This window comes from Helianthus annuus, chromosome 10 (genome assembly GCF_002127325.2).
Source record: "Helianthus annuus cultivar XRQ/B chromosome 10, HanXRQr2.0-SUNRISE, whole genome shotgun sequence".
In the NCBI taxonomy this organism is placed as follows: Eukaryota; Viridiplantae; Streptophyta; class Magnoliopsida; order Asterales; family Asteraceae; genus Helianthus; species Helianthus annuus.
Genome location: NC_035442.2, coordinates 39797941 through 39870029, shown reverse-complemented (window position 1 = coordinate 39870029; position 72089 = coordinate 39797941). Strand labels below are relative to the sequence as shown.

General features: G+C 36.9%; 3 protein-coding genes and 2 long non-coding RNA genes across 12 annotated transcripts in view; 4 read left to right on the top strand and 1 right to left on the bottom strand.

Moving 5' to 3' along the window:
- The window catches only part of LOC110881242 (protein trichome birefringence-like 34), a 3831-nt gene extending 122 nt beyond the window's left edge, over window positions 1–3709 (bottom strand). Inside the window, exons 1-5 of the mRNA XM_022129564.2 lie at window positions 3353–3709; window positions 3078–3252; window positions 2803–2999; window positions 2510–2677; window positions 1–446 (exon numbers count right to left, since the gene is read on the bottom strand). The exon at window positions 1–446 is cut by the window's left edge and continues 122 nt beyond it. Of these exons, the coding sequence (XP_021985256.2) occupies window positions 101–446; window positions 2510–2677; window positions 2803–2999; window positions 3078–3252; window positions 3353–3705 (1239 nt within the window). The 5' untranslated portion in view covers window positions 3706–3709 and the 3' untranslated portion in view covers window positions 1–100. The remainder of the gene's footprint in view (window positions 447–2509; window positions 2678–2802; window positions 3000–3077; window positions 3253–3352) is intronic.
- Window positions 3710–44854: 41145 nt separating this feature from the next.
- On the top strand, window positions 44855–48911 carry LOC110884525. Of its 8 annotated transcripts, XR_004870287.1 has the most exons (9): window positions 44859–45209; window positions 45450–45508; window positions 45975–46051; window positions 46135–46315; window positions 46396–46553; window positions 46640–46694; window positions 46942–47213; window positions 48300–48344; window positions 48440–48911. It is a non-coding gene; the product is annotated as an uncharacterized LOC110884525 (long non-coding RNA). The 8 variants fall into 8 exon arrangements; XR_004870290.1 differs by having other exon boundaries at window positions 44855–45209; window positions 45975–46041; window positions 46942–48344; XR_004870289.1 differs by lacking the exon at window positions 45450–45508 and having other exon boundaries at window positions 44856–45209; window positions 46942–47035; window positions 47128–48344.
- A 13652-nt stretch (window positions 48912–62563) lies between these two features.
- On the top strand, window positions 62564–63900 carry LOC110881241. Its single transcript, XR_002559651.2, has 3 exons — window positions 62564–62660; window positions 63117–63170; window positions 63654–63900. It is a non-coding gene; the product is annotated as an uncharacterized LOC110881241 (long non-coding RNA).
- A 1464-nt stretch (window positions 63901–65364) lies between these two features.
- Window positions 65365–66084, top strand: LOC110881075. Its single transcript, XM_022129448.1, has one exon. It carries the CDS (start codon window positions 65365–65367, stop codon window positions 66082–66084), a length of 720 nt encoding a protein of 239 aa, XP_021985140.1.
- Window positions 66085–66867: 783 nt separating this feature from the next.
- Window positions 66868–71491, top strand: LOC110881072. Its single transcript, XM_035978169.1, has 6 exons — window positions 66868–67890; window positions 68401–68699; window positions 69210–69469; window positions 69565–69843; window positions 70685–70738; window positions 71484–71491. The coding sequence occupies exons 1-6, from the start codon at window positions 66868–66870 to the stop codon at window positions 71489–71491; spliced, it is 1923 nt and encodes a 640-aa protein (XP_035834062.1).
- Window positions 71492–72089: the final 598 nt, after the last annotated feature.

Sequence of the window (72089 nt, the reverse complement as noted above, 5' to 3'; positions counted from 1 at the left end):
TTTAAAGTGATCAACATACTTGTATACGATACATAATGACAATTGTATTCTTCATTTCCTTTGTTTCTTAACAATTTTACAAATCTCCCGTTGGATTTTGTTATCGGAAAATGTAAGCCAAGAGAAGCTCATTCCAAATATCAGGAACCCCAGGAAGACACCAGTGGGAACAATCTGAAGCAAGTCCCGGGTTCTTCTTTTGCTCGTCAGTTAAGGGACGCCATTGTTTCCTGTAAACAGTAGTGTGCCCATCTTTTCTGCATTGTGTTAGTTGTGTTATGTTTATAATCTGTATATTTACTCCTGTCTCTTTTAATTTTCTCAACGATGAATCCAGTATACTCAACATTTTTGAATTTGTTCCGCTTTCCCAAAATCCGTCATCCATCACTGGTTCCGTCTCCCCATAGCAGTTCCACTTATTCGTGCCACCCCAATCCTTAGCCCTGCAAGTCCAGTAAGCATTTCACTGTCATCATCCTAAAATAATTTTCGAGTACACACTTGTTGAAATTTTTTGTAATTTCAATAACCAAAGAACACGGGGTTTTAAGGGGGCAATGCCCCCTTGGGTTTCCTATCGGGAACCAAGGGTAGCGAGAATGGTAGCGAGAATCGACATGGTGAAAATATTTTATTTTTCCTAGACATTTCATTGGAAATGCGTCAAATTTGCACGCCTAGCGTAAAAATTTGCATGAAAGATTATGGTCAGTGGGACGGATGATCAGTTGGAAGTGATCATTGGTGGCGATTAAGATTAGTGGAGACTGATTACAAGTGGCACTGGCCATTAATGACTCTGATCATCAGTGGCAACTGATCTTAATTTTCAAAATGTGTATCAATGCAGCACGCTTTGCAGCATAGGCACCTATGAGCTGTGTCAAATGATGACACTAATGAAGTTGTGTACTAATATTCAAAGGGGTGTATAATCTCCCTTAGGGTGTGGAATGGCATAAGCGAATGGTCCAAAATTCCTCCGATTTATGCTTTCAATTTCAAGGATTTGATGGAAGTCTTCAGCTCCTCTAGCGGTAGTGCTAAAGCTAAGGAGATCGTTCGCGGGATTGTCATTACGGCATGCTGGTGTATTTGGAAATCTAGGAACGAGAAGATTTTCTCTAATGGTAAAGGGGAGTGATATGAGATTTTTGGGGCGGTAAAATCGTATAGTTTTTTTTTTGGTTTAAAAATAGATCAAAGTATAGAGATTTAGATTGGAAAGAATGGTGTAAGTATCCGATGTATATGTTGTAGTCGTGTGTGGTGCGGTCCTGTTTTTTCGTCAAGCCAGCCGCTTTTAATGAAGTTTACCTTTCAAAAAAAATATATACCCAACATATGGATTAATATACCAAATTAGTCAAACTTGGTAATGATTAACTACTTTAATACATTATTTTATTATAAAGTCAAAACTAATAATTATGTTTTTTTCTGTTATTTTATTTTATAATACTTTTGTTACTTTTTTTTTTATATTTTGTTATACTATTTTAGTATTAGTACTAATATCAATATTAATAAATAATCAAGACACTTTATTATAAACACGAAATGAAAAAGTTCATAATAAATAAATAAATAACGAATCTAATAAAAAAGTAAACGTGCAAACTTTAAAACAATTAAACAAACAGCTGGTGACTCATCGGTTCTTTCCTGTTGACGATGTTAAGTAAGCTTGTTTTTATTAGAGATCTGGTTGTAAAAAGCTTATTTTTTTATAGATTTGGTTGTAAAAAGCATGCATATTAATTATCACTCTACTAACTAAATGTATTTTTTTTTTTAAATTGTTTGCAACTGTAAAAAAAAATTAAAAGAGTTGTTTAAAAAAAATTAAAAGATATGGAAACTTGAAAGTGCAGTGAGAAATTATTAGTTTATGGAAACTTGAAAAGTTGACTTATGGGAAAAAAGTAAAAAAAAAAAAAAAGTTGACTTTGGGGTGTATTTAACACAACCCATATTCAAATGATGGGTGCAATTACAACCGACATTTGTTGCACTCTTAGACCATATGTAATGGGGCTTTATAAGGGCATGAAAGATTTTGATAATGCCCTTACACCATTACTCATGGACATTATAGGGGCATGAAGAGTGAGGGGCATTTTTATAATAATGCCCAAAGAGAAGAAAAATAATGGAAAGTAATAAATGAAATGGGCATTAACCATTACACCTTTTTTAAAAGGGCATTATGATGATGATGTGGTGAAAAATGCCCCTTAGTGGACATTAACCATTACCTATGGTCTTACGAAGGGTTGCAACGTGTTATCCAGTCATTGCATTTATTCGACCCCTATATAAGGAAACCATCAGGTATCAAACACACGCATTTTCTTAATAAATTCATTTTTTTTTTCTGAAAAACACTTTTTGTCTTATCCGATTAATTTCATGTACCCACGGAATAATTCAATCGGAAAATGACTTTACGTGATTGAGATAGTTATCCAGATCATTTGAAATACTAAAACCTAGAGTTTCTTACCTCGAATGAGTTGCTGTAGCACCCATGAAAAATAACTTGGTTTTCAAAGGATCAATATGGGTCTGTGCCCAATTAGACCACGTTTTGAGACCCATCTTGTACGCGCTAAGACTATCAACTTCTTCATACTCTTGATTAGGGTCATCCAACAAAGATCCACCACTCTTTCTAGTAATATAACAAAAAAAAAAAAAAAAAAAAAAAAAAAAAAAAAAAAACCCTATTTGATTAAGGTGTACGATATGCTAAAATATTGAAACAAACATGTAACACTAATCTTGTCATGAACCTACAAGAGTTTCACTACCGGTGATCTCCACCAATGAAAGGAATTAAAGATGAGTATATCTGCATCAATCCAATGTCTAGCATGTTTTTCAATGGATTTAATTCTAACAATTCTATTATCAGTGTGATGGTTTGTTGGACTATCGCCCAAAGATTCAACTAGCATCGGAGCCCAGTAGAAATCAACTGAGATATTGTAGTCCTGTGACATTTTAACCTGAAGTTACTTGCATGTTTTAAAGAATTGAGCACCCTTTTCAAATAAACCTGTAGGACTTACAGCGGCCCTGAAAGTGCGCAAGAGACCACTGAGACCTCCACCAGCCGTCTTGACCCCTGGGATGGATGAGTAGAGCATGCAAATCATTGAATTCCATTGATTTCTGTTTAGAGAATCTCCCACAAACAATAGTCTTTTACCCCTTAATCTCTCTGCTATTGCTTTCCCATCAAACCTACACCAGGGCAATCAAGCACATAAATAATTATAGTAATCAACTCCAACCACCACATTGTTGGATCATTCAAATTATATATAGAGATAGAGAGAGAGACCTAGGGAAGTCGCAGCCATGTGGTTGCCACTTCCAATGCAGATACTTGGAATCCTTTCTACCATAAGTTTGGCAAGCAAACGTATCTTCGAGACGAGGACACTGTTGTTCTTTATACAAAGGATAATGACTCGTGTTATCGAGTACCCATCTGCCGGAGAACAAATCACAGGTGGCTGTTGAGGATGGTGATACCTGATGATCAAAAACTCGTGTATCAGTATTGTTATTTGTAAATGCATTTGAAAGAGTAACAGCAATGTTGTGCATTGCAACTTCTTGTTTATTGTTTTTATAGAAGCTAACAGTTGCTAATCCTCCAAGGAAGAAGATGAATATACAACAATGGATCATGGTCTGCATGTCACATAATCCGGTTGAACAATTCAACTTCCCCATCGTTCTCTCTCACATAAAGCTACACACAAGATAACACATTGTTTATAACTTATAAGGGGACGAGTTGATTAGCTGCATTTACAGTTCATCATTTTTATACATTAAATATATAACTGCGAGGCCCAATCCATGAGTTTAAACCACATGTTTAGCGAGGCCCATTTGATTATTGTAGAATACATAAACTATTCAGTATTTGGCATCAAGTGAGTTGTTATTCTCAGTGCATTAAGCGTTAAGCAATGGAAGCAAGGTTGCTTTGAATTTGTTGTGAAAGCTGTAATTTCCATTTGTAGTCCTATCCTTCAAGATTTATTATGACTACTACTAAACCTTTTGTAATTATCACTTACTTTCTTTACGATTATATTATTTTTTATTTAACTTATAAGATTTAAAAAAGCTGAAGATATTCACACACCCACTCTGCCTATTTAAACACCTTTGGAACCCTAGACGCCTCGTATAAGCCTATACGGGGCGTCTAGTCACTAAATTAAAGAGGGTCTGATGGGATGACAGACACAAAGTTTGAGGGTTCTAGACGCCCCGTACAGGCCTATACGAGGCGTCTAGGAGTTGGGTTTTTTTCAACTTATACGGGGCGTCTAGTCACTGAATTAAAGAGGGTCTGATGGGATGACAAACACAAAGTTTGAGGGTTCTAGACGCCCCGTACAAGCCTATGCGAGGCGTCTAGGAGTTGGGTTTTTTTTAGTTGAAAGAATGAGTGTTTTGGTGAGGTAATTTGATGGTTTTTGAAGGGTGATGTTTTCTTTGAGTGAAAAATTGTGTGTTTTTAAAGAAAAGTTTTATGTTTTGTATAAAAATCTTTTTTACTGTTTTCAAAATCAGCCCTTTAAATATATTCGATCGTTTAAATATTATATTGTTTTTAACATTTTATTTTTTTAAATATTATCCTACCATTAAAATATTATCTCGTTTAAATATTATTTAATATTTTGAAAATTATATTGTTTCCGTATTATATTCTCAACATTTATTACAAAATATCAATTTAAGACAAACAATCATTAAGTAACCGAATAACTGAAAAACAAACTTAAATATGACATATATAAGATAAGTTTGTATATTCATAACAAAAATAAAAACTACAACTGGACACTAAATACCAAAATATGTACATGCAGCTGGTCTATGCCTCCGAGAACGAGTCCGAGTCTGGATCTGGCTGTTACGGCTGCTACTGATGATGTGGTGCTCGAGGTGGTGGGAGCGGTATGGCAACTAACCCCTCTCTCTTTCGTCTATCCTGCGCCTCCCGAACCAACCAACCCATCAAATCGATAAGCCTGTCAACGTCTGCTCGTAACTGTGGATCTGCTGCAGCTCTCGGGGCATGACCTGTAATAACGTGCTGTGGAAACTGGGGCGCCCCGGGAGGTGGTGGTGGCTGTGGTATCGTTGGCCCGTCTAAATCCACCGGAGGGTCCTGCACGACCGTTGCAACAGCATCTGGCGGAGGCTAGACTAGATTGAGCTGCTCCAATAGGTCCCGCGGTTGCCATAAGAGACCTGCGCGAGTTTTTAACCGCTCGCCGATGACGTTGAACCTCTTAATCAGGTGCATCCCCACAACGTCTGAAAACCCATCCGCGCCGGCGCTATGGGCGACAGTAACTGTGGGTCCTCCTCCGGTACGAGGCCCAATGAACGGGCAATGACGGTCATGTACGCGCCGCCATACAAAAATCTGTGCTCCTACCGGTGATGGGCGGAGACGAAGTATTGGGCTAGACCGTGTGCTAGTGCGTACAGCCTCCTGTACAACAAACAATAAAAGAAAAAGACTTCGCTGCTCGTACACCACCCACGGCTGTGGCCGCGAGCTGTAATAGAAGTAGAGAGCATCCTATGTAGATATATGCAGATAGTGTTAGCAAAATACGGAAATTAATAAATAATAATAATAATAATAATAATAATAATAATAATAATAATAATCACAATAATTACTGTAATAAACGTACGTACCTGTACAATGGGTCATCAACCTGTGAAATCCTCCCCTTCGACTTGTCGTGCTCCCAAGTACCTGCCCCCGCAACCACCTGCCAAAACCCTAAAAGAGTGGGTCTATCAACCAATACTAGCCCCTGCGTATAAACGTCACCATCGATCTCCTCCTGCAAGTATAAACCGCTATGAACCACAAACTAAGCTAGCGTCATTGAACGCCAAACAACAGCAAGCCTGAAAGAAACCTCAGGCGGAGGGGGATGAGCATGTGACTGTGCAGGCGGATGGTCGGCCCGAGGAGGATGATATGTGAATGTCGATAAAAATTCGACCAGCAGCTCCTTGTAGCTCGGCGTGTGCGCTAACTCAAAAAGTTGATGCCACGACGAATCCACATGAATGAAATAACAGAGTCTAGGCGTCTCACCAATAGCCTCGATCGTATTTACTTTGTCAGGAACCTTCAAAGCACGTGTATGCATCACCGAAGGAGATTCTCCTCAATTCTTCGTCTATACGAGCGGCCTCGTTGTAACACCCCAAAAATTCCGTCCGATTATGTGACGACATGTGTCCAATTCTCCAGCTAATCCTGTCTATGTGGAGGGAGAAACCTTCGACTAATCCCAACTATGTGGAAGGAGGAAGGACGTACATTGAACATTAACTGAAACGTATCTTTGAATCTCCAACTAATCCTGAATTTGGGAAGGTGAAAATGAAATTTTATTGTGCGTTAGCTAAAACGCATCCCGAATCTCTGACTAATCCTAAATACGAGGAAGGAGAGGGACTAAAAGTTCCAAATGGCCAAAGATGTAAAGTCCAAGGACTAAGCATGCAAAAATCTCAATTTTCGTGTCCTGATGATCATATACGGACCGCAAGGCATACCTGCTTACGATCCGTAAGCGTTTTGAATTCACTGCGTGCCTTAGGTCCTTACGGACAGCAAGGCCTCGACCCTTACGGTGTGACAATCGGAAAAATTCCGGTAATTCCGTACGACCTGAACAACTAATACATTAATTATTGTCGCATGTTTGACTTGATTTTATTTAATTAAGTCTTAAAAGTCTAGGAATTATGAAAATCATAGCTAAGTGTGATAACAAATCCGTTACGATTAGAAACTATATCCTAGACTGACAATAGGAACGCGAACAAACAATATTTGTCAGTACTAGTCGCGGTACAGTTTGACACGATAAAAACAAGACATACAGATATGTCTGCACAAATATTTTATAAAACTCTATCTAAAATAACATGTGCCTTTATTATTTAGAAAATTCCAATTAAAAACCAAATTGTCCAAGTCCGCAGAAAAATATAGTAATCCTGCGGAAGTGTACAACATTCCGCAGAACGAAACAGTAACTGTCCAAAAACCCAAAAATAAATATTATTTGCCATAAATAATATAATGGGTATTAAAAACGACACAAAAATTCGCAATTGAATCTTATTGTGTTAAGCTGCACGACTAGTTCAGTAAACTGCCTGACAGGAAAGCCGTTACCGGAACTGTGTCAGAAATAATAAAATTTTTAATCCAAAAAGTTGGATTAATAATTTGAATGATAAAACATGTACAAAAGCAATTTTTGTCATGTATTTATATAAATAAAACGAAGTGTCAGTATTTAACCCGGTACAGGACCCGAACCAAATTTTTCACCCGATCAACAAACTAATAATTTTGGTGGATTACTTTTACCTAGTGTCACATTACTTTAAAATATGAGGGCTTGAAAGATTGTAGATATTTTTATATAAATTATCAAAGTTCATAAAGTTTATATATTAATCAAGTTTTTATAAAAAAAAATATACAACCCCCCCCCCCCCCCCTTGCACACGGTTTTGAATAAATTGCTGTTCACAATTCTGATGTACAAATATAGTTACATGTGTGTATGGCATTTCCCTATGATACCTACATCAAAGAACTATGTTCCTTACAAACTACTCTTGTGATTCTCTCTTTCAAGTGATTGCTCATAATTTCCTCGAAAGTTCTAAGTACTCATTTCATTCTAAGAAATGAAGTATATGAAATGAAGTAACATTATGAGTAATCGTGCTTTTCACACATCTGTGCCTTTGAATCCTTGGTTAGATAACTAAGGGTATTTTCAAATCTCATACCCATTACGTTCTGATTTTTCAACATGCATAGCGTAAGTTTTCAAAACAACCTTCATGATTTCAAAAATATTTTATATATAGTTCGAAAACGTTTTTAATATAGTATATTTTCTTATCAAGTGCATGATTTCAAAGATCATTTATTCATATTTTCAAAATCCTTATACATAATTTCAAAAATTTTACCTAGCATGATTTTAAAACATTTTTATCTAATACACCTACTTTATGATTTCAAAAGTATTATATATAAGGTTTCAAAAACATTAAACACATTTTTAAAAAGAAACCCTATGCATAGCTTTCAAAAACATTTTTCTCATACATTAACTTTAACCCTCAAATTCTGCTTCATATGTCGCCTTGACATATCTAGCATCTCAACTTCATAAGCATTTTTACTTCATGTTTTGACTTAAGCACCTCCAGTGCAAGGTTTCAGAACATCTTCAATTCCCAAAATCCATATGGGATCTTTTTATCTTCACAATTAGACCCTTGTGGATGATTATCATTCAAATCAGAGTCCTTAATTGGATTCCTTATGTATCTTAATTCGAACATTTCGGTTCCTTATAATCGAAATCGAATTTTCTCTTTAAAGATCTTTCTATCTTTAAAGTTGGATTCTTGGAAATATTTATAGCACCAATCAGAATCCACTGATTGGATACCTGGTGTGCTTTAAATACATGTGCACAGTTAGCAGAACAAATTAACAAAATGATGACAAATTTAAAATCAAGTTAAACAATTATGTGATTATGTGTTCATGCATCTTGTGTTTTCTTTTATGCATTTTGTGTTTTTGTATACTCTAGATATCCGTTATCCAAGTCCTCGTAGAACCTTTCATATCTTCATATGAGGGGTTTGTAGTAGGATATTTAAAAGGTACTACCTTAAATCCTTAATTTGGGCTTCTACGTGATAGTTAAGACCCATGGATTTTATAGTGCCATTCCATCATTCAAAGAGACCCCTTTGAGTGGTCTAGATCAAAATATGGTTAAGAATGACATGTGAAGATATAAGCTGAAAGGACTCCTTGGTTGTCTATTTAAATCATTTATTGATTTAATTAAAAAGGACCCTATGGTGGTCTAGTCACAATCATCACAAGTTCGTTCATTATTTTCTTCCCCTACACAATATAAGATGCACTGCGTGACTATGCAAGGAATTACGTAATTATGGATGCATACATAATTACAGGTTCAGTGCACCAAAACCACAGTAAGACTTATTATGTGTAAGAACCAATAGTGACAACCATAACGAAATGTGGACAATGTAATAGAGGAACGGTGGACGCACCAATAACGCTTTATATACTTGTATATAAGTGTCCCTCTCACATTGCAAGCATGATATTATATAAAGTCACTAGAAGTTCAGAACTCTAACCAGTGTTGTTTGATCTTTTCAACTTCATGTTTCAAGCTCTCACAAGTTTCCTCTAAATAAATTTCGGGACGAAATTTCTTAAAGTAGGGGAGACTGTGACACCTGTGTCACTTCAACCATCAAACAAATACCAAACCAATGAAATATTGTATTTCATACTTGGGATTTGTAAAAATGTGTGTATCATTTGCACATATCAACTCTTGTTCGATTTCGGGCTCTAAATCGCTTCCTGGAAGGTTATACGCGCACTAATGCGTAAATATAACCAATTTAATGCAAAAAACACTCCGGAATAGTGACATAAGCTTAACATACCTTAAATAACCTTTACATAACTTGGAAATAAGTTTCGGAAGGTTTGGTATGCCGAAATCAAGTTTATTCGCTTACAGGGACTAAATTCGACAAACTGCGAAAGTATGTCAATTTGTACTGTAACGGACATTCCGGAACTTGACCATCTGTTAAACATACCCTAAATATCCTTTACATAGCTTAGAAATAGGCTTTGAGGTGTTCGGTGTGCTAAAATAAACTTTCTGGCCATTCAGGGACTAAAAGCGTCAAAAAGTGCATAAGTTTGCATTTTCGCGCATATCTTACGTTCTGAATATATCCGGACATCCAAAAATTTATGTAAGCATTAAAATATTTTATTTTAGTGTTTGGCATAATAAAAATCCATTCGTCGCTTAATTTGGATCGTTTTTGTGTCTGTTACGACTTCCGTCGTAATTAACCGAACAACGCAACCGTACGACCAAACGAGCCGACATCCGGGATATTTTTGAGCACATTTTAAGTTCCCTATACTTTAATTTCATTTTAGAGCTTTGAAATGGGGTTAACGGGGCTTAAACGTGTCAAAAATGCATCGAAAACCAAGTTTGGGGCTTCAGGGACTAAAACTGCCAATTTTGAAAGTTGTTGACCTGCAAGGTCCTTACGGTCCGTATGGACCTTTGCTTACGGTCCGTAAGCAGTCCCTAGATCAGCAGAAACTTGTTTCCAGTTTGTTCCAGCTGTTACACACAATTGCACATGGTTTCCTTTATTCTATGGGCCAATTTTGATGGTTTTCAAGTGCCCCTTGTATTTGCAAACCATGTGCCCACATGGATGGTTGAGATTGAAGCTCGGTTTTCGATAAACGATCTTAACGGTTCAGGGAAATCTATAAATACCCACCTCCTATCACTTGCAAAACCCACATTGATCTGATTTTGGCTCTCTAAGTTGAAGTTTATGCTTCATACCTGAGAGTAAATCGGATCAAATCTTGCGGGGACCCTTTGTAAGTATTCCTTCGTTCTTTTAATTCGTTTTTTTAGCGTTAAAGTCAAACTGCGTTTGACTTTCTGCATTGACCAGTTTATGGTCAAAGCGAAGTTCGTTTGAACTTCATAACGTGAGCGTAATCACGATGGTTATAGTCCCTAGTAACTATACCTACTGATTACCACGTTATCTAGGCTCAGTGACGAGTCGTAGTTTCGGCCAAAATGCGTATTCTTGCGCATTTTGTAACCAAACTACTTTTAGGTATCAAAACCGTTTGTTTTGATACCATACCTGTTTTCTATATTCGTTAAACATGTTCTTACATGTTTAACTCGTCACTTTTAGAATTGTGCTTGTATAGGGCCGTAAGGTAAGCGATCTAAACAATCGCTTATACTCTCGAACCAGACCCGTTTGGTCGATCTTTAGGATCCGACCAAACACATTAGGTGACCATAGTTGTATAGGGAATAACCTTCCGAGGTTATACCTTATGGTCACGTCGTTTAAGTAGTTATATGATAGGTAGTTTATATGCCTTAGGAAAATTACCAAAATACCTTTTTTACGCATAAATTCATTTTAAGCATATGTAACTTAATTTTTGACATCTAAACTGATTTAGCAATAATATTAGACATGTGAAGGCATATAATACTTGTCATAGGACTAGTTATGCGGTCCGAACGCGTTTTACGCGAACGACGCGTTAAAGTAGCATAAGCTACCTAAGCGAGTCGTAATGGGTCGTAAGCACTTAGGTTAGGTTTCATTTTAGTATGTGGGCTTTGTTAAACCATATCATATGAGTTCCAATACTCATTTGGTTTACGAAACCTCATACTATCCAATCCCCCGATTTAGGTCCGGTTATTTATGTAGTTATCTATATAGGGTGCCATTTGATTCCGTGATCCTCTAGCTTTGCTTGGTTGTTGTTCAAGACTTCTAAGCACCCTCAAGTGAGTACATAGTCCCCTCTTTTACTGTTTTTCAAACATTTTGGGGTGAAACACATGTGCCTACTTGTTACTTTCATGCTTTCCATGTTTTCATATCATATACTTGCTATGTTCATTAGTACACTATTAGTACATGATTTCATTGTGTTTTTGCTACATATGTCCATTGTGTGCATACTTAGTACATCGTTTTACATGACATTTTATGCTATGTATGTTCATTTAGCGCATACTTAGTACGTTGTTTTACATTACATTTTCATGCTATGTATGTTCATCATACTTAGTGCATTTGTTTTACATCACATGCTATGTATGTTCATCATGCTTAGTACATTTTCATTTCAACACATGCTTACATTTTGGGTATGACATTTGGTTTGTTTAAGTGGGACCATATACATTCATTAACTTTGATCACGCTGCTCGTTAGTAGGTAATGGTACCATAGGAATTGACAACTCCCGTTCCAGACATCCTAGGTATGTTTGGATGGAAGGAATGACCGAATTCGATAAAACATAACACAGATAGACCTTTAAATTCGCTTAGGGGTTTATCGCCACAGTCACAAGGCTTGAATGTATGCATTTTCACAACACCGCATAAATGTTTGTATTCAGTATAGCATACATTTCCACAAAACATAATGTTGATTTAAACCACATTTTACTTCAATACATTGTTTTGTGCATTTTTACCTATGGCTTAGTTGATACATATTTCACTTGCCATACATGACATTTTGTTTACACGTTACATGATTGACATTTGACATAGACATTTTGATATTGATATACACATTTCATGGACTACATTTTGACATAAACATTTTGACATGGTTTTCAAAAAGACATTTGACAAGTGTTGGTGCACTTACGTCTGCTGACTACGTCTTCCATCGAGTCTTGAAGTTGATTTGTTCAAACATGGCACGGAAACCTAGAAATAGGAGATTGTATAGGATCGCTTATGTATACATAGTCTAGGTTCGCTCATGTGTCATAGGTATAGTCAGGATCGCTCATTAGGCAGTGTTAGGATCGCTTATATGGACTTTGATCAGGATCGCTTATATAGATGTCCATATAAGCGAACCAGGCTTGTCTATATATAGTAGAGCGATCCAAGCACATAGTTAATGGTGTAATTTCCGGTTGAGCCACGAAGTGCTGCCGAAGTGCTGTCAATCCTTGTAATCGAGTTGAAGATCAATAAAACAGCAATATTAAAGTGAATACAGCTTCAATAGCATCGAATTATTAGTTTCCGCCTCTTAATTCGGATACGAACTTCTCTGAACGACTCAAACAGGTCTGAGAACGATCCTACAATTGGTATCAGAGCTCAGGATGAGGAGTTCTTGCCATTTTAGCTGCATTTCTTCTGATTTTCTACACTTTCTTCATTTTTCCAAAAATTTTCACGGTAAAACAAGCTCAAAATCACACAGTGCACTCGGAATCATGAACTAACAAACCCTTGAAGTTTTCAAATCTAAAATCGACCTAGAAAGTTGTTTTTTAGGAGGTTCGCTTTTACGCACTCGCACAAAAGTGACGTCATCAATCAGGTCCGCTCCAAAATACCTGTCTGGTTCGCTCCAAGGAACATTTTTGGGGTTAGGTTCGCTCAAAAATTCAGCTTGGCCCGCTCTAGTGACAGTTTCTGGATCGCTCATTTGACAGTTTCTGGATCGCTCATTTGACAGTTTCTGGTTCGCTTATCTGAACAAGTCTACTGGTCCGCTTATTTGATCAGATTTATTGATTCGCTTTTGTGAACAGGGTGTTAATTTTGAAAATTGTGAACGATGGATACCGAATTTTATAACGCTTTTGCTACTCCGACCTCGATTACACAGAGTGCTTTGATTGAAAACGAAACCGGAACGTCTCAGAAACCACCGAAACTCATGGATATTGACGATTATAACGTGTGGTCTGAACGTTTTGGCAATTGGGTCGAAGCTTATCATCTTGATCCGTGGGAACACACCGAAGAAGCATATGTTAAACCCACAAAAAACGATGTTGTGAATGGTACTCCGCTAACACTTAGAGAGATGAGTACTGCAGATAAAAAGAAATATCGTGATGAGAAACTGATGGTGAGTCTGCTTCAGCAAGCTATAAAAGAAGATATCTTGATACTGCTTCAACATGACGGAACTGCATATTCAATGTGGACAGAATTGGAAGCAAAGTTTACGGGAAGTGATGATATGTTAAAGAACAAAATGTCTCTCATGAAGAAAGAATTTGATTTGTTTCGGGGATTGAAAAATGAAAACACCAAGCAAATTATTGATAGATATTGTAACTTGGTGAGAAATATGACAAAGTTAGGTATTAAGAAAGATACTGATGAGTTAATTGAAAAACTTGCAGATGCGCTTCCATATGAAACATGGGGAACATTTTTGATGATGTTGAAGTCCAACAAAGCAGAATATAAAAAGATGAAGCTAGGAGACTTCATAAAGCATTTGGAAGCTCAAGAGATGGAGCAGAGAAAGATCGCTAGGATGAAGAACTACGATGGAGAACAGGATATCAGTTTGTACTACAAGCATGGTGTTACTGATTCAACAAAGTTTTCTCCTAAGATCGAAACTGCTTACAGTGTTAAAGATTCTCCTGAGAAGACGGCATCTCAAGGATCAAGCAACAGCACAAGATTTTCATCTTTTGATCCTAACATCTCTGTAACAAAGAATGGTAGAAAACTTCAGTGTAACATTGTATTAAGCCTTGAAAATGATCAAGACTACACTGAAGAGATTGCTAAAAATCAAATGTTTTTGTTAGGGATGATTTTAGAATCTTATAGTTGTTTTGTTGCAGGAAAGATCGGAAATCCAATGCTCACAAAAGAGGATTATGATCAAATCGATGCTGAGGAAATGGAATTGATGGATATAAAATGGTGTATGGCAAGTGTGATGAGACGTGCTGAAAAGTTTAAACAAATTACCGGCCGTGATGCAAACATTTCAGCTTTAGGTTTTGATAAATCTAAAGTTACGTGTTTTCGTTGTCGGGAGAAAGGGCATTTCAAGCGGGAGTGCAAAAACCGTGAAGCTACCGGAGCCCAGAATCCTTTCGGAAACAACGACTATCACAAGAAGGCCATCTATCATCAAATCACACCACCAGCACAGCAGCAGGCACAAACAGCTCATGGGAGAGATGTGATGGATAATTCAAAAAGAGCATGTGTTGTTAGTCAGGGAAAATATGATAATTTTACCTGGGAAAAGTATCTTCCGAAAGACAGCAAAGTGTGTTTGGCTGAACAAGATGATGAGAAGTTGGCTGAAGGTTTTACTTGGGATGATTTTTGTCCAGATCAAAATCTTATGGCCAAAGAGATGTCCAAAAACACTTCTCATGCTTTCTTTGCTAATGCTTATGATTTGAAATGTGCAGAAAGGTGCAGAAAAGTCATGGAAGCTGCTGAAGAAAAACGAAGAAGGATCAGAGAAGAGGCAGAAGAGGAAGAGCGATTGAAGGAAGAAGCGAAAGCTGAAAAAGAAGAAGAGCTGAGTTTTTACAACCAAGCAGAAATGTAAAAGAAGTTCCAGAATATGAAGTAAAGATTGATGCAGAACAAGTTGAAGTTTCTGAAAAGTGCTTAAACTGTGACTCGTTAATCAAACAAAACAATGAGTTGTTGCACAACATTCACAAGTTGAAAGAATCGTATGATATAATGAACAGAGAGATTAACAAATATACTGATTCGAGTGGTGAACAAGCAGTAGCGATGAACACGTTGAAAGTAGCATATCTTAGACAGCTTGATGATGCTAACTTTCATATCAAAAAGTGTGCTGATTTAGAGTTGGAGTTGGCAACACAGAAGATAGAGACTGAGAAAGTTAAAAAATTGTTAGACAGTTACTCATGTTCGTCTTTTGTTGTTGACAGGATTTATCCAGTGGTGGAGAACTTGAAAACGTTTGAAGAAATGGAGATGTCTGAAGAAAAGAAAATTATGACTGAAGATGAAGAAAAAGTGAAAATTTTTGGTAAGAAACCGAGTGTATCCTACAATAGATGTCCGCCCCCGGTCAAATATGGATTTATGCCTCGAAATCCGAATTCTGAAAGAGACAATAAAGCAATCAATTTGAAATGGGAGTCTGGATCGTCGGATAACTTACTAGAAAGTATTGATGTCACATATACGTCATCAGATACTGATCATGAGTCAAAGTTGATAAAAAGTATGGTCGATCAGGTGTTAGACACAGATGATAATGAGGAATCAAAACCGAAGTCAAAACCCGAGTCAAAGTCTGGGTCCAGTGCGTCAAAGCCAACAAATAAAAAGGACAAACGGGTTTATCATAAAGAGTTTTTACTTTCGAAATCTAATTTGAATGATGAATCGGTCAAAGTGGCATATACTTTGAAAGGTTCTGACAAATTATATTCAGATGAAAGTTTTCCAATAAGAAGTGTCAGACTTGAAATGATTCAAAAGGTTTCCAAAATAACAGAAATTAATATTTCTGAAATAAAAGATTTTAATCTTAATGGAAAATCTAAACAAAACACTTCAAGAGATCAACAGAGAATCAACAAGAAAATGGGTTACAATTGTGGTTACAGTTTCCAACAGAAACCAAACCATAATCGTAATTACAAAAAAGAAAGGTCTTGGTTTTGTTCTACAGAAAAACTATAAAAATGAAAAACTTTATAAACCAAAAACAATGTTTGTTGCAAGAAAAACAACAGAAGCTGAAAAAGAAAAATCATTCAGAAATCAGATGAATCAAGAATTCCTTGCTAAGAAGCAAGAGGATTTGAAGAAGAAGGAAGATCCAAAGAAGGTTGAAAAGAGATCTTGTTTTCAGTGTAAAGCTGTAGGTCATGTTGCGAAAGATTGTCCAAAGACATTTCGACCAAAACAAGAAGTCTCAAGAAAAATGAAAGAAAAAATTGTTGAGAAAACTGAACTGTCAACCCGGAAGTTCACAGGTTTTGAGAATTCAACTTATGAAAAAGGAGAATGTTCAAAGAGTGCTTCCAAAAGAATAGACAATACTACAAATCAGAAATGGGTTGTAAAAGGTTCAGGTAAAAAATCTGGTAATGAATCTGATTCCATAAAATCAGAGGAGCCACATATTGAGAAAGAGATTGTAAGAAAAGTTCCGAAAGTGGACGATGTGAATTTTCCGCCACTAAATGCTAAAAATTACAAATCTAAAATCGAAAAAGTTGAAATTTCAAATCAATTTTATTCTGACAAGAAGAAAATTGATGTTGAAAAAACTTTCAACGGAAATGTAAAACGCATCTTTAGAAAAATGGTCAGTGGTAAGGCCCAAAGCATTAAGGATTTTTATGCTTCCAAAGGATGGGTTTACAGGTCAGTTGAAAGGAATGATGAAAACGATGAGGTTACACCCAAGGAAGGTCAGGCTTGGGTGGATATATTTTTTCAAGAATAAAAACCTGACTTGCCGGAGATCCCAAGATGGTATCGTGGATCATGAATCGGCATCCTTCTAAATCTGTGTTTGAAGTTTTGCAGGACTTGCCGGAACTCCCAGGTATGTAAGCGAGGAGTAGGAATCCGCACCTTGAGAATTCAACCAAAAGACGGTAATTGGTTGAAAAACAGGTTTGAAAGTTGTTAGTTGTGGAATGTAGTTGATTTTATAAGTGGTTAAATCAAGGTCATTGAATTGAACTTGATTTAATTATTATTCAGGTAATTGTTAAAACAATGTGATGATTCTGAACCCCAATTTTACAAGTCGTAAAAACAATTAAACTTATTTTCCGGAAAAACCATTCTGATTAAAACAAACTTAAGTGTTTTGAAATCATTTTGGGAAAATAGTTTGTTGTGAGGGGGAGTTCTGATTGTTTAAGCCTAACGGATGGAGAATTGACGTGTTTCGATATCAGTTATCATGTTCTGTATAGTTTGTTTTCAATTTTCTTTAGATGCTTTTGAATTTTAGGGGGAGTAAGAATTTTTAGAAAATCCAAAAACATCAGAAAATTTGAAAAAAAAAGCCAAAAACATGATAGAACAGAAAATAAGAATTTTTAGAAAATCCAAAAACAACAGAAAATTTGAAAAAAAAAGCCAAAAACATGATAAAACAGAAAAATGAGTTTTTGTTGCATAAAAGAGGAAATGATAGTACATCAGTAAACTATTACAGCACGCTAAAGAATTGTAAAGTCAAAGTGTGATAAACAATCTTACTGCGGATGTGTCAGTAGATTTTCGCACATTTAGTAGATTGAAACGAGATATAAACCTAAATCAAACTAGCTTAATTCGTGGGTAACTATTCTTGGATATATGGGTAACCCCCGAAATCTTGTTTGAAAGGTCCCGTATTCTGAGATACTAGGTCTTTATGCTCAGTGATATCTGGGGTATTATTCCGGGACTTCTGCTGTATGGAAATACTGACCTAGTCCCCGAATAATACTTTCTGCTAAAAGCTTTGAAACACAAGCTCGCCCTCAGCAATCTGATTAAACAATAAAATTGATAATCTTTGCTGTTGTAAAAAAAGATCCTCTAAAGGGGACCCACCAAAAGTCGAGCCGTCATCTCTCTGCTGAACGGAAGTTCTGACCTGAGCTCTCACGGTTTCGTATCTACCCTTTTACAGATATCATTTGTGGTATACTCACCTGTAAGACTGAATATTTGGGATCTGGATACGGGAGTATATTCAAGTGGAGTGATACACAATTAAGTTTAAGTCTTTAAAACATTAATATCGTATCTTGAATCAGTTGAAATTTGTGTGAAAATTTAAGTGGACAGACATACTGACAATCTAGGTAAATTGTTTAGAACTTAATATGTAATCAAGCTTAATGATGTTAGTGATATGTTTCATAACTGATATGATCCTCTTGCACAAACTCACAAAAATATTGTCTGTAAATATTTCATTTCTGCATTTACTTTCATTCAGTAAATCCAAAAAGATTTTTGGTGTGTTTTAACATAAATTTTGAAAAATCAAAAAGATTTTCGACAACTGATGTTGAGATGCTGATTTTTGAAATTCAAAGTGCTAAAATTGAAGAACTGGTTTGGGGAGTGTTTGTGTGTAGATGGTAAAGTTGTTTTGATAAGAACCAGTAATAAATTCTTGAATGCAAAATCATTCTTGTTTTGGTTCGACATAGTTTCTAAATTGTTGAAAAGTTTTAATCTTTGAAGAAACTTATGGTTCGGTAGAGATTGTGCAGGACTTGAGCCAGATATTGATCCTGAGAGAGAATGGAGCCAGGTATCGATTTGGAACCTGATGGGAGCCTATTAACGATCTTAAAACCAGTGAAAGTTTGAATTCCAGACTACGATCCCAGCTGTGTGAGAGGGGGAGTCTGAAGACACCGAGTCAACATTCAAGAGAGAAAAGTTTGTTGATAATGAAGATAGAGAACGAGGATTCTTGAATCGACAGATATTTCAGAGGCAGATTGTCGACTGATGAAGATTGTAGATAGACATGTGCGAAGACTCTATGAAGACTCCGTCAACATCCGATGGGGAGTCTGTTGGTGCACTTACGTCTGCTGACTACGTCTTCCATCGAATCTTGAAGTTGATCAGTTCAAACATGGCACGGAAACCTAGAAATAGGAGATTGTATAGGATCGCTTATGTATACATAGTCTAGGTTCGCTCATGTGTCATAGGTATAGTCAGGATCGCTCATTAGGCAGTGTTAGGATCGCTTATATGGACTTTGATCAGGATCGCTTATATGGATGTCCATATAAGCGAACCAGGCTTGTCTATATATAGTAGAGCGATCCAAGCACATAGTTAATGGTGTAATTTCCGGTTGAGCCACGAAGTGCTGCCGAAGTGCTGTCAATCCTTGTAATCGAGTTGAAGATCAATAAAACAGCAATATTAAAGTGAATACAGCTTCAATAGCACCGAATTATTAGTTTCCGCCTCTTAATTCGGATACGAACTTCTCTGAACGACTCAAACAGGGCCGAGAACGATCCTACAACAAGTGATTTAGACATGGACAATTTACATTGGTGGTTTGTTTGGGTAAGTGATTTAAGTAACGAGGCGTGTGTAACGTGGTACAAGCATGGTGGATACGCCGCTGGTACTTTCTATATATAAGTGCTAGTATTATATTACATGTCGTAGCATTATTTAAATCATTCAATTTGGACTTATACATTTTATACAAATAACATATTTTTCACAAGACATTGTTTTACAAACAACTTATCCTATACAAACTCATTTTTACTTGGTTATTCATTTAACCTTACATTATTCTTTTAAATATACATATCTATCATCGCTTTTCAAATGATTTATAAAACAAAACATTTTACAAGGATCATGACTGACTTTTGTTAAACAACTTTTTCTAAACTTATAAGCCATGAATCCTAAATCAGTAAAACCTATGTACTCGCCGGCATTTTTATGCTGACGTACCTATTTTCACATGTGTTTCAGGAGATGATGCATAGGATTGATCAAGATACACATAGGCGGACTTGGGCCTTAGTGACAATAAAAGATGCAAGAACTAGTTAATTATGTTATACTTCTTTGTTTGTTAAGACATTGTAACTCAGTTAATCAATAAAACGAAATTTCAATTTTCCATGTGTTATGAAACAATGATTCTGTTACAACACTCCCCGACGATTCCGCCATGTTTTGTTGTTTTACATGGTCGGGGTCTGACAGTTTGTGCCCAATTAGACCACGTTTTGAGACCCATCTTGTACGCGCAAAGACTATCAACTTCTTCATACTCTTGATTAGGGTCTTCTAACACAGATCCACCACTCTTTCTAGTAATACAACAAAAAATACCCTATTTGATTAAGGTGTACAATATGCTAAAATATTGAAACAGACATGTAATATTAATCTTGTCATGAACTTACAAGAGTTTCACTACCGGTGATCTCCACCAATGAAAGGAATTAAAGATGAGTATATCTGCATCAATCCAATGTCTAGCATGTTTTTCAATGGATTTGATTCTAACAATTCTATTATCACTGTGATGGTTTGTTGGACTATCGCCCAAAGATTCAACTAGCATCGGAGCCCAGTAGAAATCAACTGAGATATTGTAGTCATGTGACATTTTAACCTGAAGTTACTTGCATGTTTTAAAGAATTGAGCACCCTTTGCAAATAAATCTGTAGGACTTACAGTGGCCCTGAAAGTGCGCAAGAGACCATTGACATCTCCACTGCTTTCTTGACCCCTGGGATGGATGAGTAGAGCATGCAAATCATTGAATTCCATTGATTTATGCTTAGAGAATCTCCCACAAACAATAGCCTTTTACCCCTTAATCTTGTTGGAAATTTTGATATTATGAATGGATATTAATTTAGTGAGATTATAATTTAATGAAACTATAATTATTTATTAGACTATTCATATGGAACATAAACTCTTAAGTAGAGTTTTTATGTCAATCTATTAGTTTTTATTAGAGTTTATATCTCTAATAAATCTCTAATTAAGTATTAAACTCTTCATATGGAACATAAACTCTTAGGTAGAGTTTTTATGTCAATTTATTAGTTTTTATTAGAGTTTATGTCTCCAATAAATCTCTAATTAAATGAAACTTTTCTCTACCTCATGTCTCTTGTATTAAAAGTAGGTTATGTGCCTAACTTGATGGGTTTTTTATATATAAAACTACAAAAGTAAGAATACAAGAAGGAGACATAAAGATATGCATGGAGAGTCCTTGAAGAATAAGTACTTGATGACCCATATGTTGGGAACATATAGAGATAAGTTTCTCTACATGATTAAACTACATTTCTATTCTTAATTTCCAAAATGTCTAACACTATGTTTTTATCCGGTGTAACCTCGGGCGCGTGGCCTTCTTCGGCAGTACAAACTGCTTCGGCTGTTGTACCCTGGGAGACAGACGCATCGTCTTTAGTAGAGGCGCGATATCTGTTTTAAAGGAAGCGTGTTGAACACGTGCCTCAGCCACAACCGTCAATATTTGTTTGTTTTTTTTTGTAGGAAATTATTGTAAAAGAAGTCTGTCACACCCCGATTTCCACGTGTTTCACCGGTGGGCCCGGTGGGGGATTACCGTCACGTAGTTGGCAACAATATAGTCAAACCACAATATTTAAATGCACAGCGGAAGCATAAAGATAGATTATATTTCAACCATCGATTGTAATATCCAAGTATCACGAATAGTCGAAATAAATCCACAGGGGATCAAAATAAAAATATAAATATTGTTCAACAGATATTGGCATCCCAAGCTTGCGAGACTCAAACGATGCTAAGGAGTGGCCAGCCTATTTCGTACAGAACCTGCATTTAATCTTTTTGAGGAAAATACGTCAGTTTACACTGGTAAACACATTCAACCGACACTTTTTGTAAAAAGGTTTAATAAAATTGATTTGAATGCACAAGGCACAAACTCTTTATAACTTGGGATAATTGATAGATCAAATCTTGTAAAAGATTTACATGTTCACTATGCGTTCGGTCTCCCGGGTCGTGCCGGGTTTAAGGTTAATAGACACGCCACAAAGCATAAAACCGTAGCGGGAAAAACAACGGTTATACCTTTATAATTATGGACACATTGTCGGGTGTACGCCTACACCCGTGTGTCGAGGTTGTGGCCATTTCGTAAAATGATGCCAAGGATATCCGGGACATGGTCATTAAACTCCCAAAGGCGTAAAGCCAACAAAACCAATTTTTAAACGGGTCACATTGATAATACCCAACTACTAATGAGTTATGGTCAATTGCCCGACCAAGCGGTATTTTATATACCGTAACCCAAGCCCGTATAACGGAAAATAAGTTAAAAGTAATTTACCTGAGCAAGTAATAACCTCAATAAACAAATGCAAGTATCTTTTACTGGTCTCCTATTCTGGAACGAAGGTTTATAACAACCTATTAGAATCCTAACGGGTCTTTAATTTAGCCTTAGCTTAGACCGGTCAGTTTCAAAGGATAATTACGGTTTAATCGCGTGAAAGGTGAAAACCGGGAATGGAATGTGGTTTGGACCCAACAAGTTTGGAGACTTGTTTCATATGGGGAATATAACCACACTCTGGAATTTGAGGTAAAAACGACCAGGTTTGACCCGTTTCGGCTAGTTTATGTAAACTATTTACATAACCCGAGCCGTGCGCGCAAAAAGGCGTAACGGGTAACCGTAAGAGTCCTACACAGGTTTCCTTAGTCAATATGCTTTAAAGAGGTTGTGGTATCAGTAGGATACCTTCCATAATGCCCGTAACGAGTTTAAATCCAACATATGCCCCGTAGGGGTATTTTGGTCATTTTAAAGGTTATAAAAGAGGTTTCCGAGTTCTATAGGAAATCTGAGTTTTCCGAATAGTTTATAAAGTCCAAAATACTTTATTTATTATTTAAAATCAGTAGCAACTGGAATCGGGTCAAAATACAATGTACAACTCAAGTTATGTCCGAAAAGGGTATATTCGGTATTTACCGAATCGATGCCATAACCGCAGGTTATGAACAGGTTAAAAATAATTAAAAATCTTTAAAAATCCCAAAATATTATCTTACATCAGTGTGTAAAAGGTTTGGTGTCGAAATTTGGGTTTAGATAGGTTTTATGCTAATTGCGCCGCTTAATTACTTAAGGTTTCCGTAATTGCGCTATTTAGCATAACTCCTATTGTAGACCTCGGATTGACGTGAAATTTTAGGGACATGCTTAGAAATCAGTAACTAAGGTTATTGTCCTTTCACATGTCCAAATTTCTCGTTTTAAGGTGAAACGGGCGTTACGGTCAACTTTTAAGCTTTTAACGGAAATGTGCTAAAGACTCGGACAAACAACGGACCGGTCACAGAGGGTTATACCATCATGTAACCTGGTCCTAAGAGAGTCCTAAGGCATATCTAAATCATACCATAACGGGTCAGAACTGAAGTCAAAGCAAAAGTCAAAGTTTTGCGACTTTCGGTTCCGAACCGGGTCAAAACAGTAAATGGTGGGATCAAACAAGCTTAGACTAGTTAATATACTTATTATCATGTTATATGAGTGTTAAAACAGGTTACACGCCATCTACATTACTGATTATGCATAAAATCGCAAATTAGCATTCTGTTGACTTTTTCTAAGCAAGTTTGACTCGACATTTGGACTAGTTAGAGTGGGAATCAGAGGGTGCCCTTTTAGGGGTTTAATGCCCACATGATTACCAACATATAACTACCTTTGATTCGGCAAATCACTGGACCATTTGTGATTTATCGTTAAGTCAATCGTTAATTACGACGGATTGACTTTTAAGCTATAACTATGCAAAAACTAAACCACAAAGGGTTAGGCACACTTACAAAAGTTTGGTACACGACCAGAGATGCTAGAAGAGTGTTCTTGAGCTCCAGATGTGATCAAGAAAGCAGGTTTAGGTGTGTTTCTAAAGTGTGCACAACAAGCCCTTTTATAGTGAAATTTGGAGCATGTGATCATTACAACTAGACCTATAATTGTTCATGGATGATCAACAGCTGTCCCTGTGTGCTAGGGGACGTTTAGGGGGCGCCCATGCTCTCATAATTGGCTCTAAGGTCGGTTAAAACACTCAACAGTGCTTCTGTCCACGTTTTCTGCATCTGGGGCATTGACGCGGCCCGCGTGAGAGATCACACAACCTTTACGCGGGTCGCCTGAATCCATACGTCAGAGCCCATATCTCTTCTGACAATGCGGCCCGCGTAAGATCCTTTGATTCTTTAACGCGGCCCGCCTGAGACTTGTTTGTCAAGATTTTCAAATCTTTTGTAATCATTGCCCTGGCCTTTCGGTTTCGAAGGGGTAACTTTGCATTTTGGGCCTCGTTTATTTACGAATAAGGGCCTCGGAACTTTTACCCCACTTATTAACCCTTGGTTAATTTATTATTACCCGAAAAGTCATAACTCTCAAAGTTTGACGCTTTTAACCCTTCGCATACGAATTTGATCATAACTTTCTCGTTTTAAAACGGAACGTTGCGAAATTTATATCGTACATTCTAGTGAGCGTAATTTACTGTTACAAAGCCTCGGGTTTGTGAAAGGGTCACTCAGAGGTATAACTTAAACATGTTGACACATTTAACCCCTGTAGTTTGTAATCTCTCACTTTCTCCCACAATTTGTTCCGTACGATCCGTGATTCATTCGTTTGAAGGTACGAGCATCATTTAGGGTTACTGAACAGTATATTTATCCTTTGGTGACATTTTTAACCCTCGAATTTACATACTTTCAATGTTTGTCAACTTTAGTCCTTTATTTAGTATTTAATACCATGTGTAAACCTAAGACACGTGTCAATACATTATTGGACGCAAAATTTCGAGGTGTTTCCCCTTAAAAGAAGTCTCGATCTCGAGATTTATTGAAATAAATGAGGGTACTTTTCTTTCATCATGGACTCTACCTCCCACGTGTACTCGGGACCTCTACGGGCATCCCATTTCACCTTCACAATCGGTATATACTTCCTGCGAAGCTTCTTAACCTGTCGATCCTCGATCGACACAGGTTTTTCAACAAACTTTAAGCTCTCGTCGATGTGTACATCTGTATGCGGTATAACCAGTGATTCGTCAGCGAAACACTTCTTCAGGTTACAGATGTGGAACACATTGTGGATACTACTGAGCTCTTCTGGTAAGTTTAGTTTGTAGGCAACCGATCCGACACGTTCGATTACCTCGAAAGGTCCAATATATCTCGGGCTCAACTTGCCTTTCTTACCGAATCGCATCACCCCTTTCCAGGGTGATACCTTTAGCAATACCTTATCGCCTACTTCGAAATTGATAGGCTTACGCTTCAAATCTGCGTAGCTCTTCTGCCTGTCCCGGGCAGCTTTCAATCGATCGCGAATTTGGACAATCTTGTCCGTTGTTTCAAAAATTATATCAGGTCCTGTCATCTGGACATCTCCAACTTCTGCCCAACAAACAGGCGTTCTACATTTTCTACCATATAGAGCTTCAAAAGGTGCAGCCTTAATGTTGGTATGGTAGCTGTTGTTATAGGAGAACTCGACTAATGGTAGGTGGTTATCCAAACTGCCACATAAGTCGATCGTGCATGCACGAAGCATGTCTTCCAACGTCTGGATTGTACGCTCACTCTGTCCATCTGTCTGAGGGTGGTAAGCCGTACTGAAGTTTAGCTGCGTGCCCAAAGATTGTTGGAAACTTTTCCAAAAGTGTGACGCGTACCTGGTATCTCTATCAGAGATGATAGATACAGGCACGCCATGAAGGGCTACAATCTTATCTACAAACAACTGGGCTAACATATCGGAGCTATGAGTCTCCTTTATGGGTAGGAAATGTGCTGACTTAGTCAGTCTATCAACTATTACCCATATTGTATCGTTTCCCTTCTTTGTCTTTGGCAACTTGGTGAAGAAATCCATTGTCACCGTTTCCCATTTCCACTCGGGAAGTTTGGGATGTTGTAGCAAGCCTGGCGGTTTTTGGTGTTCCGCTTTTACTTGCGCACAAGTCAAACACTTTGCTACATAGGTGGCTATAGACTTCTTCAAGCCTATCCACCAGAAGTTTGCCTTCAAGTCCTGGTACATTTTATCAGCTCCAGGATGAGCGGAATATCGGGAACTGTGGGCTTCCTGAAGGATAACGTCACGAAGACCTCTATAAACAGGAACCCATATCCTTCCATTCAATCTCAGAATTCCATCTTTGTCATAGGATAACTGCTCTTCAGTTACTCCTAGCTTTTCGTTAGGATAGTTAGCTTCCAACACAGCTTCTTTCTGTGCAGCTAACAATCTCTCATTCAGGCTGTTCTTGATTTCAATGCTCTTGGCATTGATTCTTATCAGTTTCACTCTCTCTTTCCTGCTTAGGGCATCTGCGACTACGTTGGCCTTGCCCGGATGGTATCTTATTTCACAGTCATAGTCGTTCAGAGTTTGCATCCAACGTCGCTGCCTCATATTCAAATCTTTCTGATTGAACAAGTGCTGGAGGCTTTTATGATCCGAGTAGATCACAAACTTAATACCATACAAATAGTGCCTCCACAGCTTTAGTGCAAATACAACGGCACCTAACTCCAAGTCATGGGTGGTGTAATTCTTCTCATGCACTTTTAATTGTCGTGACGCATAGGCAATCACCTTGCCCTTCTGCATAAGCACACAACCCATACCGGTGTGCGATGCATCACAATATACGACAAATTCTTCCATTTCTTCCGGCAATGTCAACACTGGAGCATTGCTTAGCTTCTGTTTAAGGATGTCGAAAGCTTCTTGCTGCTTAGGGCCCCAATTAAACTTTATATTCTTTCTAGTTAAAGAAGTTAGGGGTGCAGCAATCCTGGAGAAATTTTCGATGAAGCGTCTGTAGTATCCTGCTAGACCTAGAAAACTGCGAATCTCCGTAGGCGTTTTCGGCTCCTGCCAATTCATGACGGCTTCAACCTTGGCGGGATCCACTTGGATACCACGCTCACTGACTATGTGTCCAAGGAATTGAACTTCTCGTAGCCAAAATTCACATTTAGAGAATTTGGCATAAAGCTTTTCTTGATGAAGCAATTTAAGAATACATCGGAGATGCTTCTCGTGGTCAGCTTGACTTTTTGAGTAAATGAGGATGTCAACGATGAAGATAATGACAAATTTATCCAAATAAGGCTTACAAACGCGATTCATGAGATCCATGAATGCAGCAGGTGCATTAGTGAGCCCAAAAGGCATCACTAGGAACTCGAAATGACCATACCGAGTCCTGAAAGCAGTTTTGTGCACATCTTCGTCTTTGACCTTCAATTGATGGTAGCCTGACCTTAGATCAATCTTGGAAAAGTAGCTCGCTCCTTGCAATTGATCGAATAGGTCGTCGATCCTGGGCAGAGGATACCTATTCTTGAACGTAACTTTATTCAGCTCGCGGTAATCGATGCATAGACGCATCGAACCATCTTTCTTTTTAACGAACAAGATTGGAGCTCTCCAAGGAGATGAACTTGGTCTAACAAAACCTTTGGCTAGCAGATCATCTAGCTGTGTCCTCAATTCTTTCATTTCCGTGGGTGCCAATCTATAAGGTGCTCTCGCAATAGGCGCGGCTCCTGGAATGATGTCGATACTGAATTCCACTTGTCTGTCTGGTGGCAAACCAGGTAGTTTTTCTAGGAAAACTTCAGGATAGTCAGAGATGACTGGAATGTCTTCAATCTTGGGTTTCTCCTTCCCAATAGTCACCTGTGCCATATAAATGACACATCCTTTCTTCAAACATCTTGATGCCTTTAGCATAGATACTTGTGCAGGCAATCCATGTCGAGTATCTCCCTGGATGGTAAGTGGTTCTCCAGACGGAGTCTTGATTACCACTTGTTTCTTGTTGCACATAATTTGGGCTTGGTTATGCGATAACCAATCCATACCCAACACTACGTCGAAACCAGCGAGTTTAAAGGGTAACAGGGATAAAGGAAATGAGTGATTCCTAATGGATATAACACATCCATCTAAAACAGTTGAGACTGTTCCCATAGTCCCATCAGCTAGTTCTACTTCATATTTCACATTCAAGGTTTTAACAGGCAATTTTAACAATTCACAGAACTTATCATCCACAAAGGATTTATCTGCTCCAGAATCAAATAACACTCTTGCGAATACATCATTGATAAGGAACGTACCGGTTATGACGTTGTCGTTCTGGATAGCCTCTTGAACATTCATCTGAAAGACCCTCGCATTGGTCTTTTTCCCTTCTTCAGCCTTCTTCACTATCTTCGGGCAGTTAGTCTTGATGTGCCCTTTCTCGTTGCAACTATAACAAGTTGCATCCTTGAGTTTCTTGCACTCAAGAGTCCTATGCTCAGAGGATTTGCATATCCCACAGGCCTTCGGCTGGGATTTCTTTTCATACCTGCACCTTCCGAAATGGTGCTTCTGACAAACCTTGCACAAGGGCTTATCGCCCGACTGTCGGTCATTCTTCTTGTTCTCTGACCCCTTCTTGTGGTCACGATTCCCCCGGTGCTTCTTGTTAGATCTTCGTGAATCATCATCTTCACGTTTTCTTTTCTCACTATTAGCATTTCTTACTAATCTCTGCCTCACTGCATCCAGTGTGAGAGACAGAGATATATCTGCCACGGATCTGAAGGTAGCAGGCCTAGAAGCCTTCACGCTAGCTTTTATCTCTGGGGCTAAACCCCCAATGAAACGCGCGATCCGTTTGGGTTCCGGTGTCACAAGGTACGGAACCAATCTTGACAGAGTGTTGAAAGTCGTGAGATAAGCCTGGCAATCCAGGTTCTTCATGACCAGTGATAGGAAATCAGATTCTATCTTCTCAACCTCATGCTGAGGGCAGTAGTTTTATTTGATGAGAGCAATAAATTCCTCCCATGACATGCTATACAAAACAACCTTCTCTGAGGCTTGAACCAAAGATCTCCACCATGCTAGGGCTTCACCCTTGAACGACTGCGATACAAACTTCACCACGTCTCTCTCAGCATAACCACTGATGTCACAACAGTGTCCATTTCGTCCAGCCAGGTCATGCAATCCACCGCGCCCTTTTCCCCAGTAAAATCTCTGGGCTTGCAGGAGACAAAGTACTTATGCGTGCAACCCTTGGCGCGGGGTGCATCAGTGAACACTTTCTTCTTAGGACGGACACTATTCTCATTTGATGAGTGTCGATCGTCGTCCTTCTTAGGCTTAGACGGGGTCGAGGGTGGTTTGCTGTGAGATTTAGAATGGGTTCTTGGCTTTGAGTGTGGTGTAGATAAGGTCCTGCTTCGAGATTCGCTGTACTCTTCATATTGCCGATCTAAGGCCGTCTTCACAGCATTGTCTACCAAAGCTTTCAATTCAGCGCCCATTATATGGATTTGGGCGTTATCGTTGTCATCCTCCTTCGAATGACTATTAACTTCATTTGGGTCAGCCATTTTGAGATCTCGATCTGCCACAAGGAATATGACAGAATTCTGTTTAGGAGTTTATTATGGAATTGTCTTTTATGGCAATTCATGAACCATGGTAAACATAGACCATATTTGGTTAATTTGTTACTCACTTTTATTTAGGATTTGAACATAACTTATCCTAATTACAAATAATATTGTTAGTGGCACAAAAGCCTAGTCACAAGGACGTTTTATATATTATTAGCCAGGATTTCAGAGAATCAAGGCATGAAGGTTTGAACCATAGTTCTTTTACCTTTTCTGACAGGGAGTCATAGACTACAACTTGTCTTTTGTCTTATATGACAATAAGTATGGCCCGTAGGCACTACATCACAAACGGATGATTTAACCCATGATTTATAAATCATTAACTTAGGTCTTGGAATCCTCTGAAGGATTCTTATATAAGAATGACGCGTGTGATTTTAACGAATCACATCTGCCAAGAACGTTAACATGTTTACAGAGGTTAACAGGAATCTGAACCTTTTACTCAGGTCTTACCATTTTGGCCGGGTTTTATAACGACACCAGGATAGGTCTCACCATTAAGATTCTTTATTTAGGCAGACTTAATTAAAAGGAATGATTTTTAATTTATTTCATATAATAATGTATTAAAATGACAAAAATGAAATTTATAAACTTAACATTCTATTAATCATTATAATGATTACACACTGCCCTAAACGGGACTTTTAATAGACAAATACCTACGCAGAGGCTTACAGAAAACAAGTCCACGCAGGGACCAAATACAAGGATAGATGTCCGCACAGGGACAAAAAGATAAGTCCACACAGGGATTGAAAGGCAATTGTCCACGCAGGGACTAACACAAATAGATGTCCACACAGGGACTTGATTAAAATAGGAAATACAATAGAACATATAAAGACTAATGATCTCGCTTCTTCTTCCCCTTTAACAGGTTTGCTAGGCCTTTAAGGATTCCACGATTGTTCTTGCGTTCTTGCTCAAAGTCTCGTTCTACCCTATTTAAACGGTGAAGGATTTCTTCTTGCTCCGGTGGGGAAAAACGTGGCTGTTGTGTTACGTGCTGAGCCGGAGTTCTAGTAGGAGCTGGATACCCATGAGCTGCGTATCCTAATCCCCAAGGATCCCCATAAGGTCTTTCGGGATGGAGGGCGTTGTAATTGGCCGCTACCACGTATGGGTCGGCATCCGCATAATTATAGTTGTAGCGCGTGTGAGCTGGCTGCTCAAACGGGTTGTACGCTGCGGAACCGGCGTACGCAGATATCGGGTTATCATATCCAAATGGTGGCGGAGGTGGTGCAAGTGGTGCAAAATTCACCTCTGCAGGGTGGCTTGAAGGTTCACCCATTTGTGGTTCTTCAGGCAATGGCGGAAAGTGACTTGCACTCGAGTGGCGAGGGGTGCTAAAGTGAAATTCCCCTCCTCGGGTGGACATCCACGCGCCTGATCTCCTACGCCTTGGCGGATCTGGAGGTGCTTGTTGAACTGGTGGTGGTGGAGGTGGTGGCGTAACTGCCACGAAACGCGAATCCTCAGAAGGATCCTGTTGCTGTTGCTGCTGGTGAGGTGATGAATGGTGAGAGGGTGTAAAGTACCACTCGCACTGGTTAAACCTCGCCTGGTAACTGTCGGGACCTTGATAGGGTGTTCCATGAAAGGATGACCCATCAGAGATCTCGATAGGATGGTTGGGAGTACCTCTTGCGAGTTCGATGGGATCCGTGTCCTCGTCCATATCTACCGCATTATCTTCGGAGAAATGGTCTTCGGGTCCTAAAGGGTTATAACCTATTGGTTCTTGGACATAATCAGCCGGGTTGAACTGGCCTTGGAAGAAAGGAGTAGGATCGCCATAGGAACGGTGCGAAACAGAACGCAGGTATGAAAGAAGGTTGAGGGTTACCGGGCTCGTTCTCCGAATTTGGTCCAAAAGAGTGACGGTATGAAGGTGTCGAACTGTGTGAGGTGGACCGTCTTGCAGGCTCAAAGAGGTTCCTCCTACGCCTCTGAGGTTCTTCGCTCCTCGTGCTGGAAGGAGCTCGCATGTTTGAAGGTCCGGCCTCGTGATCATTATGAGTAGTGATCGGCCCTTTGCCTCTTCCTCCTCTTCTAATTGCTGGTGGCATATTTCCTGCTTAACAATTTTTTTAAATCACAATAAACAATAAAAGACAAACTAGAATAACAATTCGAATTTGTCCAATGTTCTTGTCTAGACTCGAGTATGTGCAATTGTGTCATTGAGATTAAACACATAAGGATAGTGTTTAATTCACTCAATGTTGGCTCTGATACCAACCTGTCACACCCCGATTTCCACGTGTTTCACCGGTGGGCCCGGTGGGGGATTACCGTGACGTAGTTGGCAACAATATAGTCAAACCACAATATTTAAATGCATAGCGGAAGCATAAAGATAGATTATATTTTAACCATCTATTATAATATCCAAGTATCACGAATAGTCAAAATAAATCCACAGGGGATCAAAATAAAAATATAAATATTGTTCAACAGATATTGGCATCCCAAGCTTGCGAGACTCAAACGATGCTAAGGAGTGGCCAGCCTATTTCGTACAGAACCTGCATTTAATCTTTTTGAGAAAAATACGTCAGTTTACACTGGTAAATACATTCAACTGACACTTTTTGTAAAAAGGTTTAATAAAATTGATTTGAATGCACAAGGCACAAACTCTTTATAACTTGGGATAATTGATAGATCAAATCTTGTAAAAGATTTACATGTTCACTATGCGTTCGGTCGCCCAGGTCGTGCCGGGTTTAAGGTTAATAGACACGCCACAAAGCATAAAACCATAGCGGGAAAACCAACGGTTATACCTTTATAATTATGGACACATTGTCGGGTGTACGCCTACACCCGTGTGTCGAGGTCGTGGCCATTTCGTAAAATGATGCCAAGGATATCCGGGACATGGTCATTAAACTCCCAAAGGCGTAAAGCCAACAAAACCAATTTTTAAACGGGTCACATTGATAATACCCAACTACTAATGAGTTAGGGTCAATTGCACGACCAAGCGGTATTTTATATATCGTAACCCAAGCCCGTATAACGGAAAATAAGTTAAAAGTATTTACCTGAGCAAGTAATAACCTCAATAAACAAATGCAAGTATCTTTTACTGGTCTCCTATTCTGGAACGAAGGTTTATAACAACCTATTAGAATCCTAACGGGTCTTTAATTTAGCCTTAGCTTAGACCGGTCAGTTTCAAAGGATAATTACGGTTTAATCGCGTGAAAGGCGAAAACCGGGAATGGAATGTGGTTTGGACCCAACAAGTTTGGAGACTTGTTTCATATGGGGAATATAACCACACTCTGGAATTTGAGGTAAAAACGACAAGGTTTGACCCGTTTCGGCTAGTTTATGTAAACTAGTTACATAACCCGAACCGTGCGCGCAAAAAGGCGTAACGGGTAACCGTAAGAGTCCTACATAGGTTTCCTTAGTCAATATGCATAAAAGAGGTTGTGGTATCAGTAGGATACCTTCCATAATGCCCGTAACGAGTTTAAATCCAACATATGCCCCGTAGGGGTATTTTGGTCATTTTAAAGGTTATAAAAGAGGTTTCCGAGTTCTACAGGAAAACTGAGTTTTCTGAACAGTTTATAAAGTCCAAAATACTTTATTTATTATTTAAAATCAGTAGCAACTGGAATCGGGTCAAAATACCATGTAGAACTCAAGTTATGTCCGAAAAGGGTATATTCGGTATTTACCGAATCGATGCCATAACCGCAGGTTATGAACAGGTTAAAAATAATTAAAAATCTTTAAAAATCCCAAAATATTATCTTACATCAGTGTGTAAAAGGTTTGGTGTCGAAATTTGGGTTTAGATAGGTTTTATGCTAATTGCGCCGCTTAAATAATTGCGCTATTTAGCATAACTCCTATTGTAGACCTCGGATTGACGTGAAATTTTAGGGACATGCTTAGAAATCAGTAACTAAGGTTATTGTCCTTTCACATGTCCAAATTTCTCGTTTTAAGGTGAAACGGGCGTTACGGTCAACTTTTAAGCTTTTAACGGAAATGTGCTAAAGACTCGGACAAACAACGGACCGGTCACAGAGGGTTATACCATCATGTAACCTGGTCCTAAGAGAGTCCTAAGGCATATCTAAATCATACCATAACAGGTCAGAACTGAAGTCAAAGCAAAAGTCAAAGTTTTGCGACTTTCGGTTCCGAACCGGGTCAAAACAGTAAATGGTGGGATCAAACAAGCTTAGACTAGTTAATATACTTATTATCATGTTATATGAGTGTTAAAACAGGTTACACGCCATCTACATTACTGATTATGCATAAAATCGCAAATTAGCATTCTGTTGACTTTTTCTAAGCAAGTTTGACTCGACATTTGGACTAGTTAGAGTGGGAATCAGAGGGTGCCCTTTTAGGGGTTTAATGCCCACATGATTACCAACATATAACTACCTTTGATTCGGCAAATCACTGGACCATTTGTGATTTATCGTTAAGTCAATCGTTAATTACGACGGATTGACTTTTAAGCTATAACTATGCAAAAACTAAACCACAAAGGGTTAGGCACACTTACAAAAGTTTGGTACACGACCAGAGATGCTAGAAGAGTGTTCTTGAGCTCCAGATGTAATCAAGAAAGCAGGTTTAGGTGTGTTTCTTAAGTGTGCACAACAAGCCCTTTTATAGTGAAATTTGGAGCATGTGATCATTACAACTAGACCTATAATTGTTCATGGATGATCAACAGCTGTCCCTGAGTGCTAGGGGACGTTTAGGGGGCGCCCATGCCCTCATAATTGGCTCTAAGGTCGGTTAAAACACTCAACAGTGCTTCTGTCCACGTTTTTTTGCATCTGGGGCATTGACGCGGCCCGCGTGAGAGATCACGCAACCTTTACGCGGGTCGCCTGAATCCATACGTCAGAGCCCATATCTCTTCTGACAATGTGGCCCGCGTAAGATCCTTTGATTCTTTAACGTGGCCCGCCTGAGACTTGTTTTTCAAGATTTTCAAATCTTTTGTAATCATTGCCCTGGCCTTTCGGTCTCGAAGGGGTAACTTTGCATTTTGGGCCTCGTTTATTTACGAATAAGGGCCTCGGAACTTTTACCCCACTTATTAACCCTTGGTTAATTTATTATTACCCGAAAAGTCATAACTCTCAAAGTTTGACGCTTTTAACCCTTCGCATACGAATTTGATCATAACTTTCTCGTTTTAAAACGGAACGTTGTGAAATTTATATCGTACATTCTAGTGAGCGTAATTTAGTGTTACAAAGCCTCGGGTTTGTTAAAGGGTCACTCAGAGGTATAACTTAAACATGTTGACACATTTAACCCCTTAGTTTGTAATCTCTCACTTTCTCCCACAATTTGTTCCGTACGATCCGTGATTCATTCGTTTGAAGGTACGAGCATCATTTAGGGTTACTGAACATTATATTTATTTTGTTGACATTTTTAACCCTCGAATTTACATACTTTCAATGTTCGTCAACTTTAGTCCTTTATTTAATATTTAATACCACGTGTAAACTTAAGACACGTGTCAATACATTATTGGACGCAAAATTTCAAGGTGTTACAAAGGCGTGGTTCAAGACCTCGTTGAAGCCTACACAACGGACTGAAAACACAACGAACCATACAATTAGACGCGATTAAAGATCAAGTTGAAGACTTTATCTTTTGAAGATATTGGTTTGAATCGATTGCTTTATTAAATACGTTGTAGTTCATATTTATTTTTGTTTGAATTTGTACACGGTTCATGTACTACAATTTCCCAAATGTTTAAAGAGAGTATCTTTATTTTTTTTATTGGTTTTATTAATAAAATTGTGACCCATTTCCTACAAACTTAAAACAGATTTCGTGAGATTGTTGCTACAATCTTAAAACCTTATTTATAAGGATTTTGGGTTCACGAAAAGATTTATAATTAAAAAAATAGTTTTAGAGATTATGATCTTATAAATATTTTTTTTGGGGAAATATGTATGTAGTACAACTTGTTGTGTTTGGATTTCTTGAGATTGAGATACAATCTTAAATCCTATACCGTGGTACAAAACGAATAGTTTTGGTTTAAACGTTTGGTTTTGAAACGATTTTGGGAATCTTTAATTTTCTAACATTTGTGTTAGATTGGGTTTATTAGTGTAAACCATACAATTTTTGTAAACTCTTCATCCACCCATGGATTGATATGAACAAATAAGTCTTATAATGAATTTTGTAATCATTTGTCTTCTAACATGTTTGTTAGAAATGTTCGTGAAAAGCGTTAGTTTGGAAGCAATTTTCTAATTGTTTAGTTTCTAACGTGTGTATTAGAAATGACTTATTTATTTGAACCATATATATGTTTTTAGCAACTCGAATTAACATTTTGTGGAAATGTTAATATTTCTAACGTGCACGTTAGAATTTCTTTCATTTTAACATGATTGTTAAAAATGATTAAAATACAAATGCTTTGAAATGTTTTATATAAACATTTTATATAAGTAATTTGTTGTAGCATTGATTTTAATGCTTTGTATGATTTAGAAATAAAAGGTCATACATTGAAGTTGATGTTTGATTCACTTCAAGAATTTAATCACCATAAAGTGATGGTGTAGTTGTGTGTGATTTATCACCAACTTTAATTTGTGATTTTTAATCCATTTAAGTGAAATTATAATTACTAATTAAACTTTTCATATGATGAAACTCTTGAGTAGAGTTTTTATGTCACTTTATTAGTTTTTATTAGAGTTTATGTCTCTAATAAATCTCTAATTAAGTGAAACTCTTGAGTAGAGTTTTAATAATGACATTTGATGAGTTTTATTGGAGTTTAAGACTATAATTATTGAGATTCTTAACTCTTTAGGCTACAAGGTATGGTGATGGTCCTCCAATGGAGGATGATCCGCCACGTAGGCGCCACGTCATAGTCCTCCCAAGGATGCTCCATCCCCCAAAAGTAGAGGGTATGGGAGGATGGTCCTAGTCATAGTCCTCCCACCATTTTTATGTTTTTTTTTAATCTTCTACTTTTTTTAACATTTAACAAATAAACTAACAAAATATTTTTATTAATTTAAAAAAAAACAATGACTTAATAAAAAAACATAGACTTAAATAATTTCTAAATTCAAAAATAAAGAACTTTAGGAACCAAACTAGAATTTGATCTAAATCAAAGGGACCATATGTGTAATTTACAAAGAATAAAGAAAGAATCTGTCTAAATCAGGGGGGCCAACCACTCAAAAAAAAAAATAAAAAAATAAAGAAAGAACCTGTCTTCATCAATCATCACCTTCGTTTTTCCGTCTTGACCGTCCGGCAACTCCTGCAACTCCGGCAACTCCGATTCAATCCGATTCCTTATTTTATTTTATTTTTTTATTTTTAACAGTAAAAAACGAAGGGGGGGGGGGCCACCTGCTTGGACCGTCTTGACCGTCCGCAACTCGACATCCTCGACGGTGACGGGAGGGGGCGGGATGATTCGACGCCGGCGACAATCCACGACGGGCTGGGCAACGGTTCCATACCGTGCAGCCTTATATGGTGAAACTCTTGAATAGAGTTTTATTGATGACATTTGATGAGTTTTAATGATGAAATTTAATACTTTAATTTTGTCATGTTTTGTATATACAAAATGACTTAAATTTTCTAACACGTGTGTTAGAAAATGTGTATCACGAGTACGAGGTTAGAGATTGTTCATAATGAACAGAAATGTTTTATGTAAACATTTAATTGCCTATGTGTGCATTAAAAAATGATGAGAAATGGTTTATTTTATAAACTATATCTTTGGAAAACGTTTTATATAAACGTTCGATTCTATATCGTGCTTGGTATAACTTTTTTTTTCTAACATGCGTGTTAGAAAAGGTTTAGTACATGTGTAGTAAGACTAAACAATATAAAACCATTTGATATTTTGGGTTTTGATCTATGTTTTCATAACCCTAATTGATATTATTAATATTGTATATTGCAAAATTGTTTTGAATAATTTTTAAAACAAAGTTTTGCATAACATTTAATTCAAATGGTTCGCTACTCTTACTAGAAGTAGCATGTAATTAATGAAAGAGAAACTCTTGAGTAGAGCTTCTTGATGACACTTAATTAGTCACTTATTTGGTGAAAAACAACTTGGTATTGTTGTGAACAAATTTAATTGTTCAAGTTTACTACTTAAATGTAGTTTTTGTAACAACTTGGTATTGTTTTGAGCATAATTGTCCAAGTTTAAAGTTTTATGATGAAACGGGGAACTTGTACTTACAAGTGCATGGAGTCTTATTGAGGGAGTACCTCAAGACATGCCATAGGACAATATCGTTGAGTAGTTTTCGGTCAGATTATAAAGTGTTGAACACATATCGTCTATGCTTCCGTTTAAATTTCAAAAGTGTTCGACACTTATGATTTAATTTCCAATGTATTTTATTGTTTTGTTCAATATCTTCGGATAGCACATGCAATTTTTTACAAAGAAAATAAATCACTAATGTTTGTGACGTATAAATTATTTTTGTGAAAATAACTATAACGCCAATTATACATTGTTTAAAAGAATATGGTTTTAAACGGATAGTACATGAAAATTTTTGGACATAAACAACTTAAGAGTTGTTGCATTGACTGAATGTCAAAGACGAGACATCAAATGTGTAACCACATCATGAGAGAATAATGAAAGAACGTACTGAGTGTATTGAGATGAAATACATAAACAAGATTCATGTCGACATACTTCGTTAGAAGTCATTGGAAAATTCACAAGTGTGAATAATAAATCTTGTGAGATTTGTTCGGAGTGATCTACACGTAGATGCGTTTACAACTTGATTATTGTTAGAACTATATGGAGATTTTACCTTCGTTTGGGAGAGCATCCTAAATATACATATCTCCTAATGAATAACAATAATTGTGTGCAAATCACTTATGGCAAAATTATGAATGCCATGTTGTTGAGTGTCAATCTAGTTGACTCTATGTCACACATAATAGTGATTGTAGACAAGGAAAATTCATCTTGTTGGTGATGAATGTGTTCACCAAGTGACTTGGATTAAGACTTATGTTTAAGTCCTTATGAGTCAATGGTAAAGTGTTGGAGATCAAAGGTAAACAAGTTATGTTCCTTAAATGAATGATAAAATTTAGCTATGTGCTATATACAATAATTTGTGAGACCTTCCTAAATATTGATGTTTTAGGATAATGAATAAGTATCATTATTTTGTCTTAACAAGATGAATGTTGCAAAGTGATATTATGATATCCTTAGGGCTGTGAAGAATCAGAATGATGCATCTTCTGTTCACATGCTAAAGTATTGTAGTCTAAAGCATGCTAGGCTAGTACTCGGTTAATTATGGGTCTTGACGGAGACTAATTAAGTCTAAACATTCAAATGTGTATGAACACAAAAAGAATTTGTGTATATACAAAGTTGAGGGAGAATTTTCATTCATTATAAGGAAAAGACATGTAACTTTTTAAGAGTTTGTTCGAAAAGCTAATAAGGAGATCTCATTGTCTAAGCTTACTCTAGATGTTAAATTAGAATTATTCTAAGTTGGTGACAAACTTATGACAATGGCATGTGTTGCTTTGGTCAGCTCGGAAGCTTATATAAGCTAATGCAATATGAGTTGAATTCACTGATACAATGAGGTTGATCTTGTTCAACCATATGTGTATAAATGTCGCTATAAGTGGTGTTACTGAAATGTTGATCAAATGGCAAGAAACGTGGGGGGGGGGATCCATTTAAGAAGCAACCCTATAAGGGCATGTAAAAATAGTTCTCATTAAACCATCTAGATGTTATCCAATAACACTTAAATGTGGGGGTGTCTTGCATTTGTTTTTGGCAATAAGGATTTTGTAATCCAATCTAATATTGCAAATAGACGACTAAGTGGAGGACACAAATGTCGTAGTGCATAATGGAGATGTGTTTGCCTTAAATGATATATATATCATTCTAAGACAAATATTATAACTAGATTCAGGTGGCCACTGAGGTTATAGTCTTAGAACTTGACAATAGACAATGTAAACTTTCGAGTTACGAACACGTCATGACAATTGATCTCAACTGCAAAGTTATCTTTAGTGACTTGTCAAAGATAAAGATAATGTTATGGATCCAACAACCTGAGGATTTATTAGAGATCAAGTTGTGGAATGAGACTAAAACCCATGGAAAAAGGGTCTGTGAAGGAAACCTAACTTAGTTGACTGGAGATCCCAAGATCTAAGTTCAATAGGACAACAAATTCATATGCCTAAGGGTGGTCACTGTGGGGGCATAGCTGATATGCATAAGCTAGTATATATGGTCATGTATACCCCCTAAACGATAAAAAAAGTGTTTAAATACGTCTTAGTTCATTCCTATGAAATTCAGTGACAAATTGTGAGGCTAAGCATATTATGTGGTAAATGATTTTGCGTAATCATGGTAACCATGATGCTTTTAATGATTTAAGGAGAATCACCTATGTTAGAGAGAAGTGGGGTCGCTTCGAATGGAATTGGGGGCACAATTCCTAGAGCTCTCGCAGAACCAGGAAAGTGTTCCACGACCATTATTGGACACGACTATGAGGGGATGACCCAGCTAAGGAGAGTATTGTGTGAAGTGTATTGTCGTCTACACAAATGGGGGTTTGTTCAAGGACATCGTGTCTACAAACCGCTAGGAGGCTGAGTATGCTTCACAACGGAAAGTTCAAAGGACACCTACTTATCCGGCAATACTCAACTGTCGAGGTTCCATTGAAAACTTTGTGTGTTTCGATCAATCTCCATTCATGTGGGGGATTGTTGGAAATTTAGATATTATGAATGGATTTAATTTAGTGAGACTATAATTTAATGAAATTATAATTATTTACTAGACTATTCGTATGGAACATAAACTCTTAAGTAGAGTTTTTATGTCAATTTATTAGTTTTTATTAGAGTTTATGTCTCTAATAAATCTCTAATTAAATATTAGACTCTTCATATGGAACAAAAACTCTTAAGTATAGTTTTTATGTCAATTTATTAGTTTTTATTAGAGTTTATGTCTCTAATAAATCTCTAATTAAATATTAGACTCTTCATATTAACAAAAACTCTTAAGTATAGTTTTTATGTCAATTTATTAGTTTTTATTAGAGTTTATGTCTCTAATAAATCTCTAATTAAGTGAGACTTTTCTCTACCTCATGTCTCTTGTATTAAAAGTAGGCTATGTGCCTAATTTGATGGGTTTTTTATATATAAAACTACAAGAGTAAGAATACAAGAAGGAGACATAAAGATATGCATGGAGAGTACTTGAAGACCCATATGTTGGGAACATATAGAGATAAGTTTCTCTACATGATTCAACTACATTTCTATTCTTAATTTCCAAAAGATCTAACACTATGTTTTTATCCGGTGTAACCTAGGGCGCGTGGCCTTCTCCGGCAGTACAAACTGCTTCGGTTGTTGTACCCTGGGAGACAGACGCGTCGTCTTTAGTAGAGGCGCGAAATCTGTTTTAAGGGAAGCATGTTGAACACGTGCCTCAGCCACATCCGTCAACATTTGTTTGTTCTTTTTGTAGGAAATTATTGTAAAAGAAGACGTGGTTCAAGATCTCGTTGAAGACTACACAACGGACTGAAAACACAACGAACCATACAAATAAACGCGGTTAAAGATCAAGTTGAAGACTTTATCTTTTGAAGATATTGGTTTGAATCGATTGTTTTATTAAATATGTTGTAGTTCATATTTATTTTCGTTTTGAATTTGTACACGGTTCATGTACTACAATTTCCCAAAGGTTTAAAAAGAGTATCTTTATTTTTTTATTAGTTTTATTAATAAAATTCTACACGGTTCATGTACTACAATTTCCCAAATTATGACTTTTGTTACCAAGTAACCATCTGCCTGAGAACAAATCACAGGTGCCTGTTGAGGATGGTGGGGTGGGCCACTTAACTTTTCCTGATGATCAGAAACTCGTGTATCAGTATTTTTATTTGTAAATGCATTTGAAAGAGTAACAGCAATGTTGTGAAATGCAACTTCTTGTTTATTGTTTTTATAAAAGCTAATAGTTGCTAATCCTCCAAGGAAGAAGATGAATATACTACAATGGATCATGGTCTGCATGTCACATAATCCGGTTGAACAATTCAACTTCCCCATCGTTCTCTTTCACATAAAGCTACACACAAGATAACACATTGATTATAACTTATAAGGGGACGAGTTGATTAGCTGCATTTACAGTTCATCATTTTTATACATTAAATATATAACTACGAGGCCCAATCCATGAGTTTACACCACATGTTTAGCGTGGCCCATTTGATTATTGTAGAATACATAAACTATTCAGTATTTAGCATCAAGTGAGCTGTTATTCTCAGTGCATTAAGCATTAAGCAATGGAAGCAAGGTTGCTTTGAATCTGGTGTGAAAGTTGTAATTTCCATTTGTAGTCCTATCCTTCAAGAATTATCATGACCAGGACGTCCCAATGATGGATCGTTACCTACCGAGGCATGGTGCGGTCATGAGGGCAACCCGGTTTTCATCCAGCTGTTACCCCAGCGAGTCTCTCGTGTGGGGGTAGTATGGTTTCCGGGCGAATGTCAGTCAGAGCGGCAGCCGGGGCCCGATAGAACATCGTGTCTGTGAAAACTGGGCTGGCGGGTAACCGTCCTAGACGGGAACCCGGTGACCAATGGTCCATGTACATATTGAAAGTCACCCTTCAAAAAAAAAAGTTACTTTCTTTACGATTATATTATTTTTTTTATTTCCCTTTAAAGATTTAAAATTAAATAAATGATCAAGAATGATTCCAGCTAAATAGAATTGTTCTTTTGCTCAATTGTTGAGATTGTTAAATAGGAATATTTTAAAATAACAAAATAAACATGCATCAGAGAATTTATACCGTCAGGTATGGTGGGGCGGGGATTTGAGCGTGGCCTTACACGTGGCTTGGGTGGGCTTCGCTGGGCTGACCCACATTGAAGACGATATGGTGGGACGGGGGTTTGGGGCGTGGCCAGCCCAAACCTCCATATTTACATTTTTTATAAAAAAATTTAAATTTTTTAATAATGTTTTTTAAATAAAGGAAATTACATAAAAAAACTCCTAATGCTTGGAATATTTTTTCTTGATCTCTTCTCTCGTCTCGAACATTAGTTCCAACTCTTCACCTGATAAGTGATCGATGGACTGGGCTAGAAATTTCATATCATCTCGTCTTTGTTTCAGGGCATTCCTAGCTTCTTTGCTCTTCCGAATTTCGGCCCTTTGTTGTTGGAATACGTTAAATGTATCTAACTTGCATGCAATGTCTTCCAACTGATCGCTGTATACTCCCCTACGCAAGCCCGAACTCGCAACTGAAGGCGATGGCGTACCCGATCTTGATTTTTGAGTGCGCCTTTTTGCGGCATCTCTTCCGTATTCTGGCCGGTTTGACGTATCATCCACATCGTCCTCCAACTCTTGATCTCGTGCATCCGATTGGGCTTGGGATGAAGGTGTCCTTGACCTTTTGGAAGACGTGTTAGTTTCGCTACCACTGGGGATATTCGCCCACTTGGGATGGAACTTACAAATGTCCCAACAATGCATGAAACGGAAGTCGCTCTCCACATTCGTTTTGTATGTAACCAATGCATTTGTAACAAAGTCGGCTTCGGTTTCACCACTTTTTGGGTTTTGCTTTGCCTTATGTGACTAACCACTAAATTTGGTGAGTTGCCCGCTTATCTCGCTCCTCTTCGAGGATAAGCTTTCATTTTCACGATAAAGCTCCCTTTCCATTTCTTCGTAGAATGTTTTACTGATCGCGTCCTACAAATGGTTTCTATGTTGAGAATTTCCTATTTTAATAAAAACAACATTTAATATATTACAAAGTTATATAATAAAAAACATAAATATTAAAATAAGGGCTACAAAATTTTTAAAAATACCTAAAGTTGGATGTAGAGATTTCTGAACCAAGCCCTCGCCAATGCAACTTCTTCTTTAAGGACCCATCTTTGTTGTTTTCGTTTGGTGCTTTCAAGTGCTTTCTCGGCCTCGGTTTTTTCTTGTGACTTCTCTTCTTGATGGGTTTGGATGCGGAAGAACCATCGATGGGGGGTTGAGTTTTGGGAACGGTTTCGGTTTGGGAAAGGTTGATGGGCGTTTGTGAAAGGTTGACGGGCGTTTGTGGAATCGGGCTAGGTATAGAATCGTCGGTGTGAGGGAAGTTAGCATACAAACGATTCGAGATAAACGATGCGTAACTAGCCATATCCGACATAGTGGAGTGTATTAAAAAGGGAGCAATTGGACGATTGGGTGGTGGGTTAGGTGTTTCTTGTAATGCCCACGGATTGTTCGGGTCAAAACCACGATTATGAGGATTCATTTTTCGTATTGTGGTTGAATGAGAATTTTTTTTTTAAAAAATAAGACAGAGATGATTATAGAAGAGGTGGAGAAAAGATGTCATCTAGTGGCACACACTTTTAATGACATTTGCCTTTTCTGTCACTAATTTTGGTTTTTAATGGCACATTACATGTGCCATAGTTGTTTAGCACCCACTTTTAGTGGCATTTAGCTTTTATGCCACTAAATTAGGTTTTTAATGACACTTTGCCTATGCCACGGAAAAATTTAATAAACTTTTAATGACATTTTACATGTGTCTTGAAATTAGGGGTGCAATCGAGTTGAACAGAACCCGAGTTTGAGCTCGAACCCGACTCGTAGGTAGTTTTTCAAGCTCGAGCTTGGCTGTTTCATTATAAATTAACTAAATTATATTAATCATATAATATAGCAATTATTATTATTATAATATATATTTAATATACTAATTAAAACTATAGAGATAATAGGCTAATTTAGGCTCGCGAGCCGGCTTGAGTAAAATAAGCGAAGCTCGAGCTTGTTTATTAAAAAAACTTATTATAACGCTTGCACTCGGCTTGAGCTCATTTAAGCTCGAATTATTTTCGTTTTATTTTGAGCCAGGCTCGAATAGCGTAGTTCATTTGATGTTATTTAAGTTCTCTTGTTGGTTGTTTTATTTCCCGTCTCAAGCCATGTTTGTGATTATTGTTTACATTTTAAAAAATAAAATACAATTCAAGCACTTTTCTAAAAGTTTTCCCTTTCCCTCCGTGAAACCTTTTTAAAATTTTCCTTAAATCTCCTCCCTCCAAATATATCATCAAATTTTCCCTAAATCTCTTCAACATCTACCCCCAAAATCAAAATCAAATTCTCGTTCCAAAATCAACTTCCCTATACAAACTAGGGCAACTTCAATTCAAAAAATTCTTCCATCCTCATCTTCTAAGGTCAGATTTCTGGCAAATTCCCTACCAGTCGTTGTTTCTACCTTCGCCAGACCGGAACTAGTCACTTAGCTACCGGAATCTAGTGTTGGCAGCGATTGGTACAAGCGAATGATTCCGTTTATGCTAATTAGCGGATAATTAGTCGGATTTGGTATATCTTTGTCTGAAAGTGCATTAACGGCTTCAATTTATGATTTCATGGTAAAAACCCTAATTTCATCTTCTCGTTTTCCTAGCAAATTAATCCCATGTACATTTGATTTTGACATAAATTTGATTTAAATATTTATTCTTGGTAGTTTATTACATCTTTGATAAACTAAATTAAATCAAATTTGTATCTTAATGATTCATTTACATGTAGAAAGTCAACATCGTTGATATATTGGATTCTCTTATTTATATGTACGTTCATGTAAACTTGCATCAGTAACTTTGTAGGTAATCTCTCCTTTACAAAGTCAACGAATCCGTAGAAGGACTCTTAAAAGGATCATAAGGTCAATAAATTTACAGAATTCTCATGTTTTTAAGTTTTAGATGCAATTGCTCTTAAAAAAGACAAGGTTTGAGAAAAAAAAAACTCAAAATGTGTTTCTAATTTGCTAATGGGAGTTTCATTTGGCTGTAGATTGCTTATGTTACTCTGTGCGGTTACAAATAAAGATATATTTTTTACACTTAATTAATAAATTTAGTGTAAGCAATTTACAGTGGTGAAAGGGGCACTAGACAGTGGCGATCCGGTTCTGACACGAGTGTATGGCGATTGGGAGATCACAAATATGAATAAATAATTAAATAAATAAATCGAAAGTACCACAAATATGCAGATTTCATGTCTTATTTCAGCTTCACAGTAACAGTGCAAATATATTTTACTGTGCGTTTATTAACTAATTTAGGAAGATGTTGGTAGTAAATTGTATTCGAGCACCGTTATTTACACTCCTAATCTCTATGCAGCTCTGTTGTTGGTTCTCTCTAGTCTGATTTCTTCAACAAAATCGAGACTACAAAATGATTCTCTCAGGTCTTCTTACGTATGTAGCAATCAATTTTGCACTTTGTATAATATTCTTCACCTTGTATTCAATTTTAAGAAAACAACCTTCATTTTGTAAAGTTTATGCTGCACGTTTGCTTACCGCGGGGATAGCCAGTGTCCTTAGACCAAGACAATTTCATATAAACAAGTTGTTACCTAACGCTGGTTGGATAAAAAACGCATGGCATCCTACTGAAGATGAACTGCTGTCATATGCAGGACTTGATGCAGTGGTATTCATGCGAATAATCACCTTCAGGTGATTACGTCATTAAAATGCTTTTAAGATTAATGTTTATTGCATGATAAATGGTTTAATTTTGTTTTTTCTCATTTCAGTAATTTAAAGTATTTACCATCGCGGGGTTTGTTGGAATCTTTATTCTAATTCCTGTGAACTGCTCGGGAAATCAACTGCAAGATGTCAATTTCATAAACATAACAAATAATACATTGGATGTATTTAGCATTTCAAATGTAAATAATGGATCAACAAGGTAACATGTGGTACCTTGATATCATAATATGCGTTCAGACATGTTTGTTTACTGAAACCTGACAGTTGAGTTCAATCTTCTTGCAGTTTATGGATACATTTAGGTGCTGTGTATTTTGTCACCATTATTTACTCTTTTTCGGTAAGTTCTATTTCTATATTTTTAATAGTAATATGTTGAGTAAATAACTATTGTACTTTAGATGATTGATTGAGCTTAATGATCATACTTTGCATCGTTCAGGAATACAAATATATATCTACAAAAAGGATCGATTATTTTTATTCATCAAAACCTCAACCTGAACAGTTCACTATATTAGTTGGCAATATACCTGTTTCAAAGGCTTGTGAACATACCTTTTAAAATTTTGAAACTGTTTTTGCAGGCGTCATTTTTCATTGCATACGTGGTGACATTAGGATGGATGAGCACTTCATCAGAACTCTTTCGTGTGGTGCCGTTCATAGGAACCTTAATATGTAAACCTTTTTCAAGAAACTCAGATAACGTCACAGTTCTGTCTTTTCCTTATCATAAAGACGTTCCAAAAATTCTTTTTTTGGACTTCTAGGATTTACGTATTTTTTCGTCGCTCCTCTCATCATTCCCTTTCTCTTGGTTTACTTTTCTCTTGCATACATCATCTACCGAAACCAGGTTCGTTTAAATTCTCTAGTCTTAATTTTTCATGAAATATAGTGGCGTTTGGTTTGCACTCTGAATCCATATGGATATGTGATGTAGAGCGAAAACACAAAAGATAAACAGAGAGAAAAGTTGATATATTTCTTAATAGAGTAAAATGCCATTTTCGTCCCTGAGTTTGGCCAGTTTTGCGATATTCGTCCAAAGGTTTGTTTTTCCGCATCTGGATCCAAAAGGCTTGATATCTTGCCATTTGAATCTGACTCGTTAGCTCCATCCATTTTTCTCTGTTAAGTCAGGGGTATTTCCGTCTTTTTTGTTAATTTAAAGAGCAATTTAGTCTTTTTCACATTAGGTACAAACATCTAGCATAATGTACAGGTATTCAAAATACCCTTACTAAATACAAGTTCACAAAAAAAGATGGAAATACCCCTGACTTAACGGAGAAAAATGGATGGAGTTAACGAGCCGGATGAAAATGGCAAGATTTCAAACCTTTTGGGTCCAGATGCGAAAAAACAAACCTTTGAACGAAAGTCGCAAAATTGGACAAACCTCAGGGACGAAAATGACATTTTACTCTAGCGATATTTAAATCATGACATTAGGGTCCTAGTGATAGAGAATTCTAAATTTGGCAGGTATTGCCAAGTTTTCGAATTTACAACTGTCACATACTTATTGAAATTAAAGACATAAGTTTACGCATAGATCGATCACTGATTTATGCGTTTTACACTGAAAAATCATACTGTCAAACCAAACGCCACCTAAGACACTTTCTACGAACTGAATGATCTTTTGTTTGCGTTTTACACAAGTCTATCTTTCAACTTAGTCGGTAAATAGTATATATGTAAATTTCAATTTGATCCATTTACTTTGGGTTGTGTTTTGTCTCCAACTTCTTAAAATGGGCGTAATAGGAAAATTTAAATAAAACGGGAACATGTCAAATGGTCTAAAGTATATTATTTCATTTTATTATTATATATCATCTGAATAAATATCTTTTGGGTGTTTTTGTTTATGTTATGTTCCCTCTAACTAATTACTTTGATTGTATGTTATTGTATTACTACATTCTTTGGAAAGCTATGGGCTTGAAGAAGATACTTGGAATCCTATAGATGGCATGGGGTATGCCACTCACTTTTAATATTTAATTTTCAAGCTCATGAGTATACTACTTCATTAGTATGACACCAATGCATTTTATTATCAAAATTTATCAGGTTGAGCTTTAGTTTATGGTGGTGCTAAGGCAATTCAGAATGAGAAAGTATTAAAGCTTGAAGTTGTCATGCTGAATTTATGTACATGCTCAATCATCTAGTGTTCTTCTTTGAATTCTTCTTTAGAGAAATTTTGACCATTCTGAAGATGCAACGCGATGTTGCAGTGTAACACATGACCATTACTGTTGTTTGAGCTTTGAACTGATGATTTGAAGTTGAAACATTTGGATTAACACTTGGATATGAAAAAAATCCACTGTTGTTGTTTGAGCTTTGATTGACTGATCCGGATGAGTTTTCTGCACTGAAAGCAGTTTGGATCTTTGGACTAGCTTCAACATTTTGAACATTACCTTTGTAGTACATCTTGATGTCTTGTTGACCGCTTGAATTGTTCATTGTAGCAATCTTTTGTTGCTCAAGATCTTGTCCCTCAAGTTTCTCAATAAATTGTGCAATCGAAAATCTACTATACTTTTCGGAATTCTTTAAAATCATGAGATATGTACCCCATTCTTTTTGAGGTAACGCATCGACTAATTTCTCAACCCATTCCTCTAGAGTTTTAGTAATTTCCAATCGAGACACTGAACGCACTAGATGATAATATCTCTCAATGAGAGTCTTTGTAGTTTCTCCTGGCACACTTGTAAACAGATCAAATTCTTTCTTCAATAATGATTTTTTACTCTTGATCATCTCTGCACTTCCTTTGAATTTTTTGCGAAGTGCATCCCAAATTGAATAAGCACTACTATCATGTTAAAGTAATATGAAAATATCTTCTTTCACAGTTTGTTGAAGTAAACTGACCATCATTTTTTCTGCCTTGTACATATCTCTCTCTTTATCTGAAAATTCTGAGATAATCTTTGCAACTCTCAAATCAGACAGTGGTCTAGCATACTTTGTTTCAATATGTTGGGATTGAACCCTATCAGAGGAACAGATAATGAAAGCCAAAACCGGATCACAAAAATGGATTCACAATAAGCAGCTGTTTACTATAAGCTTTCCCCTTGACTATGACTCCAACATCTGATATACTCCAACATGTTTGTTAGAAACGTTCGTGAAAAGCGTTAGTTTGGAAGCAATTTTCTAATTGTTTAGTTTCTAACGTGTGTATTAGAAATGACTTATTTATTTGAACCATATATATGTTTTTAGCAACTTGAATTAACATTTTGTGGAAATGTTAATATTTCTAACGTGCACGTTAAAATTTCTTTCATTTTAACATGATTGTTAAAAATGATTAAAATACAAATGCTTTGAAATGTTTTATGTAAACATTTTATATAAGTAATTTGTTGTAGTATTGATTTTAATGCTTTGTATGATTTAGAAATAAAAGGTCATACATTGAAGTTGATGTTTGATTCACTTCAAGAATTTAATCACCATAAAGTGATGGTGTAGTTGTGTGTGATTTATCACCAACTTTAATTTGTGATTTTTAATCCATTTAAGTGAAATTATAATTACTAATTAAACTTTTCATATGATGAAACTCTTGAGTAGAGTTTTTATGTCACTTTATTAGTTTTTATTAGAGTTTATGTCTCTAATAAATCTCTAATTAAGTGAAACTCTTGAGTAGAGTTTTAATAATGACATTTGATGAGTTTTATTGGAGTTTAAGACTATAATTATTGAGATTCTTAACTCTTTAGGCTACAAGGTATGGTGATGGTCCTCCAATGGAGGATGATCCGCCACGTAGGCGTCACGTCATAGTCCTCCCAAGGATGCTCCATCCCCCAAAAGTAGAGGGTATGGGAGGATGGTCCTAGTCATAGTCCTCCCACCATTTTTATGTTTTTTTTTAATCTTCTACTTTTTTTAACATTTAACAAATAAACTAACAAAATATTTTTATTAATTTAAAAAAAAACAATGACTTAATAAAAAAACATAGACTTAAATAATTTCTAAATTCAAAAATAAAGAACTTTAGGAACCAAACTAGAATTTGATCTAAATCAAAGGGACCATATGTGTAATTTACAAAGAATAAAGAAAGAATCTGTCTAAATCAGGGGGGCCAACCACTCAAAAAAAAAAAAAAAATAAAAAAATAAAGAAAGAACCTGTCTTCATCAATCATCACCTTCGTTTTTCCGTCTTGACCGTCCGGCAACTCCTGCAACTCCGGCAACTCCGATTCAATCCGATTCCTTATTTTATTTTATTTTTTTATTTTTAACAGTAAAAAACGAAGGGGGGGCCCACCAGCTTGGACCGTCTTGACCGTCCGCAACTCGACATCCTCGACGGTGACGGGAGGGGGCGGGATGATTCGACGCCGGCGACGATCCACGACGGGCTGGGCAACGGTTCCATACCGTGCAGCCTTATATGGTGAAACTCTTGAATAGAGTTTTATTGATGACATTTGATGAGTTTTAATGATGAAATTTAATACTTTAATTTTGTCATGTTTTGTATATATAAAATGACTTAAATTTTCTAACACGTGTGTTAGAAAATGTGTATCACGAGTACGAGGTTAGAGATTGTTCATAATGAACAGAAATGTTTTATGTAAACATTTAATTGCCTATGTGTGCATTAAAAAATGATGAGAAATGGTTTATTTTATAAACTATATCTTTGGAAAACGTTTTATATAAACGTTCGATTCTATATCGTGCTTGGTATAACTTTTTTTTTTCTAACATGCGTGTTAGAAAACGTTTAGTACATGTGTAGTAAGACAAAACAATATAAAACCATTTGATATTTTGGGTTTTGATCTATGTTTTCATAACCCTAATTGATATTATTAATATTGTATATTGCAAAATTGTTTTGAATAATTTTTAAAACAAAGTTTTGCATAACATTTAATTCAAATGGTTCGCTACTCTTACTAAAAGTAGCATGTAATGAATGAAAGAGAAACTCTTGAGTAGAGCTTCTTGATGACACTTAATTAGTCACTTATTTGGTGAAAAACAACTTGGTATTCTTGAGTAGAGCTTCTCATGTCTAATCCTTTCATCTTGTGCAACCAACCTTGGAGCATCCGGCTGAGGGGGAGTTTCGTATTGTAAGCATGCTTGTAATCATTTGCTTTGTAATTCAATCATTTGACTTAATATGAAGCATTTGTTTATCAAACTATTCTTTTCTTTGATTGTGTTTACAAAGTTTGTATTCATTTCCGCTGAACTTTACATTATTTCATATTCTCTGAATGTACAAATTATACAAACAAACACAATCATGAGAGCCTCCGATCCTAACAATTGGTATCAGAGCTCGGACAGTCAAATTCGATCTAACAATCAATTTGACATAACAGTTCAGCTCAAAATTCATTGATACTAAGGTTGATTGTATTTAGTTGAAAAACAGAGCAACGAGAAATCATGTTCAAAATGATGAATCAGATACTCTGTAAAACAACCAAAATGTCATAAGATTCACAAATTTTGAAACAACAAGTGATGTCATGCACAAATCACCCATAGTTTTCAGATCTGAAAACATGTCTGGTAACTATGGTATGACTATCTTCATTCAAAATTGATTTCAACTGTTGTTATGGAATTTGTGATGATTTTATCAAGTTTTATGCTAAAGTATGAACCTCAGATTAACAAAACCTATGTTCACATAAACATTAGTGTTTTGCTAACTTAGAAAGAGGAAAATAAAACTTTAGTCATGAAATCTTATGTGTTAGAAGGCAGGTTGAGAATCCCCAAAAGAACTAAATCAACCCTGTCAAAACACATTAAGAAAATCAGGGGTCAAAACAGTCCAAATCATAAGTAATGTGAGATTTGGTAATAAAACATGTTCACATGCGGCCAGATCTCTCAAAACATTACTGCAAAATGATTCAGGATTAAGTATTTCCAAAATAAAATCTCCCAGTAAGTATTTTTGTACTTATGAATGGGAAGGGTAAAAAGGGAAGAAGAAAATGAACAAAACTCAAAAGTGTGTTTATCTCAAAACTTTTGAAGTCAAAAGAAAAGAGTATAAACATAAAATACCTATGAGTCAAAAGTTGGGAAAACAATGGTCATTATGCAATTGTGTGCATTCATTAATTCAGGAAAAGTTCAGGTAACAATGGTATCTCCAGTGATTGACTTTAAAAGATGAATTTGCAATCAATTAACAAGAAAATGATCCTAATCAGTGGTCATAATGATGTGATCATAAGCCTTTTGGAAGTCACCAGATCCTTTTGATGTTGTTTTCAAAATAACCTTTATTTTTAGAAAGGTGTTTTTCTCAAATAAAACCGGATATATTATTCATTTTTTTAAATAATATATTTTGTACTTTTACTCATTTTTTAGAGTAAAAGTTTTCTCTCCGGTCATGATGTAATTTCCTTATTCTTGTGTGAAATTACTTTTCTTAAAATTGATCAAAAGGAAGTGGTGCACATGTTATGGTCATATTATGTTCAAGTTTGTCAAAAATTGATTGCAAATTGATTTCAAACTACTGAGATACACATGTTCTACTTCAAATAATTAGACACAAAATGTGTAGCCTTAGTAAAAAAGATTTCATCATCTGGGATGCTAAACCACTGTCAGGAATAATGTACATGTTGTAAACCTAGAATGTAATTTCCTAGAAAAACTACTGACAAATTAAACTTGATAATCTACATCTAAAATGTAGCTAAGTATAGCATTCCTGTAGAATAACAGATGTTGGACATGATATTGAGCTTACACAAGACAAAATCAATCCCCACATCTGAACAAGCAGATGCTAAAATTATTTGTCAAAAGTTAAAACACTGCTGCACTAACAGTTGTTATACTAGTGGTCTTCATTTTGTTTTCTACCACTGTTTTTCCTCATCTACTGTTGTGTATCAAACATCTGCTTTCTAAAGTCTGTCCACTGCTGAAAGTCAACCCCTGCTCCGTTAATTCCTTGATAAGCACTGTTGTATAACATCAGTGTTCTATCCACTGATAGTTAAAATCACCCATTGATCCATTTATTACCGTTGTAACTACTGATGGTTGATCCATCAGTGGCTCACAAAACAACTGTCCTCCATTATTTACTCTTCCATCAGGGTTTGCACGTGGTCAGTTTTTAGTCGTCAAATCATTATAACCGCTGCCACGTCAGTATTTACTTTTTCCTAAATAAAACCCTGATCAAAACCCCAAACAGGGTTTCATTGTCGAATTTAATTCCAAACATTCTCTTCACAAAGCAGTTTCCCACTCATAACTCCCAAATCATTCTTCGATCTTCTTCATAAAAAATGACGAAATCAAAATCGAAAACAAAATCAAAATCATCTTCTTCCTCTGCTCCCACAGACGCCACTCAAATGGCCGCTGAAACCACAAAAAATCGCTACAAATCCCCTCACAACTATTTGGGTATACTGCCATAGCAAAATGGTCAAAGCAGCATACTGATGAAGCTTATGAAAGACTTAAGAAAAGAAGGATAACTGTCTCAGACACTTCAAAAAGGCTTGACTACAAAAAGCTTGAACAATAGATTGAAAATCTCAAAACACTACTCACATCAGCTGACAATCCTATTCTTGTGTCAAACCAAGAAGAAGGAAAACAGTTGTCTAGTGAAGAAGTAAAGAAAAAGGAAGTTGAGTACTTCACAGAAACCATCAAGAAGATGGGTCTAAAAGAAGAGAGCTCAGTAAAACTTCAAAACATTTTCAAAAAGGTATTAACCAAGCCTGCATCACCAAGCACTTCAGAAATATCAGACATTGAGCCAGATCAACAAAAGAGATAAGAGCAAATTGAAAAGGAAACTGCAGAAGACGTAGCTGCAGCAAATGATGTCATTGAGAAGGCTCTCAAACAAATGTCTGATAGCTTACAACTTTTCACAAGGCCAACATCTCCAAACTCATCAGGAAATAAATCTCTCCCAAGAAACCCATTAGGATTAAAAGTACTAAAGTGGATTTCTGATCAAAAGACCCACGTATTGACCTTGGTCAGATCCAATGGCGAAGTGAAGTATATATCAAGGAAAGAAGCACTAGGCCTTAGTGTTGAAGATTTGCAGGATCTCCTTGAGCTTTCACTATGCAGGGATGAGGATGACTCAAGTTCCAAGGCCTTTGAAGAAGAATTTAAAAGACAAGCTAGGGAACTTTTGATGAGAAATAAAAATCCCGAATAATGAAGGGTTTTGGCATTATCTGTTCCAGGGGGAGATTGTTGGGATTGAACCCTACCAGAGGAACAGATAATGAAAGCCAAAACCGGATCACAAAAATGGATTCACAATAAGCAGCTGTTTACTATAAGCTTTCCCCTTGACTGTGACTCCAACATCTGATATACTACAGAATACTGCCTTTATCAACAACTGCTGACACTGGGATATCCAAAACTGATGAAGACTAAAGCCCTGCTGCCCAATCTACTGCCTTGAGTCAAGCACTGCTGATCATGACAAGTACTGATGGGTTCACAGTAGTGGAAGGATGCAACAACAGTTTTATTCATCTTGTGTAATGTAATGCAACATCAGTAGTTAGTAAAGCAGTAGTTATATAGATCAGTAGATAGGGTTTGTTAGTTTGTTAGATGTCACTTTCATGGTGAGGTCAGCTGAGATGCCCAGTTGATTGGACTGCCTATAAATGTAACAGTACTCTGTACTGTTACATTTGATTGACTGAGCAAGTTCTTCTTCTCATGTCTAATCCTTTCATCTTGTGCAACCAACCTTGGAGCATCAGGCTAAGGGGGAGTTTAGTATTGTAAGCATGCTTGTAATCATTTGCTTTGTAACTCAATCATTTGACTTAATATGAAGCATTTGTTTATCAGACTATTCTCTTCTTTGATTGTGTTTACAAAGTTTGTATTCATTTCCGCTGCACTTTACATTATTTCATATTCTCTGAATGTACAAATTATACAACCAAACACAATCATGAGAGCCTCCGATCCTAACACAATACTTTCTCAAGACCTTAGATGATTTGCTTGAACCCAATTCTCAAACCGTTCTTTCCAACTATGATATTCTTCAATGCCCATCAGCTTTGGAGGTTTCTGTAACGTTCTAGTTTCATTTTCCATGGTTACACTCTGAGCAACGGTAACAGAAGTACCCGGAGCGGTAGCAAACGCATTGTAGAATTCAGAATCCATGTTATGGTTATCAAAAGTTCACAAAATCAGGCTTTACAAACGAACTGGATGATCTTGAAACAAACTGAAATCTATCACACAACCTGAAAACAAATCTCAAACGAACTGGATAATAACTGGATCACAAATGTTCAATATGTGCGAAATGAATCACAAACGCCCAATTCGTACGAAATGGATGTATTTTTCACACGAATTGGACTTTTCAAGCGAATTGGATCAACCAATATTCAATCCGTACAAAATGGATGTATTTTTCAAACGAATTAGACTTTTCAAGTGACCTGTCCACACTAAATGACCATTTCGTGCGAATTGGAAGCAATTTCAAGCGAATTGAAAATATGTTTCAAACGAAATGATACTTTGATGCGAAATAGGTCCACTTCATGCGAAATGGAAGGTTCAACTCGTGCGAAATGGTGCTGATGTCACACAATCGGCCATATTTTTGACAAATTGATCCGATTTTAGTTCGATTTTAGGTCTGATTCTTTCAAGGGTTTGTTAAAACAGTGTTTCGCACGTTATATGTGAAAATTAACCCATTTTAACCGTGAAAAGTTGTTTAATTTTGAAAAATCTTGTAAAAGAAGGTGTAGAAATCTGAATTTTGATGAAATCAAACTGAATCAGTAAGAACTCTTCCTCCTGAGCTCTAATACCACTTGTAGGATCGTTTGCACAACCAAACGAGTCGTTCAGAAGAGTTTTTAATCAATACGAGAGGTGGAAGCAGACGTTTTGATGTTGAATCAACTTGATATACACTTTAATTGTCTCTTAGATTGATATAACAACGTTTTACAGGCTGGAGACACTTCGGCAGCACCTCGACACCGGAATCGGAAAGTTACAAATGAAAGACTCAAGTCACGTATTTATAGGAGAACTATTTCGCATGGAATGGACATGCTCATTTCGTGCGAAATGGCCAGTGTCATTTCGTGCGAAATGGCTTTACCTTACACGATTCTCAGTTTTCTCGTTCTACGTGACCTGATCTATCATTCCATTTACAAGACTCGATACAAGATGAAGTCAACAGACATATGCACCAACAAAAGTAAATCAAACGTGTATATGTTGACATTTAAGAGATATACAGTCAAGAAAATCAACGGCAATGTTGATATATATGCGGATTAAACACAAAAAAAACACTCAACAAATGGCTACAATTTAAGGAATGTGTTTAGTGACGGCATCAGATTCCTAATTGACGGAGAAAGGTCTGGTGGCAAGAAAAGCTGCTTCTAGGAGGTTGTCAAGTGTTTTCGCTCGACGATTCCAATTTTGGGTGGTTGGTTTGGCCCTTGTTCCTGTAACTCGAATCCTAGCCCGGTATATCCCATTTTAATTTACACCATTATGAACCTTACGCCTTTTTTACTCGCTGATCGAGGTACTCGCCATTGAAAAATCTTCGTAAACTAAATCACACGTGTATATGTTGACATTTAAGAGATATACAGTCAAGAAAATCAAGGGCAATGTCGATATATATTCGGATTAGAGACCAAAAAAAAACACTCAACAAATGGCTACAATTTAAGGAATGTGTTTAGTGACGGTATCAGATTCCTAATTGATGGAGAAAGGTCTGGTGGTAAGAAAAGCTGCTTCTAGGAGGTCGTCAAGTGTTTTCGCTCGACGATTCCATTCTTGGGTGCTTGGTTTGGCTCTTGTTCCTGTAATTCGAATCCTATCCAGGTATATCCCATTTTAATTTTACACCATTGTGAACCTCGCGCCTTTTTTATTCTCTGATCGAGGTTCTCGGCATTGAAAAATCTTCGTAAACTAAATCACACGTGTATATGTTGACATTTAAGAGATATACAGTCAAGAAAATCAAGGGCAATGGTGATATATATGAGGATTAGACACAAAAAAAACACTCAATAAATGGCTACAATTTAAGGAATGTGTTTAGTGACGGCATCCGATTCCAAATTGATGGAGAAAGGTTTGATGGCAAGAAAAGCTGCTTCTAGGAGGTTGTCAAGTGTTTTTGCTCTATGATTCCATTCTTGGGTGGTTAGTTTGGCCCTTGTTCCTGTAACTCGAATCCTAGCCTGGTATATCCCGTTTAACACCATTGTGAACCTTACGCCTTTTTTACTCTCTGATCGAGGTTCTCGGCATTAAAAAATCTTCGTAAACTAAATCACACGTGTATATGTTGACATTTAAAAGATATACAGTCTTGAAAATCACACGTGATATATATGCGGATTAGACACCAAAAAGAACACTCAACAAATGGCTACAATTTAAGGAATGTGTTTAGTGACGTCATCAGATTCCTAATTGACGGAGAAAGGTCTGGTGGCAAGAAAAGCTGTTTCTAGGAGGTTATCAAGTGTTTTCGCTCGACGATTCCATTCTAGGGTGGTTGGTTTGTCCCTTGTTCCTGTAACTCGAATCTTAGCCCGGTATATCCCATTTTAATTTTACACCACTGTGAACCTTACACCTTTTTTATTCTTTGATCGAGGTTCTCGGCATTGAAAAATCTTCGTAAACTAAATCAAACGTGTATATATTGACATTTAAGAGATATACAGTCAAGAAAATCAAGGGCAACGGTGATATATATGCGGATTAGATAACAAAAAAAACACTCAACAAATGGCTACAATTTAAGGAATGTGTGTTGTGACGGCATCGGATTCCTAATTGATGGAGAAAGGTCTGGTGGCAATAAAAGCTGCTTCTAGGAGGTTGTCAAGTGTTTTCGCTCGACGATTCCATTTTTGGGTGGTAAATAAAACCAACCACAATACAATTGGTGACCAAAAGAAAGTAACCAACTTTAAGTTAACAGCGGAAGCATAAAACGAAAAACCAAAATATAAGTTCAATAAGTTCATAAAGTTCAAATATTAAGCACGGAACATAATAGTCCACATCCCACAACGACCTCCTCCTCGCGCAAGCTCCATAAGCGTCTAACGACATGTAAGGCATGTAACAACGAGTCAACAACAAAGTTGAGTGAGTTCACAGTTGGTTGCTTAGTTTTAAGTTGTTTCCGAAAACATGGTTTGTCTTTTGCTGGCTTACTTGCCGTGGGGGTTACCCCACAGTTGAAAATATGATTAACCAATTCCTTCTTTATTACCCAAACCATATTCATAATCAGTGGGGGCTTCCCCATGTGAACCACTAGACAGTTACCATATCGACTACTAACGAAAGTAACTTGTGCCCTACGTCAATGTCTATCATCATTGACAGTTTGCCATAGTCCATTAGTACACGCCTGTCCGACTGGCACGGTGTGAGGTTTGTTAAACCTAATAGCGCTATTAACTAATGACCCGCTCGCCATCGGCCTCGGCGATCAAGTCGATATAAAATGAGGGACTTTGGTGATAGAGTTTTGGCTAGTAGTTTAAGGTTGTTGTCCTACCCAAGGAGGACGAACGTACGTATTCTACACAAGGAGAATACGCAGGATTAATATTGGCATCTTACCTATGGAGGATGGCGGTACATATCCTACCCAAGGAGGATATGTAGGTTCCATTTTAGTTTCTTAACCCAATCCCAAACCACCGGGAATCCCATGCATTGTAGAAAGTGTGTGAACTCACCTTAGTTTGCTCGGTTAGATTAGTTACTCTAAAAATCAGGAAATCAAGCACGTCCTAATAAGGTACACATAATAATCAGTTTCTCGTGCATGCATACCACGCATCCTACGTACGGTTTATCTACTCATTACTTCTATCACGTACCACACAATTCTAATGTCAAGGTATTTTGTTAAGTTATATTATTTTACCCTAAAATAATATAACTATCTCACAAAATAAACAAATATCCACACAAGTGTTCTAGTATAAAATATATATTCTAAACATATATTTATCCATTTTACTTGTAAAAATCATCCTCCGATACTTTGTATTTTTGTAACAAAACTCATGGCGAAGTTTATTTTGAAAAAAAACGTTAAAACGTATTTGCGAACACTTGTTAGAATAATAATTTCTAAGTGTTGGAATTTTTAGAAAATTTCGCCATTGTTTCCTTTGTAAATGGAGGTGTCCATGCTAATAAGCATATCATTTTCTTTTCCGAAAATTATTCAACAATCAACAACAATTTACCAAGAGCAAACTATTCCATTTACAACCCAACATGAACTTGATGTTTCATAAAAACGCGTAGTAACTTGATGAGGCGCTTAGTGGGTTTAGTTACCCTCCAAAGTGTGTTTACTTTTGTTAAAATCTCATTCTCGTGATTTTTTTTGGATGTTCACAACTTGTGAACATATTTTACAAAAATATTTATTTACAACATTTTCATGTGTCACTAGTATCCATATACTTACTTTATTTCCAAAATAGTGTAAGGATCATAATCTTTCAAAAACCGTCTTTTAAGCTTGGTTTATTTAGGAAAATAATTCACAAGTCTTGGGTTTACAAGTTTACTAGTTCATTAGGTTTATTATTTTGCAAGAAAATCAACTTTCTTTCAAGTTCATGTTTAGACTAGAAGATGATTATTTCATGTAAGCACATAATCATCTCCTAACTTGTTAAACCATGTTTTTAATCACAATCTAGCAAGTTCAATGTTATGATCAACATCAATATTAATAAGAAATCATCAAGTAATCAACAACATAATCAAAAAAACTTCATTTCATCAAGATTTCATCTTATTTCACCATTATGTTCAAGCTTTAGGTTTATGTTCTTTTAGTGTTCATATGTTTTCATCAAGATATAACTATTAACCACTAAAAACATGAAGTAAGGAAGGATTAACAAGAAGCTTACAACTAGCTTAAAGCTAGGGAAGATCACAAGTGAAAATGTAGAGGATAAAAGCAAACTAGAGAGGTTCTTGATGATCCGTGAGTTCCACACTCCGTTATTCACCTTTGTGCACCTTAGGATGGCCTTGGATTGTATGAGTGAAAAACCGAAAATGGTGAGGGGTGTAAGGGGGTGTTCGGCCGCAAGATTTGTAGAGGGAGAGAGAGGAGTGTTGTGTTGGTGAAATGAAGATGATAAGGTGTATGTGGGTTCTTATGTGAAATCTAGATCTAATATCCTTTGGTTACTATGCTTCTTAAAGTACATACACGATCCTCCCAATTCCAAGAAAAGATTAGAGGAAGATTATAGAAGATTTTTGTGATCTTTTGGTGGGGCCATGATGAACCGAAAATCAGCGGGGGGGGGGGGGGGGGGGGTTTAAGTGTAATATTTGATGGTAAAATGTAATAAGTGGAAGGTTAAAGTGGTATGTCTAGTGTTTAGTGTGTACCATGTCTTGTGTAATGTGTTTAAGTGTTCGGGGACCATAACTAGCTCAGAAAAACAAAAATAATGTCTCTAGTAATATTTTAGTGTTCTGGGTAATGTCCGGTTGTTCGGTTAGATACCGTTCCGTTAAAGTGCTAAGTTATTCCATATATTGTCATATATATATCTTTTTGCAATACTTTTAATTCCCAACACTTAGGAAAACATACATGACCATTTAGTCAATTTTCTGCACAAGACTAGTATGTTAACAAGCACATGTAAGTATGACGCAGTAATCAGAAAGCAGTAAAGTAATTCATCACAGTCATCAAGCACTTTAATTAACATTAATAAATCGTACGGATACATGTAATTATGAGGGTTGTCACAGATATATATGCGTATTAGACACAAAAAAAAAAAAAAACACTCAACAAATGGCTACAATTTAAGGAATGTGTTTAGTGACGGCATCAGATTCCTAATTGATGGAGAAATGTCTGTTGGCAAGAAAAACTGCTTCTAGGAGGTTGTCAAGTGTTTTCGCTCGACGATTCCATTCTTGGGTGGTTGGTTTGGCCCTTGTTCCTGTAACTCGAATCCTACCCCGGTATATCCCATTTAACACCATTGTGAACCTTACGCCTTTTTTACTCTCTGATCGAGGTTCTCGGCATTGAAAAGTCTTCGTAAACTAAATCACACGTGTGTATGTTGACATTTAAGAGATATACAGTCAAGAAAATCAAGGGCAATGGCGATATATATGCGGATTAGACACCAAAAAAAACACTCAACAAATGGCTAAAATTTATGGAATGTGTTTAGTGACGGCATCAGATTCCTAATTGATGGAGAATGGTCTGGTGGCAAGAAAAGCTGCTTTTAGGAGGTTGTCAAGTGTTTTCGCTCGTCGATTCCATTCTTGGGTGGTCGGTTTGGCCCTTGTTCCTGTAACTCGAATCCTAGCCCCGTATATCCCATTTTAATTTTACATCATTGTGAACCTTACGCCTTTTTTACTCTCTGATCGAGGTTCTCGGCATTGAAAAATCTTTGTAAAATAAATCACACGTGTATATGTTGTCATTTAAGAGATATACAGTCAATAAAATCAAGGGCAATGGTGATAGATATGCAGATTAGACACCAAAAAAAAAAAAAACAACACTCAACAAATGGCTACAATTTAAGGAATGTGTTTAGTGACGGCATCAGATTCCTAATTGATGGAGAAAGGTCTGGTGGTAAGAAAAGCTGCTTATAGGAGGTTGTCAAGTGTTTTCGCTAGACGATTCCATTCTTGGGTGGTTGGTTTGGCCCTTGTTCTCGTAACTCGAATCCTAGCCCGGTATATCCCATTTTAATTTTAAACCATTGTGAACCTTACGCCTTTTTTTCTCACTGATCGAGATTCTCGACATTCAAAAATCATCGTAAAGTAAATCACACGTGTATATGTTGACATTTAATAAATATACAGTCAATAAAATGTAACACCCCAAAAATATTTATTATGCATAAGTTAAAATGTAACAATAAAAGGGTGGTGCTTAAATTAAATTTGTGATGGAAATAGAGGGACTAAAGCTGTAATTACCTAAAACTAAGATTAATAAAATGTTAAATAACAAAAAAAATAACCCACACACAGTACGTGTGTGGGGTTCTGCTCGATCAAACAAGGGCCAAGGGGGGGGGACCCTAGCTTCATCCAATTCACAAGAAAAACTATAGAGATTGAAAGAAATTGAAAGCATAATCAGGAAATTGCAAGCTCTTAACTTGTTCATTGAAAGGGTAAGTTCAATTTCGTGATTTAACAAGTTGTAGGAAGTGGGTTTTGATCTAATCTTGAATGCATGACATGAAATTTAGTTAAGATTATGATATAAGATTAGAATATACATGATTACTAGCAAATTTTGTTGGCTAAATAGTCAAGACCCAATTTATGAGAAGTTACTAGGGATAGAATGATCAAGTATTTATATGTGTGTGACTTTTTAATGAATAACCTTGCCTATGATGTATAAACATTAGATAAATTGATATGGAATAAAGCTTGATTGATTATTGTAGAATGATTGAAGAAAACTAGCTTAAAAACATGTTTAGCAAGATAGGTAAAAATCCCATAAATGCGAAACCCGCCATGTGTTTGATGAAATGCTTGAAAGAAAAATTATGCGAAACTTGGATGTTAATGGAACAAAGTTTGGGATACTAAATGAACGAATTATTATGTTGTTATAGGCGTGAAGGAGGAGGGCTCGAGTGCTAAGAAATCGGAAGGATCACAGGATCGAGGTATGTTCCGTTGCATTAAAAGTTCTTAATTAAACCTTATTTATAATTTTGTTTATAATATGATAAACAATCCTTGTTAAAATGTTATGGTGATTAGTAAGTAACTAGCAAATCCCTTGCGGATTTGGTTATAATGAAAGTTATAATAAGCTATGCAAGTCGACCGGTTCTAGTTGAACAAGTCGAGTAAGAATAAGCTACCATCCGTTTTGAATGGGTGGTTTTGAATGCTATGATGAATGTTAGAAGCTTAATCCGTTATACGGATAGAAAGAAAGATTTATGTTGAAAGCAATTAACCCAACTAAACCGGTCGAATGTGTATGCTTAACTCTCATTAAGAGTGTTTATGCCAAACCCAAATACTTGGGTGGCCGAATGTGTAAGAAAGATGAAAGCTCATATACAAATGGAATTAAAACGAAGGAATTATGATTTAACAAGTGTGATGACTAACTTTTAAAGCCTTGTTGTTGAATGTAGGTAAATCCTCACTTTAGTCGATTTGGAGATTTGGAGCGAGCACGTGTCCATGTCTTGTTACACCAAGCGCTTCCGCTAGCTTATTCGCATCTTTTTGGTCCATGACTTGTTATTTTGTCCAACTTTGTTAGTAGTCGTACGTTTGTAAAACTTGTTGTCCTTGTTTTTGGTAGTTTTATGTCAAACGGATCGTAGAATGTTATTTAGTGGATCAAGTTAAAAACAGGGGGCATGTTCGTTTTTCGAACGGGTCATGCCCGATTTTTGTAAAAATTTTAATTATGTATCAAAGTTGGTATTTTTGATGTCTATTAAATTACTCTAGTAAGTAATTTTATAATTACGGAAAAGTGGACCTTACATGTTGGTATCAGAGCCAAGGTTTGAGGGATTCGGGCAAGAGACTTAGTGCACGAACTCAAACCGATGGCTCGTGCAAATGTGCTCGCTCCGAGATCGCCAATGAGGTAAAATTTTAAACATTCGCTTAATATGAGTATGTATAGTGCGTTACGGTTTAAGATTTAAGATTAATTATGTTAAGAAGTATTAAGATGGGTAAAATGAGAAATCCCTGGACCCGGGTAGCTGAAAATGGACCCGGAAAACAGTCAGAACAGCCAAAAACAAGACTGCAGCGTTTCAGCAAAGGAGAGGCCGTCGCCGACGGGCCTCTGGCCGTCGCCGACGCCCCCTGGTTGCCGACGCTCTAAATGTCTGCCTACGAGCAAAGTGGCTGACGCCACATTTAGGAAGCCCGTCGCCGACGGGGTATGATGCCGTCGCCGACGGGAAGTGGAAAATGGTTCCGCTGGAAATTTTTATTTTATGTTGTCTTTAATATTTTGAGTTTCCAAATGGTCTAGTGGCCTATTATAAGCTCGCTTAGGGTCTATACAAGGCCTAAAATGATTATGTAAACCCCGACTAGTGGTTATGATAGAAAGAAGTGTATAAAGAAATCGAAAGTAAAGTGTCGAAAGACATGAATGAAGGATGAAAGTTTTAAAGTCGAGTAAAGTTTAAAATGTAAGAATGTAAATGAAATAAACACGGATTAAAGTATCATGATGTAATGAAAGTTTGAGATGTGCGCTAAACATAAACATGATCATGTGTAGATGGCTGACGCAAGCAACATTAATGATGATGATGATACTGCTCGTCAAGAAGCATTTAACAACAAAGTCACAGAAGTGGCAGAAGAAGTTATGCAACCTAATCTTCCACGATTAGCTCAAGAAGTAGAAAGTCGGGTGTTGGGAGTTGTGGATGCCATGATGACAAGTAAAATTGAAGAGTTGAAAGAATTAATTGAAGGATCTAAAGGTAAAAGCAAAGAACGACGGTGCACGTATAAAGACTTCATGGCGTGCAATCCCGCAACGTATGATGGTAAGATCGACCCAATCGCATGTCAAAGATGGATTTCAAGCATAGGGCGGTATTTATACGAAGTCGGTGCGATAAGGAAGATCAGGTGATGTTTGCTACCGGCCAACTCACCCTCTAGGCGAAAGATTGGTGGGATGCGCATAGCAAGGAAATAGGAGAAGAAAGACTCCAAATTATGACCTGGCAAGAGTTTAAGGAGCCCTTCATGAAATACCACTATCCTCAGTCAGCCATTCATAAGATTCAAGAGGATTTCTTACGCCTCTGACAGAAAAACGAGACGATAAATGAGATATCGAACACTTTCTTGGATAAGATGAAGTTTTGTGCGGAGTTTGTGCAAACTGAAAGAATGAAGATCAATCGCTTTTATGGCATACTGAAGGCAGAATTCAGGGAGTTCATCACTCCCTCGAAATGTGAGACCCTCGACGAGCTTATTAATCTGGCGCGGGATAGAGAAATTGAAATTAAGAGGCAAGAAGAATGTGGTGAGAAGAGACCTAATGAAAAAGGTGCAAGTTCGACTCCGTTTAAAAAGGGGAAGTATCAAGAACAAGGAAGGAAAGATAAGTCAAAGGGTGGTGTCACGCCTTGCAAGACTTGTGGAAAACTTCATACGGGAGAGTGCTTGCTAGGCAAAAAGGGATGCTATAAATGTGGTAAAGAAGGGCATTCGTCTTATCAATGTCCAAATAACCCGAAGACTTGCTTCCATTTTTTTGAAAAGGGGCACATTAAAACGGAATGCCCGAAACTTCAACAAGAGTCGAAAAAGGAAGATAAGAAGCAAGAGAGTTCTAAGGCAAAAGGGAGGATGTTCCAAATCACATCTGAGGAGGCTAAGGTTCATCCGAATGTTGTTTCGGGTATTTTCCTATTAAATTTTATGCCGGTTCATGTTTTGTTTGACACCGGAGCCACTATGTCGTTTATTTCGAATGAAACCGTACAAAATCCTTCCTTCAAGGTTGAGCGAATGCCGGCGCCCTTAGAAGTAGAAATTGCCGATAGTAAAAATTACTTGTTGCACTAAATTTGTAGGAGTTGTAAGTTAACTATAGAAGGTGAGGAATTCAACATCGACCTTATACCTATGGTTCTAGGGGAATTTAAGGTAATAGTGGGTATGGATTGGATGTCCCAAAACCATGCGAAGATAAATTGTCAAAACAAAACCATAACTGTCCAAACCCCGGGTGGAAGTCAATTGAAAATTCAAGGAGAGAGAAACGTAGAAGTGAAATGATGTACTATTGTCCAAGCGGTCAAGTATGTAATTGACGGAGGTGGAGCCTACTTAGCTTATGTAGTAGACGCTCAACAAAACCTTCCGAAGTTTGAAGATGTTGAGGTCGTGAATGAATTTCCGGATGTATTTCCAGATGAATTGCCGGGACTCCCTCCCGAACGAGAGATAGAGTTTCGCATCGAGTTAATTCCGGGCACGAAACCGATAGCGAAGGCTCCCTACAGATTGGCTCCCACCGAGATGCGAGAGTTAATGACACAACTACAAGATCTGCTAGATAAGGGCTTTATACGCCCAAGTGTGTCGCCTTGGGGAGCGCCTGTTCTATTTGTTAAGAAGAAAGACGGGTCGATGCGCATGTGCATCGACTACAGGGAACTAAATAAGCTAACCGTGAAGAACCGCTACCCTTTACCTCGAATTGACGATCTTTTTGATCAATTACAAGGGGCGAGTTGGTTTTCAAAGATAGACTTACGTTCGGGATATCATCAAGTTAAGGTACGAGAAGAAGATATTGCAAAGACCGCATTTAGAACCCGATATGGACATTACGAGTTCTTAGTTATGTCCTTTGGGTTAACGAACGCTCCAGCAGCGTTTATGGATCTTATGAATCGGGTATGCCGACCCATGTTAGATAAATCTGTGATCGTGTTCATAGATAACATTCTAGTCTACTCGCGAAGCAAGACTGAACATATGAGACACTTGCGTGAAGTACTTGAAGTTCTCCGTAAGGAGAAACTATACGCAAAATTCTCAAAATGCGCCTTCTGGCTCCATGAGGTGCAGTTTCTCGGCCATGTGATAAATTCGGAAGGCGTCTTGGTTGATCCATCGAAGATTGAGGCAGTAATGAAGTGGGTTTCCCCAAAAACTCCAACTGAAGTAAGGAGCTTTCTAGGCCTTGCCGGCTATTATAGGAGGTTCATACAAGACTTTTCAAAAATAGCGTTACCCTTAACGAAGTTGACAAGGAAGAAGGTGAAGTTTGTGTGGGGCGAAGACCAAGAAGATGCCTTTCACGTGTTAAAAGAAAAGTTGTCTAGTTCTCCAGTATTAACACTCCCAGAGGGAACGGAAGATTTGGTTGTCTATTCAGATGCTTCACATCAGGGTTTAGGATGCGTTTTAATGCAAAGGGGAAAGGTCATCGCGTATGCCTCAAGACAACTTAAACCGCATGAAGGAAACTACCCAACTCACGACTTAGAGTTGGCGGCAGTAATTTTCGCCTTAAAGATATGGAGGCATTATCTCTACGGTGCAAAATGTACAATTTACTCGGATCACAAAAGCCTCAAATATTTCTTCGAACAGAAATACTTAAACATGAGGCAACGGAGATGGTTAGAACTTATCAAGGATTACGATTGCGATATTCTTTACCACTCGGGAAAGGCAAATGTGGTGGCCGATGCGTTAAGCCGAAAAGAGTATCCACCTCCCATCCAAGTGAAATCCATGAAGATGATTGTTACACCACGTTTGTTTGATATGATAAGCAGTGTTGTAGAGATCGCTAGGCGCCTGTCGGGTGGTGGAGTACTGACTAGGGATTATTCGGGATTAATCAGGATTAATCGGGTTAATCGGATCGGAATTATATATATAATTTTTAAATTTATATATATACACATACATTAAAATCAATATAATACTTAAAAATAGTTTAAAATTCAAACAAGTAACTTTAAAACATAGCAAATCAAGTATTTAAACATTCAATACACACGTTAACATCAATATAATACTTAAAAATAGTTCAAAATTTAAACAATGAAGTTTAAAACATAGCAATTTAAGTATTTAAACATTCAAACATTAACATATCAGTCATGACCTCATGGAATATGTTTTAATGGGTTAAAAACATGCTTTTTTTTGGGCCAGGTTGGAACTAAACAACTTGGGCCATGTATTTAATGGTTAAAAACATTTCTTTCGGCCAGATTTAAACTAAAAAAGACTGGGCCGACTAGAAACGATTTGGCCGACTTGGGCCGCCTTGCACCGACTAGAACCGACTTGGACCGACTACCGACTAATGGTCCGATTATCTCAAAATTAATCAGTCAACGCCTGACTAACGCCTAGGCGCCGATTAATTCCGATTTTTACAACACTGATGATAAGAGATTCCCAAATAAAGGCGCTAGGAGCGGAAGTTTAAAGAAAGAAAGACTAAAAGGTGTGGTCGATAAGCTAGAAGAAAATTCGACCGGACTCAAGACGAGATTCAGCCGAATTTGGATACCTCGTTTCTGTGAAGTCAAGACTGCGTTACTTGAAGAAGCTCACAAATCACGATACTCGGTTCACCCCGGGGCTACCAAGATGTATCAAGAATTGAAAACCAATTATTGGTGGCCGGGTATGAAACGTGATATTGTTAAGTATGTTGAGAAATGCCTAACATGTTCCCAAGTGAAAGCCGAACATCAAAAACCATACGGGGAATTGCAACCTTTGGAAATTCTGGTATGGAAATGGGAGGAACTAACAATGGACTTGGTAACCAAGCTCCCTAGAACCAAAGGGGGGCATGATAAAATATGGGTAATCGTAGATCGACTTACGAAGAGCGCTCACTTTTTACCCATCAAAGAAGCTTACTCTTCCGAGAAGATGGCAGAAATTTATATGAATGAAATCATATCCCGACACGGGGTGCCCGTGTCAATCGTCTCGGACCGGGATACTAGATTCACTTTTCGCTATTGGCAAAAGTTTCATGAGAGTGTGGGAACGAAGTTACACATAAGCACTGCTTACCACCCTCAGACTGACGGCTAGTCAGAAAGAACCATTCAAACGCTTGTCGATATGTTAAGAGCGTGTGCCATAGACTTTGGGGGAAGTTGCGGTGAGCATTTACCACTAGTGGAATTTTCTTATAATAACAGCTACCATAGTGGTATCCAAATGGCTCCGTATGAATTACTGTACGGGAGGAAATGTAGAACTCCCGTATGCTGGGGAGAAGTAGGGCAAAGAGAGCTTGCGCCGAGTGATTTAATAGCAATAACGAATGAAAAGGTTAAATTGATTAGAGCTCGATTGAAAGCAGCACAGGACCGGCAAAAAGCTTATGCAGACAAGAGAAGGTGTCCTATCGAATTTCAAGTTGGGGATTTTGTTCTATTGAAGGTGTCGCCATGGAAAGGTATAATCCGCTTCCGCAAGCAGGGCAAGCTAGGTCCTCGTTATATTGGACCATTTAAATCTTGGCTCGAGTTGGAAGGGTTGCATATCGATTAGAATTACCGCCTACGTTAGACGGAATTCACAATACCTTCCACGTGTCGCAGTTGAGAAAGTGTCTTGCTGATGAAACAGCTTTAGTACCTCTCGATGACATCGAGTTGGACGAGGGGTTGAACTATGTTGAAAGACCATTAGCCATTAAAGACGTCAAGGTGAAGAATCTCCGCAACAAAGTTGTTAGACAAGTGTTGGTACAATGGCAGCACCGAAAGGGGTCAGAACCCACATGGGAAGCGGAAGATGAAATGAGGAAGCACTATCCATTTCTTTTTTGTATGTACATGTTTAAATGGGTTATGTGTTCAGGTTTCGGGGACGAAACCTCTTTTAAGAGGGGTAGACTTGTAACACCCCAAAAATATTTATTATGCATAAGTTAAAATGTAACAATAAAAGGGTGGTGCTTAAATTAAATTTGTGATGGAAATAGAGGGACTAAAGCTGTAATCACCTAAAACTAAGATTAATAAAATGATAAATAACAAAAAAAAAACCCACACACAGTACATATGTGGGGTTCTGCTCGATCAAACAAGGGCCAAGGGGGGAAACCCTGGCTTCATCCAATTCACAAGAAAAACTATAGAGATTCAAAGAAATTGAAATGATAATCAGGAAATTGCAAGCTCTTAACTTGTTCATTGAAAGGGTAAGTTCAATTTCGTGATTTAACAAGTTGTAGGAAGTGGGTTTTGATCCAATCTTGAATGCATGACATGAAATTTATGAAATTTAGTTAAGATTATGATATAAGATTAGAATAATACCTGATTACTAGCAAATTTGTTGGCTAAATAGTCAAGACCCAATTTATGAGAAGTTACTAGGGATAGAATGATCAAGTATTTATATGTGTGTGATTTGTTGATGAATAACCTTGCCTATGATGTATAAATATTAGATAAATTGATATGGAATAAAGCTTGATTGATTATTGTAGAATGATTGAAGAAAACTAGCTTAACAACATGTTTAGCAAGATAGGTAAAAATCCCATAAATGCGAAACCCGCCATGTGTTTGATGAAATGCTTGAAAGAACAATTATGCGAAACTTGGAAGTTAATAGAACAAAGTTTGGGATACTAAATGAACGAATGATTATGTTGATATAGGCGTGAAGGAGAAGGGCTCGAGTGCTAAGAAATCGGAAGGATCACAGGATCGAGGTATGTTCCGCTGCATACAAAAATCTTAATTAAACCTTATTTATAATTTTGTTTATAATATGATAAACAATCCTTGTTAAAATGTTATGGTGATTAGTAAGTAACTAGCAAATCCCTTGCGGAATTGGTTATAATGAAAGTTATAATAAGCTATGCAAGTCGACCGGTTCTAGTTGAACAAGTCGAGTAAGAATAAGCTACCATCCGTTTTGAATGGGTGGTTTTGAAAGCTATGATGAATGTTAGAAGCTTAATCCGTTATACGGATAGAAAGAAGGATTTATGTTGAAAGCAATTAACCCAACTAAATGGGTCGAATGTGTATGCTTAACTCTCATTAAGAGTGTTTATGCCAAACCCAAGTACTTGGGTGGTCGAATGTGTAAGAAAGATGAAAGCTCATATACGGATGGAATTAAAACGAAGGAATTATGATTTAACGAGTGTGATGACTAACTTTTAAAGCCTTGTTGTTGAATGTAGGTTGTAACATACGAAACTTTGCGAACCCTAGAATAATACATATTAATTTATTGTGTCGTATCTCATGGTAATTTAATACTTAAATAATCAAGTAGATAATTTTCGACAAACTAAACGAACATGTACGTTTATTTGATAAATGATGATTAACATTTTTCTTATTGATTAAATATCTTAGTAAATAGCAATTGAACGCACAAGTATTAAATTCAATTGTTACACTTGAATTGAGTATTTTAACTAATACATATTATTGCACCAGCTATGTAAAAGTTTAATTATTGATGTATCTAGGTATAAGAGCATTCACATCCAACCCCTTAAAATTATACATACATTTCACTAAAAAACAACTCCTATATCAATATATTTTCACTAAAAACAAATACTTTTTCTCTATCCGTTTCAATTAAATAATATTTTTATACCTTTATCATTACATTTTTCTCTCTCCTTCACTCACAACCACTTTCAATATATATTAAAAAATTATAGTGGGTGAACAGTGTCTCCCCAAATATACAGATGAACAGTAACATTTTCTCTCTCCTCTACTCACAACCACTTTTTATACTTTTTATATTTTAAAAACATCACACTGAGAATATGATGCCTTGGATGTGAATGCTCTAAGGGTAATATAATTAAATTGGAAGTTTAGAGGATGAACGTATGACAACCTCCATTGATCGCAAACTTCTAGGAAGTCTTGTTTCTATGTTATTTGATCTCATTAATAATAATATATGTTTCCTTATCTAAAATAACAAATCAAATCCCAAAATTTTGAGATTTCACCTCCTTTTAAGCCAATTATTATATAACATACAGAAGCCTTATTAGAGACTGAGACCTCACTCAAAAAAAT

Coding starts and splice junctions, on each gene's coding strand:
- LOC110881075 (XM_022129448.1), top strand. CDS start 65,365: ATGAAGTTTTGTGCGGAGTTTGTGCAAACTGAAAGAATGAAGATCAAT.
- LOC110881072 (XM_035978169.1), top strand. CDS start 66,868: ATGTCCTTTGGGTTAACGAACGCTCCAGCAGCGTTTATGGATCTTATG. Junction 67,891..68,400: donor GATTAATCAGGATTAATCGG/GTTAATCGGATC, acceptor ACTAACGCCTAG/GCGCCGATTAATTCCGATTT. Junction 69,844..70,684: donor GCACTATCCATTTCTTTTTT/GTATGTACATGT, acceptor ATGTTGATATAG/GCGTGAAGGAGAAGGGCTCG.